Source organism: Primulina tabacum, chromosome 7, assembly GCF_025594145.1.
Source record: "Primulina tabacum isolate GXHZ01 chromosome 7, ASM2559414v2, whole genome shotgun sequence".
NCBI classification, from domain to species: Eukaryota; Viridiplantae; Streptophyta; class Magnoliopsida; order Lamiales; family Gesneriaceae; genus Primulina; species Primulina tabacum.
The window spans coordinates 12,246,902-12,318,990 of NC_134556.1; the positions used below are offsets into that span (position 1 = coordinate 12,246,902).

Consider the following 72,089-nt stretch of genomic DNA (forward strand, 5'->3'; position numbering starts at 1 on the left):
CGTTTGAACAACTGAAACTGTGGTTGGCTGTTCAGCTGGCACCTCTTCAGTTATAGTTTGTTCAATCATTGCAGTTGAATGAACTGCCTCTTCAGTTCCTATAATAACTGTATGTTCAGTCGTGGCAGCCGACTGAACTGGCCCCTCAGTCGGTTGAAAAGTAGCCTGTGAGGCTGGCTCGTTAGTTGCGATTAGTTCTTTAACTGCTTCTGTAGTAGTCTGCTGAATATCAGAGGCAACTGATTTAATAACTTCATCAATTTTTTCTAACGATAATTCAGAATCAGTATAAAGTTGAAATTCTGCAGTTGAGGATTGAGGAGCAGTAGTTTACGGTTGTGCATCCTTTGAAAAAGGAGCAGTTACTTGCTCAGAAGATTTGACAACTGGTTCCTGGTATGACTTTTGCGGTTGAACTGATTGTTCAGCTTCCTCTTCTGATGAAAGATTGTGGGAATCTTCTGGAATAGTCAGTTCTTGATCCAGTTCCCAATGTTTAATCTCCTTCTGCAGTGATATAAGATCTGAGTCCAGCTGATCATGAACTGCTTTATAGTTAAAGGCAGTTGGACTGGTAGGATCATAATTTTGGCGTAGCTGAACAACCATTTGTCTTAACTTCTTTGCTTTTACTTGATCAAAGAAGTATTTCTTCCTCTGCAACGCTTGAACCACTGAAGCTGCTTTGACCATTTTTAGGACTATAGTTTCCAAGGCAATAAATTTCTTCAAAACTGATTTCTTCTGCAGTTGACTGACAAACACTTCAGTCCTAAACCTTACCCATTCATCATAAGATTTAAGATTAGTCTCAGAAAATTCATTGACCTCTTTCCAGATGAGGTCAATATGGGTTTGAATAGTGTTTGTGGGTCTGGGCTCTTCTGTCATCTTTTCCTTGCCCTTTGAGTCAGTCAGGACATGAGGAATATTCAGTCCTGATCTGGTTGCATCAATCATTTCTCTATTCACTACCCCTTTGGGTGTGGCAAATGGCAAAGAAGTTGGGTCAGAGATAGTGATTAGGGGAGCTTCAACTCCAGCAGGTTTCTTCTTAACACCAGATTCGGTGATAGTCTTCTTGAGAGGAGCAGCAGTTGGAGGTAGATGCTCCTCAGTTAAAGATTTAACTGATATTGCCCGCAACGGAGTTGCTTGGATTGGCTGTTCATCTCCAGATAGTATCAGCCTCTCAGTTGGGATGGTGCCAACAACGATTGCTGGTTTTGTCTTCAGAGTTCTGGTCTTCTTGGCGATCTTAGGAGGAGGAGTCTTTTCAGAATCAGTTTCAATAAAAATTAGTTTGCATTTGATTGTCTTCTTCTGATTTGTCTTCTTGGCTTTCTTCACTGGTTTCTGAGCCTCCTATGTCCCAATCTCTTTTTTCACCTTAATGAATTTTTCAGGAGAGATGTCCAGCCTGAGCTTCGGTAGCTGAACACTCTTGTCATTGAATATCTTGAACTTGGATGACCTCTCAGAGGAGTCACCCACTAAGCCCTTGCTTTTCAGTAGATAGCTGAGCGGCACAACTAATCCTTTGATTGTTTCGAAGACTGAAACATGTTTTTAAGAAGGTTGAAGATGATACCTTTCCAATCCAGTTTCCAGCCATGATAGTAGTCATGACTTGAAATTTCTTCAACCTGAGAGTAGCTAAATGAAAGGGGATCGGTTAAGGTGCTTGCTTGCGCAACGGAAGTTTCAAAATTATTTTATACAAGAAAATCGAGCACCCTAAACTATAGTGTGTAGCAAATACAATAAAACACAAAATGACATTCATAGAGTGTTTTAGAAATTACCTATCAATCTTAAAAGATTGATGATGGCTCCAACTTAGTTGTCAAACAACTAAGCTCTTCAATGGCAAGACAAATCTTCAGGTTTCCAAGAGCAAACCTTGCTCAAAAATTAAACCCACCACCAACAAGGAAGATCCACCTTATACTTGCACTAGAAAATGTAAGACATTTTTCTTTGAGAAGAGAATGTTTTTCTTCACCAATTGAAGAACAAAATTGAAGGGAATTTTACTCAAAATTTTGGCCAAGAAACCTTGGGAGAGAAGGGGGGGAAATTTTTCTTGGTTGTGAAAAAAGTTGTAGTAAAATGTTGCATCTGCATGCCATGCCATTAACTCAAAAGTTGCCTCCAACCCTTCACCTACCAAGCTTGCAATTTATTTGGGCTTGTAACAATTACAAGGCCAATGGACTTTAATTTAAATATCTCAAACATAATTGAGACCATTTAAACCTTACTTGATTTTACTCAAGCCCACTAGTTTAATACTTATCTCTAATTGGGCTCTACAAGGCCCAATATTATTTAATTAATTCAATACTTGAATTAATTTAATTATTTGGACTCTACTAGGTCCACTAGTGTTTAATTAATTCAACAATTGAATTAATTTAATTTAGTCCATAATAATGTCTATGAAAATCACAATTTTAAAATACATTATTTATTTGGCCAATTTTTAATTTAGGAACACTTTCACAAATTAAAAGTTACATTCCCCTTATAAAAGTCATACTTCTAATTTTACTTGTGCCCATAAACTCCTTTATAAGTTGTTCAACACATTGAACTATTTTACTTCTCAACGAGATCTAGAAAGTTAGCACTTGTGTGTCCCTCAATGATTCATTGATACAACTAGCTGTGGTTTCACATCTTAATGTGATTCGGGACTAAACATGTCCTTATACAAGCATACCCCAATTGCTCTATTCTTAATTATCAACTCCTTGATAATAAGAATATCTGAACTCAAGTCTAATAGTACCCAACCAATCATGTTAAACGTCTAGCAGCATCGCTTACATGATTCCCTAGGTATCAAATGATAGTGCCTGCAAAACCATTCAATTATGGTTAGCGTACTGTACGGTCCCTTCATCTCATATATCCCGATCGATTCGACAACTATTTGTATATCGAGAGCTGTCAAAGAATCGATACTATGTGTCATGTCGTAGTTGCATCGATGGTGTAATCTAAGAAACCCCTTTCTTAATTACCATCATACTCTGATTAGAGATTTCAAACTACATACACATAGGATATCCATACTCGAAGGTAAGCGGTGAATTCCCGACTACAATGCATCGACTCCTATATGTTTCGACAAAACACCCAACCTTGCCACCTGATGACCCCATATGATTCGGTAAACAAGTCAAAGTGAAATGCTAGCATACAGAATCTCAATGTTGTCCTGGGTCATAAGTACTAATGGTGTACAACCATAAACTGGGACGTTTCCACTCAATAAGTGAGAACCACTTGGAAAGTCCTTTATGGAGGGTTGTTTAGTGCACTCTTCAAGGAGCACCTATCTGCATGTTCGGACATCACAATGTCCCATACCAATGAAACATGGTACTCACTTCGCATATACTAGTCTCGAATTCGAGCGGCCTATATCCCTCTTAGCGGCGGCTGAATCGACAAGGAACTGTTTAGAATATACAGTATTGCAAATATGAGTTTCATGATACTCATCATATGAGCATCTCATATTCTTTCAACTATTTGTATATTCAAGGACTTTATCTATGCAACTAGCATGGATATACAGATAAAGATGTGCCAAAACAATAATTTCAAATATTATTAAAATAAAGATTGTTTATACATAGAGTTTCAACATCAACCTCGGCCAACACTTGGCTCGACAGGCACCTACTCTAACAATCTCCCACTTACACTAGAGCCAACTACCCATATGTTTCAAACCCATCGATTCGCGATGCTTCTCGAATAATGGTCCAGGTAAAGGCTTAGTTAGCGGATCAACAACATTATCTGCGGAGCCGACTTTGTCAATCGACACTTCTCCTTTTTCCACAATCTCTCAGAGGATGTGGTACTTTTTCCATACATGTTTGGATTTCTAATGAGACCTCGGCTCCGTTGCTTGAGCTATAGCTCCCGTGTTGTCAGAAAACACCGGGAAATGAGCAACTCTATTAGGAATGACGCCCAACTCTTGGACGAAATTCCTTAACCAAACAGCCTCCTTTGCTGCAGCTGATGCAGCAATGTATTCGACCTTAGTGGTGGAATCTGCAGTACTGTCTTGCTTGGAACTCTTCCAAGAGACAGCAGCACCATTGAGCATGAATACGAACCCAGAAGACTTCGAGTCATCGATATCTCTTTGGAAGGTAGAGTCGGTATAGCCTTTCAATTTCAGTTCTCCACCCCCATAGACCAAGAACAACTTATTGGTCCTTCTCAAATACTTGAGGATGTCTTTCACAGCTTTCCAGTGTGGAAGATCAGGGTTCGATTGATATCTACTCACTACACTTAGTGCAAAAGCCACGTCAGGACGTGTAGATATCATCCCATACATGATGCTACCAATCGCAGATGCATAAGAATGCTTGTCATCGCCGCTATCTCTGCATCAATCTTGGGAGACATAGACTTGGATATGGACACGCCATGACACATTGGTAGATGTCCTCTCTTGGACTCATCCATCGATAACCGCTTCACGATGGTATCAATGTATGTGAACTGGGTGAGATCAAGCAATCTTCTTGATCTATCTTTATAGATCTGCATTCTCAATACAAAAAATGCTTCACCCAAGTCCTGCATCGAGAACTTACTCGTAACCATATATTAGTTGATTGCAACATCCCTATATCATTCCCAATTAGTTGAATGTCATCAAGATAAAGCACAAGGAATGTCACAGCACTCCCACAGAACTTCTTATACACACAAGATTTCACAGGATTCTTAGTAAAACCAAACTCTTTGATTGTACTATCGAATCTGAGGTTTCAACTCCAAGATGCCTGCTTTAAACCATAAATTGATCTTTGAAGTTTGCATACCATATGCTCACTTCCGATAGATGTAAACCCTTCAGGTTGAGACATGTAAACCTCTTCCTTAATATACCCATTAAGAAAGGCTGTCTTGACATCTATCTGTCATATCTCATAGTCATACCATGTAGCTATGGCTAGCAATATCCTTATAGGCTTGAACATTGCAACTTGAGAAAAGGTTTCCTCAAAGTCAACTTCTTGTCTTTGAGTATATCCTTTTGCCACCAATCGCGCCTTGAAGGTCAATAACTTCCCATTCGCCCCAAGTTTCCTCTTGTAAATCCATTTACACCCTATGGGAACAGTTCCCTCAGGTGGATCCACAAGATTCCACATTTGTTCGAATGCATGGAATTCATCTCAGATTCCATAGCTTCAAGCCATTTGGATGAATCGGCATCAGAAAACGCTTCCTTCAAGGTCCTTGGATCACATCCATGGTTAGGCTCATCATGACCCTCTTCAAGAAGCAAACCATACCTCATAAGTGGTCTCGAGACTATCTCGAATCTTCTAGGAGCTTGTATCTCCTCTCTTGGCTCTTCGGGTGTGGGTTCTTCAATTGTGGGTGTCTCTCGAATCTCTTCGACTTCTATCATCTCCTTTTTTCTATCCAACAGAAATTCTTTTTCCAAAAAGGTTGCATTCCTAGAAACAAACACCTTTGTTTCTTGGGGATGATAGAAATAATATCCAACTGAATTCCTTGGATATCCCACAAAGTAACATAAAATGGATCGACTATCCAATATATCTCCCACTATCTGCTTCACATAAGCAGGGCATTCCCTTATTCTAAGATAAGAAAAATTTGGAGGCTTAGCCATCCATATCTCATATGGTGTCTTATCGAATGCCTTCGAATGGACATTGTTCAACAATAGTGCCGCTGTCTCAAGTGCATATCCCCAAAAGGATGGCGGCAACTGCGTGAACCCCATCATAGACCGAACCATGTCCATCAAAGTACGATTTCGATGCTATGAAACACCATTCAACTATGGTGTAGCAGGCGGTGTCCACTGCGAGAGAATCTCATTCTCCCTAAGATACTTTTGGAACTCGGCACTCAAATACTCACCACCTCGATCCGGTCGAAGTATCTTGATGCTTTGTCCCAACTGTTTCTCTACTTCATTTCTGAGTTCTTTGAACCTTTCAAAGGCCTCAGACTTGTATTTCATCAAATACACATACCCATACCTCGAAAAGTTATCGGTAAAGGTGATGAAGTAGGCATGTCCATGCTTAGTGGTGATGCTAAGCGGACCGCACACATCGGTATGGATCAAATCCAATAACCCTTTGGCTCGCTCCACATGGCCTTAAAAGGAATTTTGGTCATCTTTCCTTTCAGACAGGATTCACAAGTCGTGAGAGAATTAATATCAGACATATCAAACATGCCTACTCCCACTAGCTTGTTCATCCTTCTTAGGGAAATATGTCCTAATCGAGCATGCCATAAATGTGCCGAATTTAGAGTATCTTGTTTTTGCTTGTTTGTTGTTGTTATTTCTTGGACATTGTTTAGTGGAATATCTTTCAATTTTAAGTTATAGAGATCGTTTTCAAGTTCTCCAGTACAAATTAAACATTCATTCTTGTAAATGTTGCAAACACCTTTGCTAAATAAACAAGAATATCCATCTTTATCAAGCATAAAAATGGAAACAATGTTTTTAACCAAATCTGGTACAAATAAAACATCTCTTAAAGTTAACTTAAAATCATTGTTCAAAAGCAAGTAAACATCTCAACTCTTGCCCCATTGCCCATCCTCAAGAAGGTTTCACCTTCCCTTAGTCTCCTACTTCTTCCCATCACCTGCAAATCATTACAGAGATGTAAGTCACATCCGGTATCCAATACCCAAGAAATAGAGTTAATTGAAATGTTTACTTCAATATAGAACATACCATTTCCAGAACTCTTCTGGGCAAGATATTCTCTGCAGTTACGCCTCCAATGTCCAGGCTTCTTGCAGTGATGACAAATATCAGCAGTCTTGTCAGCCTTCACTGGTATGGCTGCCACAGAGGGACTCGGAGATTGCCTCTTCAAGGGCACATTCTTCTTGGGACGTTAGAAAGAACGTTTCTTTCCCTTCCCAGGTGGACCAGTCTTCGTGCCAGATGAAGAGCCCACATAAAAAACCGACTTCTCTTTCTTGATGGTGGCTTCAAACGTAACAAGCATATTTAATTCACCACAAAAAGATCAAATGAGCTACGCAGCGACAAGAGCAAAACGTCGGTGGTCAACTCCGAAGGCAACGTAAGATCCATGCCAACGAGCTTGTCCACAAGCGCAATAAACTTTAGGCCATGCTCATGGACCGAGGCCCCATCTCGTATGCGTAAAGTGATCAGCTCCTTGACGGTAGCATGCCTAAGAGGCCGTGTTTGCTCACCAAAGAGCTCCTTGAGATGCAAATGAATGCCTACAGCACTCTTTGCATCCTCAAAACGCCTCTGCAGCTCATCATTCATAGAAGCATGCATATAAAACTTAGCTCGCAAGTCATGGTCACACCAATCCTTGTAAGTCTGCAATTCCTCAGGAGTGCATCTAGTCTGAGCCTCAACAGGGGGCGACTCAGTATGTGTATATGCTATCCTTTCCGAATTCAAGACGATTTTTAGGTTTCTTAGCCAATTGAGGTAATTAGGTCCGGTTAATACGTGTTTGTCGAGTATTGCAGATAGCGGATTGCGAATCGAAGACATTGTCAAAATGTACTGAAAAGTAAAACAGATAAATGTTAATGACTATTTTAAAATATTTAGTAAGATATAAAGTATGGACTTTTACTTCATAAATTTTCGCTCCCACTATTTTGACATTTTTCACTACCCTCTAGTGAAAACGGGAAACTCCTTTCCTTAGTAGGTATGTAAGGTCCAATTAGCAAATTATGATCCCGAATAATATCAGTCAATCATAATTCATAAAAGGTAGTTTCCAATTGCATCTCTATGCAACGTAAATTTTTGTCTCACGTTTGATTAGGACCCAATAATATGACGTCGTTCATCTTTACGTCTCAAGCCTTACCCATCGATGTTGAACCTTAATGGACGGTTGCCATGAGTTCCCTCAATAATAAGAGCCGAAATCATGGGAGTTCCACGTAGTTCACATAACCATGTCAATGGATGTCACAGCTTTTCGGTGTCCAGGGCCCCCCAATAATATATGCCTAGCCCCGAACACGGGTAGCGTTCATCGTGCACCCATTGTCGATGGAAGACATGGAAATTATAAACACTTTTATAATTCCCCTTTCGGGCTTGATATTAATTTTTAATCTTATTCAAAATGAGGGTTTTTAATTTTGAAAGGTCTCATCATTAATTTTATTTAAAAGCTCGCCATGTTTGATCGTATGTTTGCCGGATTCATGCAACTTTGTTATTATCATAATAATAACGCACATACTCATTATTTATAACATATCATGTATATATTATAAACAGTAAACTAAACAAGGATGATCAATCGCCCCAAAACTAATGGCCCGTGTGAGCTAAGCACGGGCCTAGGTACAATCCTAGGGAAATGCATGGGATGCAGATGCAACTTTTACCTAAGCTTCCAATATTTACATGTCTTCGATCTTCATAATCATCAAGGCCGCCATCTTACAATCTTGATCTTCCACTATAATAATATTTACAAATAAATATCCATGGCAAATAGGGATACATCTCATGGGGTGGGAACGGGCCATGAACCAAGCCCACTTATAAATTGATAATTATTCAATCATTCAACACAAAATATCCTACCATGCACCGAGCAAATTGGGCTTGGGCTTTTGATCATCCTTCATGCATAATATCACATATCATACACCATCAATGAATTATCACAATAATCAATTGATCCAATATTATATATCTTGATCCAATCACTAACCGTCACGATTATAAACTAAATCAACAAAATAAATAAACTCCTTTGTTTACTTTCTAATTAATTTATTTATAATCGAATTTCTTATAAATCACAATTTATTATAAATAATTAAAGTCCAACTTCAATTATTTATTTTATAAGAAAATATGTACAACTTTTGATTGTTTCATGCGGTTAGAAATTGACATCAATATAATATCATGTATATACTACACAAAATAGTAACCATAGCTCATGATACCATTGAAAAGGGATCGGTTAAGGTGCTTGCTTGCGCAACGAAAGTTTCAAAATTAATTTGTACAAGAAAATCAAGCACCCTAAACTATAGTGTGTAGCAAATACAATAAAAACAAAATGACATTCATAGTGTGTTTTAGAAAATTACCTATCAATCTTAAAAGATTAATGATCGCTCCAACTTTGTTGTCAAACAACTAATCTCTTCAATGGCAAGACAAATCTTCAAGCTTCCAAGAGCACACCTTACTCAAAAATTAAGCCCACCACCAACAAGGAAGATCCACCTTACTAGCATTAGAAAATGTAAGGTATTTTTCTTTGAGAAGGGAATGTTTTTCTTCAACAATTGAAGAACAAAATTGAAGGGAATTTTACTCAAAATTTCGGCCAAGACAGCTTGGGAGAGAAGGGGGGAAAATTTTTGTAACGCATCGTACTTTTTACTACTTAAAATTTGCGAAAAAATAAAAAATTTTATTAAATAAATCGTGAAACTTCAAAATTCGATGAAACAAACTGTCCATCCCAAATTAGTTGCACAAAAGATCTCAAAGTAAAGTTTGCCAAAAGTATTCGTTTAAAATCTCATAACCAGTAACATAAATCAGAGTATTTTTGAACATTCATAAAAACTTAAAACATGGCGGTCCTCGGATTTAGCCTCCCGCTCAGTCCAAGCCAGCTCCTTGGTCCCCACCTCCTGTCTCCTCAAATGCATCTTCACCTGCATCGATCAAGTCTAGTGAGTCTAAAGACTCAACACGCATAAACTGGAAGTAACGAGTAATATGTAATAAAACCACATGCATCTTTAAAATAGAGCGTACATACTTGAAACTTGAAATTTCATACTTAAAAGCTTGAACGTAACATACTGGAAACTTGTACATACATACATAAACATAGACGTGTCATCATCATAAAACTTTTCTTAAACATGCTTGCATACTTGTACATATTTGAACATTCATAAACTTCATCATTTTGCATAGAGCTATGTATCAAAGCAAGTGACTCATAACATAAATCGCCTGATCAGACTAAACCACAATATTGGGCTGACAGGGAAAAATCTACTGCCACATACATGAGATCCCCGTTCATGCTTTAACAGGTGGATTGGTCCCCGTTCATGCTTTAACGGGGTGGATTGGTCCCTAGTCATGCTTTACCGCTTTCCAATCCCATACATAATTAGTCACAAGACATTTAGCATACCTCAAAAACTTGAAATATTTTCTTTGCACGTAAAACATACTTACTTGGCGTCAAGGGATTCGTTGGATCTCGCTTGGGGCCGCTGCTGCACAAACTAACATGAGTTTGAAATACTTAACTTGCATAACTTAGACTTAGGTACTCAAGCTCACCACCGAATTGAATAAGTAGCTTATGACATTCTAGTTCCCTCGGGATTTGGCATCTTTTAATCATCGTACTAACCATTATCTTAAACCCCAAAACAAAACCTGATGTGAAGTCTAATTTTTTTCCCAAAATATGAAGTACACGGACCCCATGCCCGGGTCCGTGTATGGGTCCGTGTAGGTTCGCAAAAGAAATTCTCGAAAAGAAGTAAGGACACGGACCCCGTGCTAGGGTCCGTCTAGGCTCGCAAATTTGACACTTCCAAGGAAACAAAGGAACGGACCCCGTGTCAGGGTCCGTGTAGGCTCGGTTCGCTTGAAACAACGAAAATTCATATACTCAAGGGTTATTTCTCCTAACTCGATCATCCCGACCATGAATCGACACCTCGAGACCCCTCCTAGGGATACTATAACCTTGAATCCAAACCCGTACAACCACCCCAAAACAACGACATCCACCCTACGACGCAATACAACTCAAAAACACGGAAATTGACCCCAAATCGTTTCCTACGGCTTCTAATGAATTCAAATGCCTATCGACACTAACCGGCATACCAAATACCAACCTAACATCATACTAAACATACCTAAATGCAGCAACGATCATCCGTCGATCCCCAACGAAGCCTGCAACAATAAAACTTCAAGAACACATCAATAATATAATTTTTCAGAAAATGCAGTTTGAGAAGTCCCACGAAAATGATCATATCTCACTCATTTTTTATCCAAATATTTCGAATTTTGTATCAAATCGAAGATATCAAAAAGTTCTATGTTTTTTATGTTGAAAGTTTTCCAAAAATATTGCCCGAAAAATCACAGTTTTTAAAAGACCAGTAAAAACGAGATTTGAGATCCCAAAGATGGTTTCAAAAGTGATCCAAACATGATTGCTCAAACTTCTACACATCACACATGTATTTTCTCGCATATAAACATCGTAACACAAAATATGACTTGATCGACGTAGGAAAAACAGAATATGCATGCCTTTAGATCTTTAACGTTACCGAAACGACGACTCCGACGTGTGAAAGAAGCGAGGGGACGATTGTGAGACGATTTCCTTTGAAGAAAACTCAACGAAAATATGCTGAAATCTGAAGGGGAGGGGCGGCTGCTCTCTAGCAAAGAACACTAGGTTTTTGCTCCTCTCAAAAATAATAAAATCTGAATTGTGATAGTGTGTGTGTGTTTTGCCGATTCTAGTGTGTGAAAAAGTGTGTGGGTGTGTTTAATTAGGAGTAATTAGTGCTAATTTAACTAATAAAATACTAACTCTCCTAATTATAATAAAATCTCTAAATTTAAAACAATTTGCACAAGTGTCAAAACTTTTAAAAGTTTAAAGATCATAAAATACTACATAAATAATTTGGGTTTTAAAAATGATAAAACCAAATAAATTATTTAAAATGCCCCAACCTTAACTTAAAAATAAAATACCACATAAAAATATGCCAAGATCGTCACCGGTCTCCTTTCCTCGATCCCGCATCGAATAATCGCCTGAAACATGAAACTCGCAAAAACATTTTAACGTGCATCACATAATCATTAAAATAATGCAATTTAAATAAATCATGCGTCACTGAAATCATTTTAAACTTAAATAAAAAATTTAACAATTAAATAAATGCATGGGTTTTACGTGTACTGATTTTGGGCTCTACAGTTCCTCCCCCCACTTATATAGATTTCGTCCTCGAAATTAAATCATACCAAACAGTTCGGGGTAGCGGTTCCTCATATCTGTCTCGGTATCCCAAGTGGCTTCCTCTACTGCTTGATTTAGCCACCGGACTTTGACCAACTTGGTCACCTTGTTCCGAAGTTTGCGCTCCTGTCTGTCCAGGATTTGGAAGGGTCTTTCCTCATATGACAGGTCTGGAGCAAGCTGTAACGGTTCATAGCTCAATACATGCGAAGGATTTGCTAGGTACTTTCTCAGCATCGAGACATGAAACACATTGTGTACCCCGGCCAGATTCGGCGTGGGGGCAACACGATAAGCTAGTGTCCCAACTCTGTCAAAAATCTCGAACGGTCCAATAAACCTCGGACTAAGTTTGCCTCTCTTCCCAAATCTAATAACACCCTTCATGGGCGCTAACTTTATAAAAACGTGCTGACCTACGGCAAACTCGAGATCTTTCCTCCTCTTATAAGCAATACTCTTTTGGCGACTCTTGATGGTCTTCATTCTATACCCGATCTTGACCACCACATCTGCAGTCTGCTGAACTATCTTCGGACCAAGTTCTGCTCTCTCTCCGACTTCATCCCAATGAATCGGCGATCTGCACTTCCTCCCATACAATGCCTCATAGGGAGCCATACCAATAGATGCTTGGAAACTGTTGTTGTAGGTAAGCTCTACTATAGATAGCTTCGATTCCCAAGTCCCCTGGAAATCGATCATACAGGCTCGCAATAAATCTTCCAAAACCTGAATCACTCGCTCAGACTTGCCATTTGTCTGCGGATGAAAAGCTGTACTGAAAAGCAGCTTTGTCCCCATGGCTGCATGTAAGCTCTTATAGAAGAACGACGTAAACCTCGGGTCCATGTCGGAAACAATAGAAACTGGGATTCCGTGCAAACGGACTATCTCCCTGATATAGAGATCCGCATACTGCGTCATGGAGAAAGTCGTCTTCACTGGCAAAAAGTGCGCTGACTTGGTAAGTCGATCCACTATAACCCAAATAGCATTGAATCTTCTGACTGACTTCGGCAACCCAACCACGAAGTCCATGGTGATATTCTCCCATTTCCACTTAGGGATAGGGAATGGTTTATGTATTCCTGCTGGCCTCTGATGCTCTGCTTTCACCTGCTAACAAGTGAGGCATTCAGACACAAACCGACGGATGTCTCTCTTCATACCTGGCCACCAATACAAAATCTGCAGATCCTTGTACATCTTGGTACCTCCTGGATGAATAGAATACGGAGATGCGTGAGCGTCTCTCAGAATATCCTCTCTGATAGAATCAATACTAGGCACCCACATTCTACCTCTGTATCTCACGATAACATCAGACACTGTGTATAGTACACTGCCCTTGGCCTCATCCTCCAGTCTCCATTTCTGTAACTGATCGTTTGAAGATTGACCTCTACGGATTCGGTCAAACAATGATGACTGGACTGTCAGATTAGACTGCTTAGGAGCTCGGCCCTCACGATAAACCTCTAACTCAAACCTCTGAATCTCTGGCTGAAGAGATCTCTGTACTGACAACTGAGCTATGACTGCAACCGTCCTGCTCAAGGCATCTGCCACCACATTAGCTTTCCCTGGATGGTAGCTAATTTCACAATCGTAGTCCTTTACCAACTCCAACCACCATATTTGTCTCATATTCAACTCTTTCTGCGTGAAGAAATACTTGAGACTCTTGTGATGATCAGTAAATATCTGGCATTTCTCGCCGTACAAGTAGTGTCTCCAAATCTTCAATGCAAAGACAACGGCGACTAATTCTAAATCATGAGTTGGATAATTCTTCTCATGCACCTTTAACTGTCTGGAAACATACGTTATCACCCGACCATGTTGCATCAACACTGCACCTAACCCGAGCTTAGATGCATCGGTGTATAGCACAAAATCTCCTTGCCCCGTTGGCATGGCTAACACTGGCGCTGAAATGAGAGCTTGCTTCAAGGTATCAAAGATCCTCTGACATTCATCTCTCCACTCAAATTTAACATTCTTCTTAGTCAGTGAAGTAAGCGGCACTGCTATCGACGAAAATCCCTGAATAAACTTACGGTAGTAACCGGCTAAACCCAGAAAACTGTGGATCACTGAAGCATTCTTCGGTTCAACCCAATCCTTAACAGCCGCTACCTTAGCTGGATCCACCTCAATACCGCTGCTAGATAATATGTGACCCAAAAACGCTACCTTCTCCAACCAGAATTCACACTTACTGAACTTCACAAATAACTTTCAACTCTGCAGGATCTGCAAAACTATCTTCATATGCTGGCTGTGCTCCTCATGGTTCTTTGAGTAGATTAGAATATCGTCGATGAATACTATGACGAATTGATCAAGGTAAGGCTGAAATACTCGGTTCATGAGGTCCATGAAAATAGCTGGAGCATTCATCAGTCCAAATGGCATCACTAAGAACTCGTAATGCCCATACCTGGTTCTGAAAGATGTCTTATGAACATCGGCGTCTTTCACTTTCAGCTTGTGGTACCCCGATCGAAGATCTATCTTAGATAACACTGTAGCTCCCTGCAACTGATTGAACAAGTCATCGATCCTAGGAAGTGGGTATTTATTCTTGATCGTTACATTGTTCAATTCTCGGTAATCGATACACAGCCTCATGCTCCCATCTTTCTTCTTTACAAAGAGTACTGCTGCGCCCCATGGTGAGAAACTAGGGCGGATCAATTCCTTGTTAAGGAGCTCCTGAATCTGCTGTTTGAGTTCTAGCATCTCAGCTGGAGCTAAACGGTACGGTGCCTTGGAGATTGGCACTGTGCCTGGCATAAGATCAATGGCGAACTCCACTTCTCTTTCTGGTGGAAGGCCTGTGACGTCATCTGAAAAGACGTCAGGAAAATCTCTGACCACTGGTACATTAGTTATAGACGGAGTGGGCACGTCAGGTGCAGAAACAATACTGGCCAAGAAAGCCTAACACCCCTTGTGAATGAGTCTCCGTGCCTGCATGGAAGAGATCATGCGAAGAAAACCCCTTCATCTAGCTGGCTCAAAGAGAAACTGCTTCATACCCAAAGGTCTTACTAACACTGACCTTTTATGGAAATCGATAAGAACTCTGTTCTTCGTCAGCCAGTCCATTCCCAGAATGACATCAAATTCTGGCATCGGCAACACAATCAAATCTGCATACACTAGGTGGCCCTGCAGTTCCGGATCGATGTCTCTGACCACACAAGTAGCTGATAATTCTTCCCCTGATGGGACTTTCACTGAGTAGCTCACGTTGAGTCCAATAGACTTGACGTCCAGGTAACTAACGAACGTCTCCGAAATAAAGGAGTGGGTGGCTCCTGAGTCTATCAGGGCCTTCGTGGCTAGTCTCTTAATGAATATATTTCCTGAGAGACGTTATCACAACAAAAAACTTATCTCCTCAAAGTTCTAACCTTAATCTCAGGCATAGAAGAAATTTATATCGCATGACACCCAAAAATATTACTAGCACTCTAATAAACCCAAATGAAATTCCAACACATGCATAGCAAAGTAATACGATGCTTAATTAAATAGTTTACCAGTCAATAACATCGTGTCTTGGTTCGCCTCCAGGGCATGCATGGCGAACACTCTTCCCTGCGTCGGTTGCCTCCACTGTGGGCACTCCTTCAGCATGTGGTCACTCGCTCCGCATTTGAAACATTTAACTGACCCATACAAACACTGTCCCGGGTGCTGGCGGTTGCACTCCGGGCACACCGGGTGCTCTCCCGGCCTCTGTGGCGCCTTTTGTTGTGGCATAGGACCCTTGCCCTTTGGCGGTCCCTAATAAGGCTTATTTCATAGCTGCCCCTGGAATGGCCTCTTAAACTGAGGTTGCTGCTGCTGCTGCTGTGGAGCCTGATAGGGCCTCTTGCCCTGCCTGTCAGCTTCAATATCCCTCTGATCCTGCTCCGCCGCCTAAGCTCTAGACACGGCATCTGCGTAAGTAGTAGGACCAGCTACTCGGACATCTCGGAGCAAGATCAGCCGCAACCCATCCATGAAATGCTTCAACTTTCCCTGGGCATTATTAGCTATCAGGGGCACAAAGTGACACCCCCTTTCAAACTTCCTGACAAATTTTGCAACATTGCTGTCTCCCTGTCGCAGTGTCATGAATTCCCCGGTCAGCCTGGATCGTACTTCTTCAGTGAAGTCCTTGGAGAAGAATACCTCCTTAAAGCCATCCTAAAAAGGGTCTGCAAGTTTGCTGCCACGGACGCGCTCTCCCACCACAGTCTGGCATCCCCGGTCAGTAGAAATGTGGCACACCAGACCCTATCTACATCTAGCAACTCCATAAAGGCAAAAATCACCTCGATGGATTTAATCTATCCTTCGGCTATCATCGGGTCAGTCGTCCCCAATAACTCTTTTGGGCTCATCCGCCAGAACCTCTCGTATACCGCCTCTAGTCTGGGCCTAGCCCCTGCATCCACCATTGCCTGGTTCCCCGCAAAATGTGCGAAGAACTGAGTCATTCCTGCAAGCATCTGTGCCTGCATATCTGGCGGTGGAGGAGGTGGAGCGTCTCTCCCCTCCTCTCGAGCCTTTCTATCTCCATCCCTAGCTTCCCGGTTAACTATGCGTCTAGGAAGCATACTCTTCCAACAATTTACCCAACACGTAGACCCCATATGTATGAACATGATATCAATAGAATAAGATGCACGTAAATCGAACTTAAAACATGGACATGCTGAAATCATGACTTAATGCTTAGTACATAACATAACTCAAAACTTTAAAACTTACTGACTTGAGGTGTGACTTCGTGAGCTTCTTGCGACTAGCAGTAGGCATAACCCTTTACAAAAACACCGCTCTGATACCAACTATAACGTACCGTACTTTTTACAACTTAAAATTTGCGAAAAAATTAAAAATTTTCTTAAATAAATCGTGAACCTTCAAAATTCGATGAAACAAACTGTCCATCCCAAAGTAGTTGCACAAAAGATCTCAAAGTAAAGTTTGCCAAAAGTATTCATTTAAAATTTCATAACCAGTATCATAAATCAAAGTATTTTTGAACATTAATAAAAACTTAAAACATGACGGTCCTTGGGTTTAACCTCTCGCTTAGTCCAAGCCAACTCCTTGGTCCCCACATTCCGTCTCCTCAAATGCATCCTCACCTGCATCGATCAAGTCTAGTGAGTCTAAAAACTCAACACGTATAAACTGGAAGTAACGAGTAATACATAATAAACCACATGCATCTTTAAAATAGAGCGTACATACTTGAAACTTGAAATTGCACACTTAAAAGCTTGAACGTAACATACTGGAAACTTGTACATACATACATAAACATAGATGTGCCATCATTATAAGACTTTTCTTAAACATACTTGCATACTTGTACATACTTGAACATTCATAAACTTCATCATTTTACGTAGAGGTATATTTCAAAGCAAGTGACCCATAATATAAATCGCCTGATCAGACTAAACCAAAGTACTAGGCTGACAGGGAAAAATCCACTGCCACATACATGAGATCCCCGTTCATGCTTTAACGGGTGGATTGGTCTTCGTTCATGCTTTAACGCTTTTCAATCTTGATCTAAACCCATTCATGCTTTAACGGGGTGGATTGGTCCCTGGTGATGCTTTACCGCTTTCCAATCCCATACATAATTGGTCACAAGACATGTAACATACCTCAAAAACTTGAAATATTTTCTTTGCACGTCAAACATACTTACTTGGCGTCGAGGGATTCGTTGGATCTCGCTTGGTGCCGCTGCTGCACAAACTAACATGAGTTTGAAATATTTAATTTGCATAACTTAAACATAGGTACTCAAGCTCACCACCAAAGTGAATAAGTAGCTTATGACATTCTAGTTCACTCGGGACTTGACCCCTTTTAGTCATCGTACTAACCATTATCTTAAACCCCAAAACAAAACCTAATGTGAAGTCTAGTTTTTTTCCCAAAATATGAAGTACACGGACCCCGTGCCCGGGTCTGTGTATAGGTCCGTGTAGGTTCGCAAAAAAAATGCTCGAAAAGAAGTAAGGACTCGAACCCAATGCTAGTGTCGTCTAGGGGTCCGTGTAGGCTCGCAAATTTGACACTTCCAAGGAAACAAAGGCACAGACCCCGTTTCAGGGTCCGTCGAAATGTCCGTGTAGGCTCGGTTCGCGTGAACCAATGAAAATTCATATACTCAAGGCTTATTTCTCCTAACTCGATCATCTCGACCATGAATCGACACCTCGAGACCCCTCCTAGGATACTATAACCCTGAATCCAAACCCGTACAACCACCCCAAAACAACGACATCCACCCTACGACGCAATACAACTCAAAAACACAGAAATTAACCCCAAATCATTTCCTAAGGCTTCTAATGAATTCAAGTGCCTATCGACACTAACCGACATACCAAATAGCAACCCAACATCATACTAAACATACCTAAATGCAGCAACAATCACCCGTCAATCCCCAATGAAGCCTGCAACAATAAAACTTCAAGAACACATCAATAATATAATTTTTAAGAAAACGCAGTTTGAGCAGTCCCACGAAAATGATCATATCTCAATCAATTTTTATCCAAATATTTCAAATTATATATCAAATCTAAGATATCAAAAAGTTTTACGTTTCTTACGTTGAAAGTTTTCCCAAAATCTCGTCCGAAAAATCGCAGTTTTTAAAAGACCAGTAAAATCGAGATTTGAGATCCCAAAGATGGTTTGAAAAGTGATCCAAACATGATTGCTCAAACTTCTACACATCACACATGTATTTTCTTGCACAAAAACATCGCAACACATAATATGACTAGATCGACGCAGGAAAAACAGAAGATACATGCCTTTAGATCTTTAACGTTACCAAAACGACGACTCCGACGCGGGAAGGAAGCGAGGGGACGACCGTGGGATGATTTCCTTTGAAGAAAACTCAATGAAAATATGCTGAAATCTGAAGGGGAGGGGCGGCTGCTCTCTAGCAAAGAACCCTAGGTTTTTGCTCCTCTCAAAAATAATAAAATCTGAATTGTGATAGTGTGTGTGTGTTTTGCCGATTCTAGTGTGTGAAAAAGTGTGTGTGTGTGTTTAATTAGGAGTAATTAGTGCTAATTTAACTAATAAAATACTAATTCTCCCCTAATTATAATAAAATCTCTAAATTTAAAACAACTTGCACAAGTGTCAAAACTTTTAAAAGTTTAAAGATCATAAAATACTACATAAATAATTTGGGTTTTAAAAATGATAAAACCAAATAAATTATTTAAAATGCCCCAATCTTAACTTAAAAATAAAATACCACATAAAAATATGCCAATATCGTCACCGGTCTCCTTTCCTTGATCCCGCATCGAATAATCGCCTGAAACATGAAACTCGCGAAAATATTTTAACGTGCATCACATAATCATTAAAATAATGCAATTTAAATAAATCATTCGTCACTGAAATCATTTTAAACCTAAATAAAAGATTTAACAATTAAATAAATGCATTGGTTTTACGTGTACTGATTTTGGGCTCTACAGTTTTTCTTGGTTGTGAAAAAAGTTGTAGTAAAAAGTTGCATGTGCATGCCATGCCATTAACTCAAAAGTTGCCTCCAACCCTTCACCTTCCAGCATGCAATTTGTTTGGGCTTGTAACAATTACAAGACCCATGGACTTTAGTTTAAATATATCAAACATATTTGAGACCATTTAAACCTTACTTGAATTTACTCAAGCCCGCTATTTTAATAATTATCTCTAATTGGGCTCTACAAGGCCCAATGTTATTTAATTAATTCAACACTTGAATTAATTTGATTATTTGGACTCTACTAGGTCCACTATTGTTTAATTAATTCAACACTTGAATTAATTTAATTTAGTCCATAATAATGTTTATGAAAATCACAATTTTCAAATACATTACTTATTTGGCCAACTTTTAATTTAGGAACACTTCCAAAAATTAAAAGTTACATTCTCCTTATAGAAGTCATACTTCTAATTTTTCTTGTGCCTAGAAACTCCTTTATAAGTTGTTCAACACATTGAACTATTTTACTTCTCAACGGGATCTAGAAAGTTAGCACTTGTGTGGTCCTCAATGGTTCATCGATACAACTAACCGTGGGTTCACATCTTAATGTGATTCGGGACTAAACATGTCCTTATATGAGCATACTCCAATTGCTTCATTCTTAATTATCAACTCCTTGATAATAAGAACGTCAGAACTCAAGTCTGATAGCACCCAACCAATCATATTAAACGCCTAGCAGCATCGCTTACATGATTCCCTAGGTATCAAATGATAGTGCCTGCAAGAACCATTCAATTATGGTTAGCGTACAGTACGGTCCTTTCATCTCATATATCTCGACCGATTTGACAACTATTGGTATATCGAGAGCTGTCAAAGAATCGATATTATGTTTCATTTCGTAGTTGCATCGATGGTGTAATCTAAGAAACCCCTTTCTTAATTACCATCATACTCTGATTAGAGATTTCAAACTACATACACATAGGATATCCATACTCGAAGGTAAGCGGTGAATTCCCGACTACAATGCATCGACTCCTATATGTTTCGACAAAACACCCAACCTTGCCACCTGATGACCCCATATGATTCGGTAAACAAGTCAAAGTGAAATGCTAGCATACAGAATCTCAATGTTGTCCTGGGTCATAAGGACTAATCGTGTACAACCATAAACTGGGACGTTTCCACTCAATAAGTGAGAACCACTTGGAAAGTCCTTTATGGAGGGTTGTTTAGTGCACTCTTCAAGGAGCACCTATCTGCATGTTCGGACATCACAATGTCCCATACCAATGAAACATGGTACTCACATCGCATATACTAGTCTCGAATTTGAGCGGCCTATATCCCTCTTAGCGGCGGCTGAATCGACAAGGAACTGTTTAGAATATACAGTATTGCAAATATGAGTTTCATGATACTCATCATATGAGCATCTCATATTCTTTCAACTATTTGTATATTCAAGGACTTTATCTATGCAACTAGCATGGATATACAGATAAAGATGTGCCAAAACAATAATTTCAAATATTATTAAAATAAAGATTGTTTATATATAGAGTTTAAACATGAACCCTCGGCCAACACTTGGCTCGACGGAGACCTACTCTAACACTAAAGAACCTGCTTTGGCTAGTAGCCCTTTGGCCACTATATCAGCCAGTAGCTCATCACATAAGAACTCAAAAGTTAAGCGTGCTTGACTTGGGGAAATTCTGGGATGGGTGACCCCCTAGAAAGTTTTCAAGGGTGCGTGTGAGTGAGGACATAAGCATGCTGGAAAGACCTTTCTTGGCATAGTAAGGACATCCATCAAATTTGGGGCGTATAAGAGCCGACCTCTCCTAGTACGGTGTGGTTCGGGGATGAACCAAGTGTAAGCTGGTAGACATGTAAGTCCCGGGGCCGAAGAGGGCGGGATGTGATCGCCGGTGCCATGAGGTTGCACGGACAATGAGCGGCTCCTGGCAGGCTTCTAGGCGGAGGGAACATGAATGAATCGATCTTACACCGGAAGGACAGGGATTCCGAAACTGTTCAGGTATGGGACTTTGTAGTTGAGGAGGGCTTAAAAGATTTGATTGGTACTACTCATATCAAGAAGGTGCGTCTTCTTTTCGGTAGCTCATCACATAAGAACTTCAAAGTTAAGCGTGCTTGACTTGGTGAAATTCTGGGATGGGTGACTCCCTGGGTACTTTCCAAGGGTGCGTGTGATTGAGGTCATAAGCACGCTGGAAAGATCCGTCTTGGTACAGTGAGGACAGTCGTCGAATCTGGGGCGTTTTAGTTTGTATCAGAGCCAAGGTTTTTCCCAAATGGTTGTGTACTATCACTTCGAGAAGCTCAAGAAGTCACACCTCAAATATAAGAGTTTTTACTGCATTATATTTTATATGTTTAAAATTCTTTTAAATGTTTATACGATGCATGATATAAATGTTAGTTGCATGTTGCAAGGAAAATGATTAAATGCATGTTGGGTAGTAGAATTAATGAAGAACTTAGAAAAAATAAGGTGCATGCACTGCTTGAGTTAGATTTAGGAGTCGAATTTGTGAAATTTTGGGTTAGGATTGCAATTTTCAAGATTTTGAGGACCGAATTTAAGAGTAAGATTTAAGTTAGAGGTTAAGCTTGAGGTGGTTAAGGAAATCTAAGTTTTGCAATCATCAAATCAAGGAAAATTTCGAGAACGAAATTCTATTTAAAGGAGGGATAATTGTAAAGTCCGAAAAACCAACCTATGTAAACAACATGCATGCAAATTATTTTAATTGCTTAACTGTTTTATTTAATTGTTTTTAAATGCTTGCATGATATTTATTATATGATTGCATGATTAAATGATTATGTGACAAGTTTTCATGAAATTAAGGATTTTACCCGAATATTCGATAATAGGCAGGGGAAAGGAGACCGGGGACGACCAAAACAAGAATATGTGTTTTTATTTAAATAATGGCAAGGCTTCCTAATAAGATTAAAAATGATTTAATTTTTCTAAAAATGTTAGAATTCGAATTATTTTACGAGTTGAGCTCGATTTTTCCCGGGAAGTCGGTTTTGGGCAAACAAGGAGTTTTAAAATATCAAAATTATTATTTTATGGAAACTAATTTTATATACTTTTATTATTTAATTAATTAAGTGTTGTTGGGCCCAATTTAATTAATTTAAGTAGGCACAATTATCATTAAGCAAGCAAGCCCAAAACCAAAGCCCATTTAACTTGTTAATTAAATTATAAATAAGTGTATTATGTAACGACCATGGGCTATCCCGATCTTGGGCTCCCTCGGGGGCCTTGTCCCATCATGGGTTCAAATTACAAAGGTGTAATTTTTAAAAAATCGGGCAGCATCTTTCCTTAAATAGGACATGCCACCTGTCTCAAGCAACACATAAATCACATGCAAAATATTTCATATACATCAGATACCATTTAATATAGTTACTACACATATTTCTAAGTTCAAATACCAAAAGTGGATTTAAAATATTTCCCAAAATAACCATAACCATAACATAACAAAAATAGCATCCAATTGAAATCTCCAAAATTTGGTATATTCCCTTCTCTCGCTTCAACAACTCAGGGATGATCAGTCTTTCTTGCCTGTGCCTGCATCACATGAACATAACTTGAATGAGTATAAAACTCAGCAAATGGAATCAATACTAACAAGATACATATATATCATTTTATTGAAAAACATAAAATGGATAGCATCAATTTCATTTTGTTGAAAACATTATCCATCTCATTTCATAAACGTCGAATCATCATTAATATCATCCGTCAAGAATCATAATACAACAATAAATAGGGATGATATTCATTTCATTGATTAACTGAAGAATTGATAGTTCTTATAAGATAGTTCATTCATTGCTAACCCTCTTCGTAAAAACGAATCTTATAGGAGGGACACGTACCTCTGCATAAAATGCATCTTATAAGAGAGCACAAGTTTTCATCGTTAATTGGCCAATTACATTGCGGATTTAGAATTGTCAGAGACAACACCGCTATTATCACTATCAATCCAATCATTCAATCATATAAAACTTCATTCAAACATTTTATCGAACACATTAGAGGCATCATTTAAAGTTTAACTCATTTCATTCAAAAATGCATTTAATTCCACTACTATATACACATATTTACATATATATATATATATTTATCATGAATGGAATTTGAAAGGAGTTAACCTCATAAAATCATCAAAATACATACATATAGGATCATGTGATGCATTTAAGAAATGATTCCACTTACAACACTTGGAGCAATTGGTTTCCTAAACCTTGACAATGATCATACAACAATAAACCCAATAACTAACCGTGAACACCCAAATAATAACCTTAAATGATAATTTAATCCAATACATCAATCACAACTATCATCCCCCAACTTTACTATCTATCAACAACTCAAGAACAAGAAGAAAAAACCACTTAAATTTGCTCCTTTCACTAAAAGATGAATTTCCAACTCCGGATTGAAGATTAATTGCTTGATTTAATGAGAGGAGAAGAAAAATATGAAGAACCCTAGCCTTCAATTGATGGGCGTTACATAATACACTTAAGAACCCTAGCCTTCAATTAATGTCTGGGCGTTACAATTCTCCCATCCTTAAGAAATTTTGTCCCCGAAATTGCAATTACTGTGCGAATTACTCAGGATATCGCTGCTTCATTTCCTCCTCTGGCTCCCACGTTGCTTCTTCAACCAACTGATTACGCCAAAGGATCTTGATAATGCCGATCTCCTTATTCCTCAGTACTTTAACCTTGCGATCTAAAATCTGGATTGGTAATTCTTGATAAGTCAAGTTCGGCATCAGATCCAACAGTTCATGTCTGAGAACATGGGATGGGTTCGAGATGTACTTCCTAATCATTGAGACGTGAAATACATTGTGGACTCTATCCAAGTCTGGCGGTAAGGCTAGACGATATGCTCTTTCTCCAATCCTGTCCAGAATTTCAAATGGGCCGATAAATCTTGGGCTCAGCTTACCTTTCTTCTCGAATATCATTACCCCTTTGAGAGGAGCAATTTTGATAAAGACATGATCTCCAACTTCAAACTCCAAAGGCCTTCTTCGATTATCGGCATAATTTTTCTGTCTGGATTGGGCCGTCTTCATTCTGTCCCGAATTAAAGCAATCACATCAGCTATCTGCTGGACCAATTCTGGTCCTAACATCTTTCTTTCACCGACTTCTTCCCAATTCAATGGTGACCTACATTTTCTGTCGTACAATGCCTCATATGGTGCCATGCCAATCGTTGCTTGATAAGTATAGTTATATGTAAATTCCGCAAGTGACAATTTAGAATACCGGCTACTAGGAAAATCAATCGTGCAGGCTCGTAGCATATCTTCAAGAATCTGAATCACCTTCTCTGACTGTCCGTCACTCTGAGGATGATATGATGTGCTAAAAGACAACCTAGTGCCCAAGGCTCTGTGCAAGCTCTTTCAGAATTCAGAAGTAAACCTCGGGTCACGATCAGATACAATTGACACAGGTAGTCCATGAAGTCTCACAATCTCAGCTCCATAGACTTCAGCATACTGATTCATTTTAAATGTCGTCTTGACCGGAAGAAAATGAGCAGACTTGGTTAACCTGTCAACAATCACCCAGATGGAGTTGTAACCCTTTGGTGTTCTTGGAAGTCCCGTTACAAAGTCCATAGTGATGTGCTCCCACTTCCACTGAGGGATTGGGAGGGATTACAAAGTTCCAGCAGGTCTTTGATGCTCAATCTTTAACTGCTGACATGTTAGACATTCGAATATAAACTTTCCAATATCACTTTTCATACCTGGCCACAGTATAGACGTCGGAGATCCTGATACATCTTGGTGGTTCCTGGATGTATCGAATATGGCGCGGTATGAGCTTCTGTCAAAACATCCCGTCGAATGTAATCACCGCTGGGAACACATATCTGACCTCTAAACGTTAATAAATCATCAGTGTTCACTGCCAATTTTGTATTTCCTTTCTTATAGGCTTTGGATCGCAATTCCATCAACTGATTGTCATTAGGTTGCTCCCGTCGTATCCTATCTGTCAATGTAGGTTGAATAACCAAAGCTGAAAGTCTAGCGATGGTCCCTTGCTCTACTATAGCAATCTCGCTCCTCTGAAGATCCAATAACAACGGCTTTTGAATCAATGAGCTCAAAGAAGAAACTGACTTGCAGCTCAAAGCATCTGCAACAACGTTTGCTTTACCTTGGTGGTAGCTAATGGTCACATCATAATCTTTAACAAGTTCTAACCACCTCATCTGCCGCATATTGAGTTTCTTCTATGAGAATAGATATTTCAAGCTCTTTTGGTCTGTGAAAGCTTCACATTTCTTGCCACACAGATAATGCCTCCATATTTTCAATTCGAAAACCACAGCAGCCAACTCAAGATCGTGGGTTGGATAATTCTTCTCGTAATCCTTCAACTGACGAGAAGCATAAGCGATTACTTTCCCGCGCTGCATCAGTACAGCTCCAAGTCCCATCTTTGACGCATCAGTGTATACAATAAAATCTTCAGTGCCGCATGGAAGTGCTAGGATAGGAGCTGATGTCAACTTGTCTTTCAACACTTGAAATCCGTGTTGGCACTCGTTTGCCCACTCAAACCTCACCACTTTCCTCGTCAGATTGGTTAATGGCAGGGCTATTTTTGAGAAATTGGCAATAAAACGTCGATAATAACCTGCTTAACCAAGAAAATTACGCACCTCGGAGACTGTCGTAGGAATAGGCCATTGTTTAATCGCTTCAATCTTCATGGGATCCACTGCAATGCCGTCTCTCGAAACGATATGGCCCAGAAATGATACTTGCTCTAACCAGAATTCACACTTTTTCAACTTTGCGTATAACTACTTTTCCCTCATTAACTGCAATACAATTCTGAGATGCTCGGCATGAAGTTCCCGAGTCTTGGAATAAATCAGGATATCGTCAATGAAAACGATAGAGAAGCTATCCAGATATGGCTTGAAGACCCGATTCGTTAGATCCATGAAGACCGACGGAGCGTTCGTCAACCCAAATGACATGACTAAGAACTCATAATGGGCATAAATGGTTCTGAATGCAGTTTTAGGGATGTCGGCTTCCCTAACTTTCAGCTGATAATAACCAGAAAGCAGATCGATCTTTGAAAGCACTGTCGCTATCGTAAATCCTCGGCAATGGATACTTATTCTTGATCGTGGCTTTATTGATCTCTCTGTAATCAATGCACAACCGTAAAAATCCATCTTTCTTTTTGACAAATAGAACTGGAGCTTTCCACGGAGAAGAACTTGGACGAATAAAGCCTTTGTCTAATAGATCCTGCAACTGATTCTTCAGTTCCTTCATTTCATTCAGGGCCATTCGGTAAGGAGATTTTGAAATCGGAGAAGTACCTTGAACCACGTCAATCACAAACTCAACTTCACGGTCAGGTGGTAATCCAGGCACATCATCTGCAAATACGTCAGGAAAATCCTGAACTACCTCAATCTCATTCAACTTTATTTTCATCTCAGTATTTACATCTATTACAGCAGCTAAAAACCCTTGACACCCCTTCGATAACATTTCTCGAGCTTTGAGACAAGAAATATAAGGAGTGCAAAGCAAAATACCTGAACTCTGGAAAATTCCGCTATCATCATCTTCTGCAGGAAATCGCACCGTCTTAGCCACGCAGTCAATAACGGCACGATATGACGATGCCAGTCCATTCCCAAAATAACATCAACGCCACCATGGGAATAATAATAAGATCAACAAAATAGATTTTCTCATTCACTTGTATGGTACAACCTTTATGAATACTAGAATGCCATAATTCATCTCCCGATGGCAACAAAATAATATAGTGGAGGGGTTCATAAGATGGAACAATATTCAAGGAGCGCAAGAAAATTTCAGACATAAAAGAATTCGTAGCACCTGTGTCAATCAATGTAAGAACGGCCTTGCCTGAAATTAAGATAGTACCTGATATAACAGAAGAATCAGGATTTGCACCTTCTTTGGTCATTGAGAAGATTCTGCCTTGAACCCTATCTTTCCCTTTCTCACTTTTTACCGGACAATTTCTGATGACATGTCCAACACATCCACAACGAAAGCATCGATTACTTCCAACCAAACACTCACCTGTATGCATTTTGCCACATTTTGGACATACATGTTGATCATATGCAGGGGGTGACATAGGAGCTTTGGGTCGATGCTCCTCTTTCTCTTTGCCTCTGAACTTGCCCTTACCCTTCCATCCAAAACCTTGGCCCTTAGTAGAAAAATCTTGGCGCTTCAACTGTTTTTCTCTTTCAATTTGCTTCTCGTCCTGCTCGGACATCCTTGCTTTTTCAACAATCTCTTTATATGAAGCAACTTTAGACATTTCAACGTCTCTTTTAATTTCAGCCCGGACACCTCTAAGAAAATGCTCGCCCTTTTCAATGTCATTACTGGCCAGATATGGAGCAAACTGACACCCCTATTCGAATTTGAGAATATACTCTTGCATTGACATATTTCCTTGCTTCAGTTCTAGAAATTCCTTTACTTTCTGACTTCGAACATCTCGAGGAAAATATTTATCGTAGAATAAATCTTTAAACTCCTGCCATTTGAGTGCCGAGACATTAACTGATACCTTGGTGGCGTCCCACCAATTCCTCGCCGTCTTGGTCAATAGAAAAATGGCACAATGGACTCGATCATTATCGTTAAATTGCATATAATCATAAATAGCCTCCACAGCTTTGACCCATTCCAAGGCGACCATGGGATCAGTGCTACCATCAAATTATTGTGGCTTCATCTTACAAAATCTTTCGTATGCGCCTTCACTACTGGGCTCGGGCCTCACTTGTTCTCGCTCTCTCCCTCGCCCTGCATTATGCATCCGTAAGAGCTGCTGGATTTGCTCGCCATGTACCTTGGCCTGTTCTTTCAGTAACTTGCTAAATTCATCAACCACTCTAGATGATGAACAATCCTCCCCTTCTGATGCTTTTCGTTTAGGCGGCATGATCATATGATACATATTAGTTTAAAAATATTTCAACACATAACATATCATAATTATTGAGGCCACACATCCATATTATATCAAATAATGCAGGTACATACATACCGAATTGCCGACAGCAGAGGAAGTCATATGCCAAATCATTGGTCCGAAAATCTCGGCTCTAATGCATAATCAGTGCGGAAGCTTTGAAATATAATTTGGAGAAAAGGTGTAATTTCAAAAAAATTGGGCAGCATCTCCCCGCAAATATGACATGCCACATGTCTCAAGCAACACATAAATCACATGCAAAAGATTTCATATACATTAGATACCATTTAATATAGTTACTACACATATTTCTAAGTTCAAATACCAAAACTAGATTTACAATATTTCCCAAAATAATCATAACGATAACATAACAAAAATAGCATCCAATTGAAATATCCAAAGTTTGGCACATTCCCTTCTCTCGCTTCGACAACTTAGAAATGATCAGTCTTTCTTACCTGTGCCTGCATCACATGAACATAACTTGAATGAGTATAAAACTCAGCAAATGGAATCAATACTAACAACATACATATATATCATTTTATTGAAAAACATAAAATGGATAGCCTCAATTTCATTTTGTTGAAAACATTATCCATCTCATTTCATAAACGTGTAATCATCATTAATATTATCCGTCAAGAATCATAATATAACAATACATAAGGATGTTATTCATTTCATTGATTAACTGAAGAATTGATAGTTCTTATAAGATAGTTCATTCATTGCTAACCCTCTTCGTAAAAATGAATCTTATAGGAGGGACACGTACCTCTGCATAAAATGCATCTTATAAGAGATCACAAGTTTTCATCGTTAATCGGACAATTACATTGCGGATTTAGAATTGTCAGAGACAACACCGCTATTATCACTATCAATCCAATCATTCAATCATATAAAACTTCATTCAAACATTTTATCGAACACATTAGAGGCATCATTTAAAGTTTAACTCCTTTCATTCAAAAATGCATTTAATTCCACTACTATATACACATATTTACATATATATATATATATTTATCATGAATGGAATTTGAAAGGAGTTAACGTCATAAAATCATCAAAACACATACATATAGGATCATGTGATGCATTTAAAAAATGATTCCACTTACAACACTTGGAGCAATTGGTTTCCTAAACCTTGACAATGATCCTACAACAATAAAACAAATAACTAACCATCAACACCCAAATAATAACCTTAAATGATCATTTAATCCAATACTTCAATCACAACTATCATCCCCCAACTTTACCATATATCAACAACTCAAGAACAAGAAGAAAAACCACTTACATTTGCTCCTTCCACTAAAAAGATGAAGTTCCAACTCTGGATTAAAGATTAATTGCTTGATTTAATGAGAGGAGAAGAAAAAGATGAAGAACCCTAGCCTTCAATCGATGGAGAAGAGAAAAGAAGAGAAGAAAATGAGGAAAAATTGTGTCTCAATCAATTTTATGCCTTAAAATATCCCAAACACATTTTTACACTTTGCTGGGCGCCCGAGCGGACATCTTTTACCGCCCTTACGAGGACCTCTCGGCCAAAAACACAAAATTTCCGAACTAGGCGCGCTCAGGCAGACAACTCTTTCCGCTCGGGCGTGCTCTACGTAAAGTTATAACAAAGATCGATTCCGAAATGCCTCTTCCCTTAATAATTAGGAAAAGTGTTAAACATGAAATATGTAGCTCTATGTCTTGGCTTGAATCTCCAATTAGCCTCATGTCATTTGAAGGTCTGAGTAAAGCGTTATGCTTGATCTCCCAACATGTGTCACTGGAGGAATGACAATACACACGACACACTTCGGGGCGCTTTTGGCTTGTCTTCCACAATGATTTGAACAAAACTCAAAACATGAAAGTTATAGCCTTATATCTTATCTTTCGAATGAAAGTAGCCTCACATCATTCGGATCAATATACAAAATATTATGCTAAAAACCACAACTACTGCCATAGTTTCATACCGTTTCAGCACTTCCATTACCTATTTGGCTAAAAATCAACTTTCTATTCTACCCATACATTCTCTGTTTCATTCTATATCATTCAATACCATTTATATCATATCTTGAAGCCATAAACCATCACCATTACATCACATATCCCAAACGATCATCATGATAAACCATTAAAGGAACAAGGAACATACTTAATCGTAATCATTACCTTACATCATAAACATACGAATGTCTGGGCGTTACGTATTAGGCCTTCAAAACCTCACAATACACCTTCAATCAGCCGAAATCCTCCACTAGCACAAACAATAATTTTCGAAAAAATAAGGAGAAGAAAGCTTGTGTTCTTCATCGCTCGTTCGTCCTTTCTCGCCGACGATTGAAAATTCGAGCGTTATAAACGCAAAGGCACGTTCCTAACCAATTTTAAAACATCATACAAATCATATTATGTGTGTTTTATTTGATTATGCATGAAAAATACATGGGTTAGATTATTCTACGGTACGTTACCTATTTTCAAAGTTTTAACGATTTTACGCTTGTTTTGAAATCGTTTTTGAAACCAAAGGACACACTGCCATAACATGATAAAATATGAATGAATTAGGGAAAAAACATGATAAAATAAAAGAAAAACAAGCTGGAACCGAAGGGGAAGAATTACAGGAGAGAGCCGAGGGTCATTTAAGAACAATTTCATGCATGTCTTGATGTAGGAGTCGGCTTGTTTGCATGGGGTCTTGGGGCTCAACCAGGTTTGGGGGTTGGGTCCTAAGGGTTGTGGCTAGGTCCTAGGAAGAGTCCTAGCATGGCTAGAACTCGTGGTTTAGGCTGGGGAAGAGTCAACAAAAACTAGGACTCTCCCCAAGATCTTCTCGCGTTAGGCTGCTGTATGTGGAGATGCGGCTTGGTTTGAGGCTGGGCTAGGTGTTCTAGACGATGGATTAGGATGGTCCAAAAAGGGTTAGGAAGGGCTGGGTTCAGGGGACTGGATTGGTCCAGAGAGGGCAGAGCAAAAATGTGGGAGCGCCTGGGAGGGGACGCGCAGGCTGTTTCTGTTCCAGGTGGTTCGCAGCTTGGGTCCAGGGCTTGGGCTGGTTTGGGCAGGGGCTGGACGTGGTCCAGGGGTGGTCATGGTTGGTTGGGCTCGGGGGTGGCTCGGCTGGAGGTGACCTAGGCTGATTAGGAGTCTACTAGCATGAGTTTTAGAAGAGTGCAGTTCGGGTCTGGTTCCAGGAGGTTTGTGCTTGGGTTAGGGGCATGTTCCTTGGGCTGGAATTGGTAGGTAGGGTTCCTAGGTGGGTTGGCTAGGGTTTGGCTCGAGGTGGCTTGGGCGTGGCTCGAGTAAATTGGGAGATGGCTCGGGTGGTTCGATAAGGTGTCAAATTAGAAAATTAAAAGGCTAAAATTGAATCCATGGGTCCACGGGTGTGGCTCATGAATTGGAAGTGTAGAATAAATAATAAAAATGTTATGTTTAAAATTTGGGATCAAAATAATGAGTTTTTGGAATTATCCGGGATTTAATCGCCTCACGAAACGCTAATTAAAAAATTAATTGAAAAGCCTAGTTTTAAGCTTTATAAAATTATGAAAAATTATATTTAAACCTAAATAATTATTTATAATAATCCCATGTCATTAAATCTGAGAAAAAAATAAATTCGATAATTTTTACGTCCAGGGGCAAAACGATAATTTTACACTTAGGAAAATACGTAAACGCTTGGCAGCGTCCCAAAGGATCATAATGCTTGTAAAATAATATTATATGATTTAAAATGATGATTTTGATGATAATATGTATTTTTTTGATTTATGGTAAAGATGTGCAATTTTTACTGTCTAAAATGCTATTTTTGGAAAGTATGCTATTTTATGACTTTAAAAGAAAATGAAAAATATTTTGAGAGATGTGAATTGACTGTGACAAAAGATATGATTTATGATATATGATTTTATTGGGATGTCATGAGGGGAAAAGGCCTTAAAGGAAACCCATTTGCGGGAAAAGGCCCCAGAGGGAACCCATTTGTGGGAAAAGGCCCCGAGGGAACCCGTCTATGAGAAATGACCCCCAAGGGAACCCCGACGATCGTATTTCCATGGTGGAGCCTAGTGCACACCCCCATGATCCATGTGGAGCTAAAGACTGATCAGTCGATCGATTATAAAAGCTAGTCACTTTCAAGGATCAAACTTCACCCAAAATGATATATGATTGAAAGCTTATGATAAAAATGATCGTTATGATATATGATTTATGATGAGGATTAAAGATATTTTTAAAATGATTTATTTATGCTCAAAGCTTATTTTAAATGATTTTTGATGGATTTATTTATTCTTAATGTGGGGACCCGCGCTCTAACTCGATTCTATTTAGGATTAGTTGAATATTTGCTAGAAAATATGGGTCAAATTTTTGCTTTTAACATTAATTCAAATGTATATAAACATGCACAAGGTCTTCATTTATTTTATTTCTACAAACATAATATACATGTCTTGTCCAGTACATATTCAACAAACCAGTATTCAAATACAGTACATGACAAAAGTACAACTACTAGTACATCTGCTATGCCTGTGATCACCACGCTATATCCATCTCTTATCTCTGCTGCGACCCAGATCCTGCCCTACCTGTTGTTATGCCCACATACAGACACAACAACAGCCGGAAACTCCGGTGAGAATAAATCCCAGTATAAAACATGTGTACATGCATGTCATGCAGTTTCATACAAATCATAACACATAATCAGTAATTATGACACATTAGTGAATACAGATAAAACAATCTGACTCTTACTCTTTAACTCAACTCGTATCTAAGTCTAGGAATCTCGGTGTGAATAAGATGTAACAGGTATCCCACCTACTCTCCCAATCGTGGTGGCGTTACATCTTATTCCTAAACTTCGGTCTGGTCTGTATCGAAATCTACAATCTGAGTGAATCTGATCTGAAGCATCGATATCACCGACCGTTTAGAAAATTGGCGAATCTACCAATGACACTCCTATCTCAGTACATATATATAAATCAATATAAAGTACAAATAGAACAAGTATGTGATTTTGTTGGGAAAACTCAAATTGAATCTCATTTGAGTAGTATCTTCCCCAAACAAACATTGGATTATACCTTTCGTTGCACAATCTGTGTCGTAATCGAAGTCTCGATGTCGAATGTGTCAATATCAATCTGAAATGGCAATGTTCAATATATACAAGATCAACATTCAACTCAACCAATACATGTATGTAGCAATATTCATTCTCGGTACATTTCGACGGCATAACGACGTACTTTCTCGATACCGATCAACTCAAATCTCAACATATATCAACAAGTCCTAATCCTCAATTCATAATCAGCACAATATACTCATTATCATCTTAAAATATGCATATCTCAACTCAATACATGCTGAAAATCATAATCATGTCATATGCTATCATTTTCTCGATCCGTTTACGTTTCTACGATGTCTATGATCTCAAGAACACATAACTACAAGCATATCAGAATTTCTCCAACATGTAAACTTCAAACTATCTAGGAATTGAATAAAACTTACATCCTCTTGTAGCCTTTGATGCAAGGAGCACAAATAAAAACTTGAATTAAAATTGGATGGCTAGATCTTGAGTAATCACAATTCAAAGATGGAATGAAACTTGAGAATTTTTATGGAGTGCTCTCGGTTCTTGCCTGCTGAACTCATGAGGAAAGGAAGACACATACACTATATATGCATGGCAAGGACACATGGTTTAATTTTTGATCAACACGTCTCGCGCATATGCGCGACATTACCCGCGCAAATGCGCGAGACCTACTGGTCTCGGCAATGTCAATCTTAACTCCTCGCGCATATGCGCGCTTCATCTCGCGCATATGCGCCAAAGATTCTGGACGTGTCGCGCATATGCGCGTATCTACTCGCGCATGTGCGCCAATGTTTCTGGAAATGTCGCGCATATGCGCCGGACTGGTGGCGCATATGCGCCGAGCTCATCTCACACCAAAAATTGCATCTACTTTTCCGTCTCTTTCGGTCCGATACAATGCGTCTACAATCACCTTAATTATCAACAAAACTAGTCTGATTATGATAATCCAATTCTCGGGCCTTACATTTCTCCCCCTCTAAGAAATGATTTCGTCCTCGAAATCGACTTCAATCAATCGAAGTATATACAAGATGCAATATAATTAAAACTGAATAAATACTCACGTCATAGAAATAGCTCGGGATATCTCTGTCTCATATCTGCTTCTGTCTCCCAAGTCGCTTCCTCGATACCATGACAACTCCACTGGACTTTTACAAGTGGAATAGTCTTCGTCCTGAGCTGCTTCTCTTTCCGATCAAGAATCTGTATCGGTTGCTCAACATAACTCAACGTCTGATCAAGCTCGGCTTCGTCAGGCTGAATGACATGAGAAATATCTGACATATATCTACGCAACATCGATACATGAAAAACGTCATGTATCCCAGATAAAGAAGGAGGAAGAGCCAGTCGATATGCTCGATCGCCAATCTTCTCAAGAATTTCGTAAGGACCGATGTATCTAGGAGACAACTTTCCACGCTTGCCAAATCTGACAATGCCTCTGAAAGGAGAAATCTTCAAAAATACTCTGTCTCCTTGTTCAAATACTAACGGTCTACGTCTGATATTGGCATACTTGGCTTGTCTATCCTGTGCCGTCTTCATTCTCTTCTGGATTATCTTTACCTTCTCAGTCATTTCACGAATCATATCAGGCCCAAGTTCTGGTACCTCAGAAATATCATCCCAGTACAACGGAGATCCTGCACTTCTTGCCATACAAGGCTTCAAACGGAGCCATCTCAATGCTCGTCTGATAGCTGTTGTTGTACGAGAATTCACAAAGTGGCAGTGAATCTTGCCAACTAGTGCTGAAATCTAGAACTACAGCTCTCAACATGTCCTCTAAAGTCTGGATAGTCCGCTTTGACTGTCCATCTGTCTGGGGATGATAGGCAGTACTCAGGTGCAATGTCGTACCTAAAGCCTGCTGTAAACTGTGCCAAAAGTGTGAAGTGAATCGTGGATTCACGATCTGATACGATAGACTGGCACACCATGCAATCTGACTACCTTTCTAACATACAACTCTGCCATCTGATCGTGTCGATATGTCATTCTGTATGGAATAAAACACACTGATTTGGTTAATCTGTCAATAATGACCCAAATCGCATCACAGCCCCGGGAGGATCGAGGTAACTTCGTCATGAAATCCATGGAAATGTGATCTCATTTCCATTCTGGAATGGATAAACTCTGAAGTAAACCTCCGGGCTTCTTTCTCTCGGCCTTTACCTGTTGGCAATTCAAGCACTTAGACACAAATTCTGCAATATCTGACTTCATCTGTTTCCACCAGAATTGTGTCTTCAAGTCATTGTACATCTTCTTGCCACCAGGATGAATACTAAACCGACTACAGTGCGCTTCTGACATAATCTGTTGTTTCAATTCTGGAACATCTGGCACTACAATACGGTTATTCACATACAGAACAAAATCATGTACCTGATACTCAGACTGATGTCCTGATCTGACCATATCAATCGACTTCTGCACATCCTGATCAGTTTTTTGGGCTTCCTTGATTCTCATAATCAAATCTGGCTCAACTTGGATCGTAGCAAGTTTCATACTATCTGTGTCAAATGCTAAACCAGACAAACAACAATCTTCAACTAAATTCGAAACACCTATCGTCGATAAGGATAGGGCATATACCTTTCGACTCGAGGCATCTGCTGCTGCATTTGACTTCCCTGAATAGTATTTGGTTTCGCAATCAAAATCTTTCAACAAATCGATCCATCTACGATGTCTCATGTTCAACTCTGACTGAGAAAACAAATATTTTAGGCTCTTGTGATCAGAGTAGATCTCAAATTTCTCGACATAAAGATAATGACGCCAAATCTTCAATGCAAAAACAATAGCCGCTAATTCAAGATCATGAATTGGGTATCGAATCTCGTGTGGCTTCAGTTGTCTTGAGGCATTCGCAATTACATGACCTCGCTCCATAAGAACACATCCTAGCCCTCTGTGAGATGCATCACAATATACAATGAAATCGCCAGTACCTAAAGAAATCATCAAGACAGGTGCACTGGTCAGCCTCTTCTTCAACTCTAGAAAGCTAGACTCACACTCCTCAGATCATACAAACGGAGCATTCTTCTCTGTCAACTGGGTAATCGGCTTTGCAATGCTGGAGAAATCTTTGATGAATCGTCGATAGTACCCTGCCAGACCCATGAAACTGCGTATCTTAGACACAGAAGTCGGTCTCGGCCAACTGATCAGAGCTTCAACTTTACTCGGATCCACAGAAATACCGTCTTCAGATATGATATGACCCAAGAAGACAACCCGTCTCAGCCAAAACTCACACTTTGACAGTTTAGCAAATAATCTTTCATTTCTCAACGTTTGCAACACAATTCTCAAATGATTGGCATGTTCATTCAGATTCTTAGAATAAACCATGATATCATCAATAAAAACAATCACAAACTCATCCAAATACCTCTGAAAGACACGGTTCATCAATCCCATAAACACCGCTGGAGCATTCGTTAAACCAAAAGGCATGACAACAAATTCATAATGTCCATACCTGGTTCGGAATGCTGTCTTCGGTATGTCAACATCTCTAACTCTCAGTTGGTGATATCCCGATCTCAAATCAATCTTGGAATAGACAGATGATCCCTGTAACTGATCGAATAAATCGTCAATACGCGGCAATGGATATTTATTCTTCACCGTTTCTTTATTCAGTTGCCGGTAATCGATGCATAATCTCATGGAACCATCTTTCTTGCGCACGAATAGCACTGGAGCGCCCCAAGGAGATACACTGGATCTGATATATCCCTTGGCTAGAAGATCTTCTAACTGTGCTTTCAATTCTTTCAACTCTATCGGCGCCATCCTATACGGAGCTCGAGATATAGGAACGATAACTGGAATAAGATCAATACTGAAATCTACCTCTCGGGCTGGGGGTAACCCTGGGATCTCATCTGGAAATACATCTGCAAACTCCCGTACTATTGGCAAATCTGCCAATGCCGGGCTCGATTTGTGTAAGTCTACAGAATAAATAAGGAACCCCTCTGCTCTTTTCTGCAGCAATCTACTCATAGTCAGAGCAGACACTAAGGGAATCCGAGATCTGGAACCCTTATCGTAGAATTTCCATTCTTCTGTCATTTCAGGTCTGAATCTGACAATCTTATGAAAACAGTCTACGGTGGCTCTGTACTTGGTTAACATGTCAATCCCGACAATACAATCAAAATCAGATAAGCCAAGTACAACACAGTCTAAATCAATCTCATATCCCTCAAACTGTAGTATACACTGTCTAACTGAAGTCACAGATATCAAACCACTTCCCAATGGAGAAGAAATAGACACTACAATAGACAATGACTCGACAGGCAATGCATGTATCAATGCAAAACGTTCTGATATAAATGTATGTGATGCACCTGTATCTATCAATACATAGGCAGGATAACCACAAAGAAAACAGTTACCTGCAATCACATCGTCTGGTGCATCTTGGGCTTGCTCCTCCGTCAATGCAAACACCTGAGCCTGTTGTCTGGGAGGTTGGCTCACTATCTGGCCACCTCTGGCTCTAGGCTGGGACTGTGTATGAGTGGGCTGGAAGGAATGGACAGACAAAGCTTGCCTCTCAGGCTGAGTCACTGATGCAGGTGACCCTGCACCTTGGAATTTCTGTGCACCTCTCTGTGGACAGACTTTGGCGAAATGTCCCTGTTGCCTACATATGTTGCATCTGCCCATCACTCCCTGAAACTGCTCTGTGGCATGTCGGCCTCCGCAAGAACTACAATACACAGCTGAAAAATCCGTACTCTGTCCAGGACCTCTCTGTCGTGACCCGCTGGAGCTCGACGAACTGCTCCCTGCTCTCTTGAACTGCTTGCCTTTAGCTTTCAACGAATCTTTCTTGCCACTACTACTGCTTCCACTATCAAATCGATGAAGAGGTGGTGGAAACTGTGCGGCGGGCTGTGGCGGTCTCTGACTCTGAGCACTATAGGAGCTCCTCGCTGCCTGATCAAGCCAGCATCTGCTTCTTTTGCTCTGTTCAGTGCATCAGAAAAGGTATTGGGTCGTCCCGTGTTCACCAAAGTAAAAATATCAGGGTTTAAACCATTGATGAATTGATCGGCGACCGCTTCATCATTTTCTGCCACGTGTGGCGCAAATCGAAGCAAGGAAGAAAACTTGGCAAAATACTCTTCTATGTTCCACTGCCCCTGTCTCAAGTTGGCAAATTCGGCTCCTTTGTCTTTTCGATAGGAGACTGGAAAGAAACGTTGATAAAATTCATCCTTGAATACCTTCCAAGTAATATCGATACCTCTATGCTCCAAGGCTCGTTTCGTTGTAAGCCACCAAATCTTTGCCACTTCCTGCAACTGATGCCCAATCAACTTCACTCTTCGTTCATCTGTATAGGCAAGAGATTCAAACAGCATCTCTATATCGTCTAACCAGCTCTCAAAATCCACTGCAGTCTCCGTGCCCTTCAAGATAGGTGGATGGAATGACTGAAACCTCTTTAATAACGTCTCCATAGGTGTAGCTATCACATCCATCTGAGTACCTGACGTACTACCCTGTTCTGGCACTTGACCTGCAGCTGGTTGTGGTATTCTTCTAGGTGACATATCTGATTATCAAAAGATTAGTACACAATCTATACAATCTGTCTCAGCCCTCCTCTGATCATATACCTCTGATCCAGAATTTGTTCTGATTCAGTCTTTACAAGCACATGCTGTAAATGAATTCAGATAACAATACAACATGTAATAGGGAAAGCAATAAATCATGCTAGCACATCAAAAGCAAGAAAGAAGACTCGATCTACCCCGCTCATTCTATTCTATCTCAGTCTACAGAACCTACTGCTCTGATACCACCTGTTGTGGGGACCCGGGCTCTAACTCGATTCTTTTTAGGATTAGTTGGATCTTTGCTAGAAAATGTGGGTCAAATTTTTGCTTTTAACATTAATTCAAATGTATATAAACATGCACAAGGTCCTCATTTATTTTATTTCTACAAACATAATATACATGTCTTGTCCAGTACATATTCAACAAACCAGTATTCAAATACAGTACATGACAAAAGTACAACTACTAGTACATCTGCTATGCCCGTGATCACCACGCTATATTCATCTCTCATCTCTGCTGCGACCCAGATCCAGCCCTACCTGTTGTTATGCACACATACAGACACAACAACAGCCGGAAACTCCGGTTAGAATAAATCCCAGTATAAAACATGTGTACATGCATGTCATACAAATCATAACACATAATCAGTAATTATGACACATTAGTGAATACAGATAAAACAATCTGACTCTTACTCTTTAACTCAACTCGTATCTAAGTCTAGGAATCTCAGTGTGAATAAGATGTAACAGGTATCCCACCTACTCTCCCAATCGTGGTGGCGTTACATCTTATTCCTAAACTTCGGTCTGGTCTGTATCGAAATCTACAATCGGAGTGAATCTGATCTGAAGCATCAATATCACCGACCGTTTAGAAAATTGGCGTATCTACCAATGACACTCCTATCTCAGTACATATATATAAATCAATATAAAGTACAAATAGAACAAGTATGTGATTTTGTTGGGAAAACTCAAATTGAATCTCATTTGAGTTGTATCTTCCCCAAACAAACATTGGATTATACCTTTCGTTGCACAATCTGTGTCGTAATCGAAGTCTCGATGTCGAATGTGTCAATATCAATCTGAAATGGCAATGTTCAATAGATACAAGATCAACATTCAACTCAACCAATACATGTATGTAGCAATATTCATTCTCGGTACATTTCGACGGCATAACGACGTACTTTCTCGATACCGATCAACTCAAATCTCAACATATATCAACAAGTCCTAATCCTCAATTCATAATCAGCACAATATACTCATTATCATCTTAAAATCTGCATATCTCAACTCAATACATGCTGAAAATCATAATCATGTCATATGCTATCATTTTCTCGATCTGTTTACATTTCTACGATGTCTATGATCTCAAGAACACATAACTACAAGCATATCAGAATTTCTCCAACATGTAAACTTCAAACTATCTAGGAATTGAATAAAACTTACATCCTCTTGTAGCCTTTGATGCAAGGAGCACAAATATAAACTTGAATTAAAATTGGATGGCTAGATCTTGAGTAATCACAATTCAAAGATGGAATGAAACTTGAGAATTTCTATGGAGTGCTCTCGGTTCTTGCCTGCTGAACTCATGAGGAAAGGAAGACACATACACTATATATGCATGGCAAGGACACATGGTTTAATTTTTGATCAACACGTCTCGCGCATATGCGCGACATTACCCGTGCATATGCGCGAGACCTACTGGTCTCGACAATGTCAATCTTAACTCCTCGCGCATATGCGCGCTTCATCTCGCGCATATGCGCCAAAGATTCTGGACGTGTCGCGCATATGCGCGTATCTACTCGCGCATGTGCGCCAATGTTTCTGGAAATGTCGCGCATATGCGCCGGACTGGTGGCGCATATGCGCCGAGCTCATCTCACACCAAAAATTGCATCTACTTTTCCGTCTCTTCCGGTCCGATACAATGCGTCTACAATCCCCTTAATTATCAACAAAACAAGTCTGATTATGATAATCCAATTCTCGGGCCTTACACTTAAAGTTATTTTAAAATGATTTTACGATTTATAATTTAATTATGCTTAAATGATTTTAAATGGTTTAATTATGTTCAAAAGCTATTTTAAATAAAAGTATGATTTTAATGCATGTGATTGTATATGTATTATTTGTTATTCATGTTTAGAACGTGCTGAGTCATTAGACTCACTAGGTTTTTATGATGCAGGATTTGATGATTTATGAGAGGCATTGACGATTAAGTGGATCGAGTGCAGCAGTAAACACCCGAAGGCCTTTAGGTTTCCGCACTAGCTAGATAGATTAAAGATTTTAAGGATTTATGTTAATGATTTTTATTAGATATTTTTATGCTTTATTGTTATTGTTAGTTGATCTTTTTAAAAGGTCAATTTAGGAAGTTTTTGTTAGGTGATGTTTTAGGATTTATTTTATGCACTTGAGATTTAAATTATTAATTTATTATTATTCATGATTATGTTAAATTATTTTATTAGAATTTATGATTTAACATTAGAAAAAAATTGAGGTCGTTTCAGAAGGAGTTTCGTTGATTATCAGTAACTGATTGTTGACGGTGTAGAGATTTTGCCATCCGCAGAAATAAAATTGCATAGAGATCCTCAATTTTTTTGGATAAATTTCTTGGGAAGAAATTCTCAAAAATTTCTTCAGTCCAGTAGCCTCCAGTTTGATAAACACACTCTTGATATCCTCATCCTGGACAGACAGTACTGAATCAAAATCAATAGCCATTGCGTTTAACATATATGCTGGAATTTTGTTTGCCATTGATGAAAGATTGGTTATCTGCGAGAAAGAAGGTTATGTTTATTGATTTGCTCTGTAGAATAAAATGCGCGTAAAGAAAAACTGAAATGAGGCAGATACAAGTAGATATGTGTGTGACTGTTCAAAGCTATGGACACATGTCAGTCCAAGATAAATCGAATAAAATCGTATGTACATGTGATGAAAACGTGTGTAATATTTAAATGATTACGTTGGGCCACATTTTAAAACACAATTCATGGAAAGACATGTATTAAATGCGGAATATCAGTCACATCACTTATTATGGAATATTTATCGATTAATTAGTTAACTTATTGGAGAAGATCAGTTAGGTCAGCAACTGAGTGATCAGTTGAAAGCTGAGTCAGTTCAGTTGAAGACCAACTGACTAATGTCTTCTCAGTTAACCATTTATATTCGATATTCCCCCTCAATAAATGCGTATTAATAAAAAAAAGAGTAAGAGAAGCTTAGTCTGAATAAGTTGAAGGGTTTGCAGTTGACTAGTGTCTCTTCGTCTTCTTCTATTTCTTCAATATCATTCTATCTATAAATAAGAGCAAAGTCATTAGATAATAACAGTTAAATACCGATGGATAGTTAAAAGAGTTCCAACATCTCTCTTTCTGCATTAACACCTTGCCGTTTGGAGAGATTGAAGGAACCTATTGAAGAACTCGTTTTATCAAAGGTCATGTCCACTTGGACCAAGATACACGAGCTCCTGACCATTCAACGTGATGGATTAGTTGCTACTAATAATCAGAAGGCAACTGCAAGAAAATATAAGAAGCGTCTTGAAGTCAGCCATACTTCAGATCTTGCCACTAATGAAGGTCTTATTCAGCCGATGCTTATGAAGGAGTGGAATGTGCTGGAAAAGATTTTTTCTTCAGAAAGCTTCAGAAGAATTAACTGTCATGAATTATCTAATTGGCTGTCCCTTTGGCAAGATTCTACTGAAAAGGAACTGAATCGTGTAATCTGGATGAGATTTTATCAATAAAATTGTTGTTTCGATTCATTGCTCTTTCCTTATCTGCATATGAACTGATATCAGTTGACAAACAATTAACTAACTGATGATAGCTTACAGAATAATTACTAACTGATATTTGAATAACTGAATAAAAATTAATAATAACTGACATAACACCATTAAAATTGATATAATTAAGACAAATCAATTAAACCAAGAATATTGCGGAAATGAGAAAACTTTGTCTCTGGTAGAGGTTTGGTGAAGATGTCAGCTGCTTGTTGTTCAGTTGGTATGTATTCCAGTCTTATTGCTTTCTTCATAGCATGATCTCTGATGAAGTGATGCCTGACATCAATATGATTTGTCCTAGAGTGAAGAACTGTATTGTATGAAATTTAAATCGTGCTTGTATTATCACAAAATATTGGTGATTCTTTTGCAATGACTCCATAGTCTTTCAGTTATTTCTGAATCCAGATTAGTTGTGCACAGCAGCTTCCAGCAGTAAGATATTTTGCTTCATTTGTGGAAGTTGATATGGATGTTTGCTTCTTGCTGAACCATGAAATCAATATGTCTCCTAGAAACTGGATTGATCTACTAGTGATTTTACAATCTAGCTTACATCCTGCATAATCTGCATCTGAATATCCAACTAAATTGAAAGAAGAATCCTTAGCATAACATTAGCCCACATTTTGTGTGCCTTTAAGATATTTTAAAATGCGCTTGGCAGCTGTAAAATGCAATTGCTTAGGATCTGCCTGAAATCTAGCACACATGCAAACAACAAATACAATATCAGGACGACTAGAAGTTATGTACAATAATGAACCTATTAAACCTCTGTAAATTGTCGTCTCAACTGATATTCTCCCTTGATCATTGTCTAGTTTGATTGATGAACTCATGGGAGTACTTGCACCTGAACATGTTTCCATTCCAAATTTCTTAATCAATTCCTTCGTATATTTTGTTTGACTGATAAAAATACCAGTTTCCAGTTGTTTCACTTGCAGACCGAGGAAAAATGTCAGTTCACCCAACATACTCATCTCGAATTTGTTTTGCATTAACTTGGAAAATTTCTAACATAATTTGGGGTTAGATGACACAAAAATAATATCATCAGTAGATATTTGCACAAGTAAAATCTGATCATTATTTGAAAATTTGAATAAAGTCTAATCAACTGATCCAACAGTAAAATCATGATCAGTTATGAATTTTGAAAGAGTTTCATACCAAGCTCTTTGAGCTTGTTTAAGACCATATAAGGCTTTGTTCAAACGATAAACTTGATCAGGAAGAGAGTGATTAACAAAACCTGGTGGTTGTTCAACATATACTTCTTCCTACAACTGACCGTTCAAAAATGCACTCTTCACGTCCATCTGGTAGACTTTAAAATTCTTGAATGAGGCATAAGAAAGGAAGATTCTGATTGCTTCTAGTATTGCAACGGGTGCATAAGTTTCATCGTAATATATTCCTTCTTCTTGCATATATCCTTGTGCTACAAACCTTGCTTTGTTGCGCACAACTGAACCATCTTCGTTTTGTTTGTTTCTATAAACTCACTTTGTACCTATAATGGTTTTAGAAACTAGTCTTAGAACTAAGTTCCAGACATTGTTATGGGTAAATTTATTTAGCTCTTCTTGCATGGCATTTATCCAGTTAGAATCAGCAAGAGCTTCATCAGTTTTCTTAGGTTCCAGTTGGGAAACAAAATCTGAATGAACAAATAAATTAAAATTTTTATTCCGAGTTCTTACCGGATCAGATGGATTACCTATTACCAATTCTGGTGGATGTAATTTCTTCCATCTGTACTCAGTATTTGTTGCATCCATCTCAGCAACTGCTTCGGTTGGCAACTGAATATTTTCTTCAGTTTCAGTTGCTGTTGTATCAGTTGGTAACTGATTATTATCATTTTGCTCCACCAACTGATTATCAGTAATAATTTCTTGTTCAACTGATTGATCCAGAACCTCTGGTTCTGGTGTTTGAAGGATATTTCGATTAATGTGATTCTCTCCTTCATTATCATCCTCCAAACTAATATCTGTAAGGAAATCAACTAGCTCAACTGGATCAGTTGGCTTATCAGTTACACAGATTCATCAAATACAACATGAATAGACTCTTCTACATTTAAAGTGCATTTTTTAAAAACCCTGTAAGCTTTACTAATTGATGAATACTCAAGAAATATTCTCTCTGCAGATTTAGCATCAAAAGCTTTTAAATGATTTTTGTCATTATCAAGAATAAAACATCTACAGCCGAATATTTTGAAATAACAAACCACGCTTTTGCGTCCATTCCAGATCTCATACGGTGTTTTCAAATGATTCTTATTAATCATTGATCTGTTCTGATTGTAACATGCAGTGTTTATTGCTTCTGCCCAGAACCTTTGAGAAATACCAGAATTAGCCAACATTGTTCTAGCAGCTTCTTTAATGGTCCGATTTCTTCTCTTAGCTACACCATTTTGCTTAGTAGTTCTTGCTGCTGAGAGCTCGTGCTTGATCCCAGTATTTTCTAAAAATTGTGAAAGATTTTGCTTGATGAATTTAGTCCCTCAATCAGACCTTATTCGATCAACTACAATTGATTTTTCATCTAATAGTCTTTTGAAAAGCTTAATCAGTTGTGCAGCAGTTTGGTCTTTGGATTTAAGAAAGATAACCGAAGTAAATCTTGAAAAATCATTCACGACTACTAAGGTGTCTTTCATTCCCCCTAAGCTCATTACTGATATAGGACCAAAAAAATCCATATGTAGCAGTTCTAAGCATCGGGAAGATGATTTACAAACCTTGTTTTTAAATGAAGATCTTACTTGCTTACCAAACTGACATGCTGAACAAATTTTATCTTTTGAAAAATCTATTTTTGGCAAACCAGTAACAAAATCATGGTTATTCATATAAGCAATGAATTTAAAGTTTAGGTGGTTTAACATTTTATGTCACAACCAGTTCTTAGGAAATTTGGAAGCTATAAAACAAACTGGTGCATAAGGTTGATCAGTCCAACTGACTTTGTAGGTATTCCCACAACGATTACTAGTTAGGATGAACTCATCAGTTGAGTCTCTAACTGAGCAAGTGTCTGTCAAACTGAACTGAGAATTTATTGTCGCATAACTGACTGATGCTAATAAAGTTATACTTCAAATTCTCAACTAGTAAAACACCTTTGATAGTAAAATTTCCATGGATAAGATTACCCTTACCCACATTTTTACCTTTAGAGTTGTCTCCAAAACTGATGTTTGGACCAGTGTATTTGATCAGTTGGGATAACACTTGCATCCCCTGTCATATGACGCGAGCATCCACTGTCCAGATACCAGGTCGATTCCTTGTTTGTACCTGTCACCTGCAATCACACACAATATATAATCTTGGTACCCACATCTATTTCGGTCCTAAACTGATTAGTCCTTTAGGAACCCAGACTTGAACCAGTCTAACTGACTTTCCAGTTGTTGTGTTCCAACAAGTTTTTGTCGGCTTGTGTGTGCTTGATGTGTAGTGTGCAGATGAAGCAATATGGGCTTTAGCCTTGTTCAACTGGTTGTTCAGCCGATTTCTTTCTGAACTGGCTTATTGTTATAGTAATTAAAGTAGCCATTTGAATAGTTCAGGTATTTATTGCTGAACCTATTTGGTAACTGACTTTGTGAGTCAGTTGAAATTTTTGGGTTATAACCAATACAATACCTCGTAGCCTTGTTCTTATTTTCAATAGGTTGTACAACTGGTTTACTTGGATCAGGTTGTTCTTGTACCACAACTGATTTTACAAACTGAATATATTTCCCTTTGTCCATGTTCAGTTTTTGCTATCGCTGTTGAAATTTTCATCTTGGTTGCTGAACCCTAAACCAATTTTATCAGTAACTAATTTTTGCTTATCTTGTATTTCAGCTAGAGCAACAAATGATTTATTACATGCATTGATAAGCTCAGTTTGATTTGAATTCTCAAGCATTAACTGATGAATCATAGATTGATTCTTTCTTCTTTCAGAATTTAGCTCAGAAATCTCCCGTTGAAGACTCAACAGTTCAACTGATTCATCAGTTTCAATTTTATCGTCTTTGGGATTAGTTTGCTTTGCTCTGGCTTTCTCAAAGGATAGGGCAAGCTTGTGATACTCATTGACCATGTCATGAAGTGTAGAAATAAGTTCATCTCGTGTGAAGTCAGTTGAACTAAAGTCGAAAACCTGTTGACTAGTTGACTCAAGTTCTGTGTCATCAACCATTAGACACTTGACCTCTTCATCATCAACTGGAGCAGCTCAAGCTCTCAGGTTCTAAATCATCACTGTCAGATTCTGCCCATTTGGACTTGTTTTCCTCTGCTAGAAGAACCTCATGTTTCTTTCTGTATGATTTCTTGTCATCCTTAGCTCTTCTCTTGTGCTCAAAAGATTTCTTTCCTTTTTCAGTTGAGCCTCGACTGTCCTTCTTTGGCTTAGGACAGTCAGCAATAAAATGGCCAGTTTTGCCACAGTTTTAGCAAGCATTGGGTTCTTCCTATTAGTTATTTCTCTGATATTTTCTTTGGAAGTTTCCTTGATTTCTTCTCATAAATCTTCCAAAATTTTTGACAAATAATGACATAGCGTCATTACTTAACTGATCAGCAGATTTGTCAACTGAACTAGTTGGTTCCAGTTTGACAGCAGTTAGGGCAGTTGTAGCAGCTGGTGTAGAAGGCTCTCCTTCTCAGGTTTGCAACTCAAACTCGTAGGCTTTTAAATCAGCAAATAAGTCATGAAGTTTGACCTTGTTCAGCTCCTTTGATTCTCGCATTGCCATGGTCTTAAAATCCCATTCCTTGGGAAGACCTCTGACTACTTTCAGTGCTACCTCTTTATTTGAATACACCTTTCCGAGTGCATTCAGTTCATTTACTATGACACTGATTCTTTCATCGTATTCGTGCATGTATTCTCCAATCTTCATCTTGATATTGTCAAAATTTTGAACAGAAACAGATAGTTTATTCTCCTTGGTTTGCTCATTACCTCGTAGAGCTGAATCAGTTTTTCCCAGATTTCCTTAGCAGTTTTGCACATTTTTATTTGGATGAAGTGACTTTATCTAGCGTCTTGTATAAAATGTCTTTAGCCACGTTGTCCAAGTTGGATTTTCTTTGTCTTCAGCTGTCCATTCATCTCGGGGTTTTTCAATATGATGTGGTGCCCCATCAGTTATGGCAACATTAGTGTTTGCCTTAAATATTTTGATGGGTCCATCTGTAATAACGTACCACATGTCATCGTCTTGTGCAGCTAGATGAGCCTGCATTCTGATTTTCCAATCATCAAAATATTCTCTGGAGAACATTTGAATTTTGTTGAATGAAGACATTGTAACCAATTTGTATATTAAAATATTCAGGAACAATATTCAACTGCTCTGATACCACTTGATAGGATCGGTTAAAAATGAAAGAGTGTTTAGAAGGGGGTGTTGAATAAACAATACCAATTTTCACAACCTTTTCTCGATTTATGAGTCAGTTTAGTGATAAACTGATACTCGGGAATCTTGTCAGTCGATATCAATCAGTTAACAATAAAAGTGCGAAAATAAATTGACTGATAGATAGAATAAAACTGAAATAAGAAGACACAAGATTTTATTGATGTTCGAAGATTTCAAACACTCCTACGTCACCCCTTCTATCACAAGGATAGGATATTCACTAAAAGACTTTGATCGATACAAACAGTTGTACAGACCCACTTCAGTTTTGGACTTAGCAATGCCAAACTGAAACTCTTAGTTACAAAACTGTTTACAGTACTCAATTGGACTAAAATAATTTAGCACAACTGATCTATTCAAGATCAAGTATTGTAATGATGACAGTTTGTGATTGTAAGCTCAAAATATAGCCTTCAATGCTATGAATGTATACAATAAGTGTGAGCCTTTAAGTTTGCAAAGATTTCAGCAGAGTAACATCTTAGTTGAAAGTATATCGATCGAGTTAATTCGTGGAGGGTTGAGTGTTTCTAAGCTGCTCTTCTCTGCTATTTATAGGCTTTGCCCCAATGATAATATTAAATACGATTTGAAAATTTCTATCTGTTGTTTGCCACGTCAACATTCTTCTGACAGTCATACACTGCAGCTTTTCTGAAACTCGGAGATCCCACTACTTGTTGCAGTCAGCTTTTGTCGGTTGAACGTCTTTTCCCTTAACTGATGACGTGTACAGCTGAAGGATCAGCTGATAGAATACAGTTGATATGCTCACAACTTATTGTATTAACTGATTAGTTCCAACTGATCAGTCAGTTGTCTGCGTAGTTCAGTTGCTAGTTCAGATTCCTTCGAAAATCTTTGTACTAATCTTCAGTTATGGGCAACTAATAGTTTGCGTATTTTAGATCAGTTTCTATCTTTCTACTTGATCACTTAGTTTAATCTATTAAATATTTAGTTTGTCAAACTTCCAAAATTCAGTTTCCAACACGACCTTTATACTCACAAAAAATCTAAACACTATAGGGGAGACAGCTTTTATCCACCTAACAATAAAATTTCCTCTCGGTATCGTATAAATGCAAAACATATTATTCTACTACTTCCTCGATTTTTATCTTTGTTTGGTGACTTATTTCACGTGAGGTAGTTATCTAATCGTTATCCCAAAAGGTAGAGTAATTTCCTTGTCCCAGAAATGTCATTCCTTAACTTACTGTAATCAAGGTAATTCAAGATCCTACATGAAACGTCTACTACTCGTTTTCTTAAAACATGCTAAATTTTTTTTTCTTCTTAATCTCCATAATTCGAAATGTACATATATATATTTTAAAATACCTTGACACCATTTAAAAAAAAAACAACCAACTAACATTTGAAATCAAAGGAAAATAGTTTGAATCATATAATCGTTAAACGTTTTACCAAACCTAAAAACATTATTTGAAAATATAGCACATACTATAACCTCTCAAAACCACTCATAAAGATAAGTAAATCGTCGTAAAAATATCTGTAACATCACTTAAAATCATAAATCATAACTAGTGCGGAAAATTAGCGTCAGTCCTTGGGTTATGTGCACCTTCAGTCCAGCAAAGTCAACCATCAAGACCTCCATTATCATTATTATCATAATCACCTGCATCAATCACACCTAGTGAGTCTAAAGATTCAAGACAACATATTCTTCATAACAAATAATACATATAAAAAACACATGCAACAGTGAAAATATTTTTACTTAAAATAAAGTTTTCATGAAGATGCATAAACTTTAAACAATAACATTTACATAAACATTTTCATATCATCATAAACATATTCATTATCATAATATTCATATCCATATTCATATCCATATTCATATTCATATTCCATATCATTCATCATTTTATCATAAACATTTCCTTTTTCATCATAAGCATATACGTTTTCCTTTTATTGAATTTGGATCATTAATTGTGACTTTCGTATCATCATAAGGTCGATGGATTAATCTATCATGTAACCACAGTACTGGGCGGCGGGGACATCAGCGACACTCTCACCCGTGAATTGAGCCTTGGCCTATCATCATCATATGGAAATACGATCGTCGAGCTCCCTATGGTGACTTTTTCCATAGACGGGCTCCCTTTGGGGCCTTTTCCCACGAATGGGCTCCCTTTGTGGCCCTTCTCCCTTAAATGGGCTTCCTCTGGGGCCTTTTCCCCCCCGATATCCACAATCATATCATCATATCATCATAATAGTCACAATTACTTCACCTGCTCCAATTTTTCTCTTTTTCATCACTTTATAAAAACATTGCATTTAATATCATTTTTCTTTTGAAAACAAGCATGCAATATATCTTTTAACGTTATCGTTTTATCATAAAAATTAATAAACACTTTAAAATAAACCCTTTAACATATAAAAATCCATAAACATTTTGACATATTAAATCATAAACATTTAAAATAACATTTTGACATAATAAATCATAAACATTTAAAATAAAATTTTGACATATAAAAATCCATAAAAATTTAAAAATAAACATTTTAACATATTAAATCATATAAACATTGAAAATAATCATAATAGCATATAAAACAGTATTCGAGACACTACCTTGACGTTTACTAATTTTATAGGTGTAAAATTATTGGTTTACCCCTAGATGTAAAAATCATCGAATTTGACTTTTTCTTATTTTCATTGACTCTAACATGTCACAAATAATTATTTAAGCTTATATTAATTTTCTCATATTTTTATTTGGTTTAAATCGGTGACTTTTAATTTATTCTTTAAATATAACATATTAATTCAATCTCGAATTAAACCCAACCTTAATATAAAATTCTCAAATTAAAAACTTAGACTTTTAATAATTATTGGAGCTTAAATAAAAATTTCCATAATTTTATTAAGCTTAAATCTAGGCGTTTCAATAAATTCTTTAATTAACGTTTTGTGAGGCGATTAAATCCCAAATAAATCAAAAACTCCATATTTTGATCCCAAATTTTAAACACAACATTTTTATTATTTATTCTACCCTTGTGAGCCATGAACCACATCCGTGGACCCATGGTTCCAATTTTAGCCTTTTAATTTTTGCTTTTTGACACATAGACGAACCCACCGAGCCATCTAGCAAAATACTCGAGCCACTCCCAAGCCACCTCAAGCCAAACCAGAGCCAACCTACCTAGGAACCCTACTGACCAAGCCCAGCCCATGGAACCTGCCCTAGTTCACTCAAACTCACCTGGACAGTAGACCCAATTGCATGTATATGTGTGTGTGAGTCTCCTAGCATATCTAGGACACCTACCCCAACTATGACACTTACGGCCGAGCCACAATCGAGCCCACCTGACCCTAAACATCCCTGGACCACGCCCAAACCCAACTAAGCCCAGCCCAGCCCCTGAACCCGAACAACGAGCCACATGAAGAAAGAAACAGCCTGCACGTGACTCCATGGTGCCTCCCTCACGTCTTCTTTGTTTGGCTCGAGCCACGTCGAGTCACACTGCACCAACTCATCACCAGCCCCTCTAGGAACACTCTTGGACCCTTAAAACCGATAGGACTCGACCCTAACCCCAAAACTAAAGCCACCACTCAGATAAGTCATGGCCGAGAAACGCACCTAGCCTAGGCTTCCATGTTTTCTTGCTTAGCCACTTAACCAACGGACCAGCCATTGAACCAGCCCCTCATGCACCCTTCTAGGACCCTAAGGACCTAACCTAGCCCAGCCCAAAGCACCCTGGCAGAGCAACTTCCTCCCTGCACGCTGCTGCAACCTTTGCAGCTCCTTGATGGCTCTCGGGTGGAGCTAGGACTCCTCCCCAGCCTCTTGTCTCGGACTACTTCCCTGACCCCTCACGTGACCTTAGCCCGCCCTGGTCCTAGCCGTGACCCAAGCCAAGCCACAACCCATGAACCTGAGCCCCTTGATCACCTAACCTCAATTTCGTTTCCAGCTTGTCTTCTTTCAATTTTCAGCTGTTTGTGCATGTTTCAAGACCCTTAAATTTGTGTAAAACAATCACATATTACTTCCTAATCATGGCAGCCCCTTAGGTACATGAATTTCATGATTTTTGGATCAAATTACATGTTTTAAAAACCACCTAAGATGCATGTACGAAAATAATAAGGTGCAACTTGTTTTCAAGCAATTTCATAAATAAATACATAATATGGTGTGATGATAAGTAAAGCAAAGAATATGGCGTGCTTTTGCATAGATTATGCACGAAAAACGTCGACGAAGAGAAGAACGATGGCACGAAGACAATGGCTTGAAGAACCCTTGAAAACCTTGAAGAAATTTTCTCCTGTTTTCCTCCTCAAAACCTTTGTGTGTGTCGTGAGGTTTATGAAAGAAAGAGTTTTAATGTTTTAGGGGAGTGGGGCGTGGGTTTGTAATTGGGTATGGGTAGGATTTGTATTTTAAATAGTATTTAAAATACTAACAAAATCTTAGGCCCATTAACATGGTTAATTAGGCCCAATAATGTTTACTTGAAATATTTTGTTTAATAAAGTTTGTGAATTTATTAACCGGGTTGCCAAAAAACGTTTGTATTTTTGTAGAAAATCCAACAACAATTAAAATTACATCCCAGCGTATAAAATCAACTCAAAACTCCTTATTTTCAAAAATAAGAAAAGGCATCACTCGTAATTTAAATAATTAAAAACAATTATTTAATAATTATTTTTTATTTTTAAGTCATCGGTCTCCGTTCCTCGATCGCAACTCGAATAACCTTTAAAAATACATTAATGCAACCATGTAGAAAATTATATTTAAACATGTCAATATGCAAAACATAATTAATTTATGCAATTAAATATTTAATTGAAATACACGAGGAATTTAATAACTTGTATGCATGTGGTTTACGTGGACTTTCTAATTTTCAGGGCGTTACAATCTTCCCCACAAAATTCAATAAGGGGTAATCAAAAGTTTAGACCTAGTTTTAGTAATCCAAAAATCCACGCTTCCGCTGCGCTACTCTGATAAAACTTAAGTTCTAGAATTTCCTTACGTTTCCTTGATCTAAATTAAATTTACCTTCTAAATCCTCGTTTGCAATTCGCAACTTAAAAAGACCCATGATGACTTAGTGATGTGTTATTTTAACTTCGAATTTCAACTTTTCTTAAAATTCTCAATATAAAGAGATGGATGATCATACTTATCGTATATTACTTTCCTTATATTATACCCAAAATGTTCATCAACTTATCATAATTCAACATTAAAATCTCAAACGCATCCGCTAACACTTAAATTTTCAAGCCTAATATTGATTCATCCTACAATACCTTTGATTAACATTCCTTATAACATTATTACCAAGACATTCCAAGGTTTTAATTATTCCTTCAAACCGAAATCATCGAAAATTCTTATCATTTAACACATTCAATTCCCACTTATTGTCAAACTAGTCCCCAAATTCCCTAACTATTGCAAAATAAATTCTTAATTTCCTCAAAAATTATCCAATTGGTCCTTAATTTAAAAAATTTCACAATTAATCTATAAGTTCTTGGCATTTTGATTTTCTTCTATATGTTTTCCATAACATAAATTTCGATAATTTTAAATTTATTTACCCAAAAATCAATTTCTATAACCAATCTTATCTTTCATCAAAACTAAAAATCTCAATTTATACATTTTCTTATTTCCAAAGATCATCGCATTCTTCGAATCATTATTCTTTATGTCAAATTCCCAAAATTAACTCAACTAGTATCCACGTGTCATCAGTATTTTCTTAGAAAAATCTACGTGTCCCAAAAGCATTCATAATATTCACAATTAACTTATAGCCCAAAAAGTAGAATGTCAATATTAAAACTCAAAATTCAACATAGTCCAATTCTACCACAAAGACAACATACATTGAAATCAAATAATTTCTTTTTTCATAGCGTATCACGTATAGAAATTCTAAAGCATATGAAACGTATATCCTCCTAAAGCTATTAAACATGTAATGTAAACATATAATTCATGTAATCATGCAGATAACAACATATAAATCATGTAAATTATGTAAACTTACAAGTTTGAGGCTCGATGACTAAGCTTCCTAGCACTGATGGTGGCACAACCCTTTACAGGAACCATTGCTCTGATAGCAACTGAAACGTCCACTACTCGTTTTCTTAATACGTGCTAATTTTTTTTTCTCCTTAATCTCCATATTTCGAAATATACATATATATACTTTAAAATACCTTGACACAATTTTAAAATAAAACAACCAACTAACATTTGAAATCAAAGAAAAATAGTTTGAATCATATAATCGTTAAACATTTTCTCAAACCTAAAAATATTATTTGAAAAGTATATTCCATACTATAACCTCTCAAAATCACTCATAAACATAATAAATCGTCGTAAAAATATCTTTAACATCACTTAAAATCATAAATCATAACTAGTGCAGAAAACTAGCATCGGTCCTCAGGTTATGTGCACCTTCAGTCGAGCAAAGTCAACCATCAAGACCTCCATTATCATTATTATCATAATCGCCTGCATCAATCACACCTAGTAAGTCTAAAGACTCAACACAACATATTCTTCATAACAAAAAATACATATAAAAATCACATGCAACAGTGAAAATACTTTTACTTAAAATAAAATTTTCATGAAGATGCATAAATTCTTAACAATTACATTTTCTTTAACATTTTCATATCATCATAAGCATATTCATTATCATCATATTCATACTCATATCCATATCCATATTCATATTCATATTCATATTCATTTTCCATATCATTCATCATTTTATCATAAACATTTCCCTTTTCATCATAAGCATATACGTTTTTTAATTGAATTTGGATCATTAATTGTGACTTTCGTATCATCATAAGGTTGATGGATTCATCTATCATGTAACCACAGTACTGGGCGGCAGGGACATCAGCGACACTCTCACCCGTGAATTGAGCCTTGGCCTATCATCATCATATGGAAATACGATCGTGGGCTCCCTCTGGCATTCTCCCATATACGGGCTCCCTCTGGGGCTTCTACCACGAATGGGTTTCCTCTGGGACCTTTTTCCTCCCGATATCTTCAATCATATCACCATATCATCATAATAATCACAATTACTTCACCTCCTCCAATGTTTCACATTTTCATCACTTTATAAAAACATTGCATTTAATATCATTTTTCTTTTAAAAACAAGCATGAAACATATCTTTTAACGTTATCGTTTCCTCATAAAAATCCATAAACATTTAAAATACACATTTTGACATATTAAATCATAAACATTTAAAACAATATTTTGACATAATAAATTATAAACATTTAAAATAACATTTTGTCATATAAAAATCCATAAACATTTTAAAATAAACATTTTAGCATATTAAATCATATAAATATTTAAAATAATCATAATAGCATATGAAACAGTATTTGTGATACTGTCATGACGTTTAGTAATTTTCTAGATGTAAAATTACCGTTTTACCCCTGGACGTAAAAATCCTCGAATTTGACTTTTTCTTATTTCCATTGACTCTAACATGTTCCAAATAATTATTTAAGTTTACATTAATTTTTCCATATTTTTATTTGGCCTAAATCGATGACTTTTAAATTAATCTTTTAATATAACATATTAATGTGTTTTAATCCCGAATTAAACGAAACTTTAATATAAAATTCATAAATTAAAAACTTAGATTTTTAATAATTATTGGAGCTTAAATATAAATTTTCATAATTTTATTAAGCTTAAATTTAGGCGTTTCAATTAATTTTTTAATTAATGTTTTGTGAGGCGATTAAATCTCGAATAAATCCAAACTCCATATTTTGATCCCAAATTTTAAACATAGCATTTTTATATATATTCTACCCTTGTAAGCCATGAACCACATCCATGGACCCATGGTTCCAATTTTAGCCTTTTAATTTTCATTTTTGACACATAGACGAACACACAGAGCCATCTCCAAAAATACTCGAGCCACTCCCAAGTCACCTCAAGCCAAACCCAAGCCAACCTACCTAGGAACCCTACTAACCAAGCCAAGCCCATGGAACCCGCCCTAGCTCACTCAAACCCACCTGGACAGTAGACCCAATTGCATTCATGTGTGTATGTGAGTCTCCTACCATATCTAGGACTACTACCCCAACTAGGACAGCCGACCCACAAGCGAGCCCAACTGACCCTAACCATCCCTGGACCACGCCCGGACCTAACCAAGCCCACCCTAGCCCCTGAACCCGAGCAGCGAGCCACCTGAAGAAAGAAACAGCCTGCACGTGACTCCATGGTGCCTCCCTCACGTTTTCTTTGTTTGGGTCGAGCCACGTCAAGCCACCCTGCACAAACTCATGACCTATAGGAACCCTCATGGACCCTTAGAACCCATAGAACAAGACCCTAGCCCCAAAACCGAAGCCACCACTCAGAACAAGTCATGGCCGAGAAACCCACCTAGCCTAGGACTCCATGTTTTCTTGCTTAGCCACTTAACCAACGGGCTAGCCCTTGAACCAGCCCCTCATGCACCCTTCTAGGACCATAAGGACCTATCCTAGCCCAGCCCAAAGCCACCTGGCCGAGAAACTTCCTCCATGCACGTTGCTGCAACCTGTGCAGCTCCTTGATGGCTCTCAGGTGGCTAGGACTCCTCCCCAGCCTCTTGTCTCGAGTCCTAGAATGGCTAGGACTCCTTACTTGACGCCTCACGTGACCTTAGCCCGCCCTGGTACCAGCCGTGACCCAAGCCAAGCCATAACCCATGAATCTGAGCCCCTTGATCACCTAACCTCAATTTCGATTTCCAGATTGTCTTCTTTCTTGTTGCAGTGTGTTTGTGCATGTTTCTAGACCCTTAAACTTGTGTAAAACATTCACATATTACTTCCTAATCATGGCAGCCACTTAGGTACATGAATTTCATGATTTTTTAATCAAATTACATGTTTTAAAAACCACCTAAGATGCATGTACAAAAATAATAAGGTGCAACTTTTTTTCATGCAATTTCATAAACAAATACATAATATGGTGTGATGATGAGTAAAGAAAAGAATATGGCGTGCCTTTGCGTAGATTACGCACGAAAAACGTCGTCAAAGCGAAGAACGATGGCACAAAGACAATGGCTTGAAGAACCCTTGAAAACCTTGAAGAAATTTTCTCTTGTTTTCCTCCTCAAAACCTTTGTGTGCGCCGTGAGGTTTATGAAAGAAAGAGTTTTAATGTTTTAGGGGAGTGGGGCGTGGGTTTGTAATGGGGTATGGGGTAGGATTTGTATTTTAAATAGTATTTAAAATACTAACAAAACTTTAGGCCCATTAACATGGTTAATTAGGCCCAATAAGTTTATTGGTGTTTAATTAAAATATTTTTTTAATTAAGTTAGATTGAATTTATTAGTCGGGTAGTCAAAACGTTCGTATTTTTGTTGAAAATTTAACACCGATAAAAATTACGTTCTGGCGTATAAAATCACCTCAAAACTCTTACTTTCAAAAATAAGAAAAAACATCACTCATAATTTAAATAATTAAATTAATGAAACCTATAAATATATATTTTAATGAAACCATGTAGAAAAGTATATTTTAAACATGTCAATATGCACAATATAATTAATTTATGCAATTAAAATAATTAATTGAAATACACGAGAAATTGAATAACTTGTATGCATGTGATTTACGTGGACTTTCGAATTTTCAGGGCGTTACACTACTTGTCCCAATTTAAGCGTTTAGCATTCTTGAAATCCACACTTAATATTCACAAGATTAATCATTGACCCAAGAATAATCTTTCTTATATTGGAACTCAAAAATTGAACAATGGAGCTTCAGTTTCATTTATTCCCATAAATCTCATAGTTCAAAGAACTTAGCATCCATAAAATCATAAATTATTTACCGAATAAAACTTAATACATAATCCCAATACATATTTCAATTGGTCCCAAAATAAATGACTCCTAGTAACAACTATACTTTTTGTCACCAATTAGTACTTAGATTTCCAATTTCATAATCTCAAAAGATTTAACTATTTTATGACGTTACTAGTTGTCTCTTAATAACTTTAAGCATTTTCCGAAATGAATCCATCCTATAAGGTTTAGTGACAAAGTTCAGAAATAGATATTTCTGGACCTTAGAAATCATGATAATCGCATTGTCAACCCAAAAATAAAATTATTTATTTTAACTTACTTCCCCAAATTTTGCAATTATCTCGTATAGTCCCCAAATAACTTTTTTCTCATATCTTACAAACTGAAGCTTACAAAAATTATACGAACTCCAATATTCTTAGCTTGTATTCCTCGACTCCTTCATAACATTACTTCAATAGTTTTTCCTAATATCCCAATATACACGAATTCCGTTTGTTGATTTTCTCCCTCCGTCATTTGTTCCCTCATTTATCTTACTTAAATTCTGGAATCTACAGTACAAAAATCCAAAAATTTCTGATATCATAGTAATAATTGAACTCAAAGGTATTTGTATCTTACAATAAAACCAAATATAATAATATTGTCGATTAAATCTTATTTCCAATATTTATATCCTTTGTTATTCACGTCAAAAACTTGTAACACCCATAATACAATATTAATTGTCTATATTATACTATGATACCAAAAATTATTAATTCGACGAATCTTACCTTCTCATCAAAATTGCTAATACCCATATTTCTCGTTCCACCTAGGACATTCTCATACTTACATATCTGTCAAATTTTTTCGATCGAAATTCCTTATGTAACCCTTAATTTGTAATTTACTTGCTGACTATATTCAAAAAAACCCTTTTATTTTTCAGTAAATTGCAACCTAAGTCCCAAAGTTCTCGGATTATTCGATTAAGCCTAACTTATCGCATTCGTATCTCCTCAAACTATCGAATTTAATGCAAAACGGCTCTTATAGATTTTGAAAATTGCTAAAATGACCTCACAGTTCTCCTACAATTAGCAATCAAGACCCGAAAATTCTCGAATTCTTCTAGCCCCAAAATTTTCGCATTTTAGCCCTTCAAATTTTCAGATTCACACACTAAGCCCTCTAGATTTTTAGAGTTATAGCAAAATTGTTGGAAACCTAATTTCAGAGTTTGACAAACTGTGCATGAAAAGATTAAACAACTTATCAAGGAAACTAAAGGTAACTGAACTAAAAGTTTCGTAACTAATAGTTGCCCGAACTAAAGATCAATATATAATCAAGGGAAACTGAACTGATATAAGCTAACTGAAGCTGTTTAGTTAACTGAAAGATCACTTGGAACTGATCAGTCACACATTCATCAATTTATCCTATCGGCTAAAAAGAGTAAACTAAGTCATCAGCTTTACACGTCATCAGTGAAAACGACGTAGCCCAATAACCGACAGATTGTACAAAGAGCATCAGGAACGCCGCATTTCAGAAATACTACAGTGTACGACTGCCAGAAGAACGTTGATGTAAAGCCCAAAATCAATACATGTAAACTCTTGCATTTACTAAATGGTTAAATTATTTATTTAATTTTTAAAAGGATTTTTAACTATGCACGATTTATGATTTGCATTACTTTAAATTATTACATGTTCTTTGATGCACGTTAAAACATTTTCTTGAGTTTTATGATTCAGGCGAATAATCGATGTGGGATCGGGAAAAGAGACCCATGACGATTTAGGCGATTCTTGAAATATGGTATTTTATTTCAAGACAAAAAATTGTTATTTTAAGAGATTTTGGAATTTTAAGCATTTTAAAGCCTAATTTAATTTATTAGATGATTTTGAGATTTTTAATTTTTTTCAAATACTAATTTGAAGATTTGGAGATTTTAATTTTGAAACTTGGTATTCGATTATTTTGTTTAATCTTTGAATAGTATTAAGTAATTAGACTAGTATTATTTTTATTACTAATTATTTAATTAAGCACTTTTAGCCCCTAGTTAATTAATTAAGCAAATTTTCCCTACACACACTCACGCACACACATATACACACACACACACGTTCTGCACACACAACACACACACATACATGTTTCATATTTTGAGAGAAAAACCTAGGGTTCTTGAGGTTCTTTCAGCATCCACCTCTTCACTTCAAAATTTCTGAAGATTTCGTTGGTTTTTAGCAAGAAATTGTGCAATGTCGTCTCCCGGTCATCCCCCGTGATCCACCGCATTGGTATTCGTTATCTTCGAGAGTTTAATCAGCAAAGTCATGTATAATATTTCTTTTTAGCATCTATCTTGTCATAATATATATTTTGATGCATATGGTATGAACAATATGTGTATGTTATGCAAAAGTTTGAGCAAAAATGTTTAAAACAATTTTGGATCAAAATTTTAGATCTCAAAAGCGAATCAGCTGTCATTTCGAGTACTGTGAATTTTCGGTCGACTTTCAGGAAAAACATTCAACATATAAAACGTAGACTCTTCGATATCTTTGATTTGACTGTAAACTTGTAATTTTTTGACAAGAAACGAGTGAGTTATGATTTTTTTCGTGTGACTGCTCAAACTGTGGTGTTTTAAAAATATGTTCTTCATGTTTATTGAGTTATTTGGTTGCAGGCTTTGTGGGGAATCGCCGAGTGGTCATTTCTGCATTTAGGTGTGTCATGTTTTGTGATCAGTCGTCTTTCGGTGTTTCGTTTCGGTTCAGTACGAGTTTGGTTGCATTAGAAGGCATAAGGAAGTGAATGGGTAGAAGATGACATATTTGGGTTAAGTTCGCGCAGAGTTAGAGCTGCAGCGGTGCAGCTTCGCACTGTACAGAAACGCGGCATTGTAGGGTAGTGCCTAGTCGCTGGACAGGTGCTGAGCGCTAGTTCTGGTATCTTTGGGCTTCGAGTTTAGGTGCTATTGCTTCCTTTGGGTACTAATACATCGTTATGTCCAAGCTTAGTTAGAGTTAGATTAGACATTACGAAGTTTGAATAGGGAACGTTAAAATATGGTTTAGGCGAGGTCCGTGTCTTCCTTTGCTTGGGAAATTTCATATTTCATGTCAATATTGTTTCGGGGTTCGAGTCGTGGTTTAGTATGTTGATTGAACGTGGTCAAGTCCCGAGTGGTCTAGAAAGTCATAAGTTATTTAATTACTTCGGTGGAGAGTTTGTTTGGTACGATTAAGTTATGATATTTTAAGTTGATGGAATAATGTACTAGTATGTATGTGCAGCATTAGCCCCAAGCGAGATCCAACGAATCCCTCAATGCTATGTAAGTATGTTCGACGTGAAAAAGAAAATATTTTATGTTTTTGGGGTATGATAATTGTTTTGTGACCAAATATGAACGGGTTTGGAAGCCGGAGAACATGTCCAGGGACCTCTCCACCCCGATAAAGTATGACCGGGTTTGATCAGGATTGGAAAGCGATAAAGTATGACCAGGGACCAATCCACCCGGTAAAGTATGACCGGAGATCTTATGTATGTGTTAGTGGACATCCCTGCGAGTCCAGTACTGTGGTTTAGTCTGATCAGGTGCACAATGTTATGAGTCACTTGCTTTGAAACATTTCTCTACACAAAATGATGATGACTATGAATGTTTTAGTATGTATGATGCAAGTACGTTTACGAAAATTTTTATGAGATGATGGCACGTCTATGCTTATGTAAGTATGTTTATATAAGTATGTTCAAAGTTAAGTTATGTATGTGTTACTTTAAAAATGCATGTTGTTTTATTATACGTTATTTTCTATTCACAGTTTTTACATGTTGAGTCTTTAGAATAACTAGACTTGATCGATGCAAGTGAGGACGAGTATGAGGAGACGAGAGACGGGGATCAGTGAGCTGGCTCGGACTGTGCAGTGGACTAACCCGAGGACCGCCTTAGTTTTCAAGAATTTTTATGCATGTTATTTCATTTACTCTGATTTTAAGGAAATTTACTTTATGATGTTTTAAACAAGTACTCGTTTCATGTTGTTTACAATTTCAAATATTTGTTCAATCATTTTAATTATGTGGCATTTTGAATGAGAATTTCTTATTTAAGAAAAATTTTATTTTTTCGCAAATTTTATGTTTGTTTAAATGTACGGTAAGTTACCGTTGGTATCAGAGCGGTGTTATTGTAAAGAGTTAAGCCTACTGCCAGTTGCGAGAAGCTCACGAAGTCACGCCTCAAGTATGTAAGTTTTAAAGTTTTAAAAATTCTTTCAAGTAGTAAGAATCAAAGTCACGATTTCAACATGTGCATGTTTAAATTCGATTTACGTGCATCTTATGATATGTGTATTGATATAGGTGGATTTTACTTGTTTTTCTTATCGTGTTGTGTCCCGATGTGTTGCATTTATCATTTAGATTTCATGCATTTTGTGTTATTTTAGCATAATTTATGTTTTCTTGTTGCTCATGTGTTTAGTTGGTGAAATTTTCAGGAGATTTGTGAAGAAACTAAAAATGAAAGGGAGAAATTCGAAAGTCATCCGCCTGGGCGCACATTTATGTCCGCCCGGGCACCTCCAAGGCGTGAGAGAAGGAGTTTTTGCGAAGTTCATCCGCCCGGGCAGAAACTTAGGTCCGTCCGGGCGCGTTAAAGAAAAACGAAAATAAAAAAATCTGCGAAAGACATCCGCCCGGGCGTAAACTTATGTCCGCCCAAGCGCCTGTATTTTTGAAAAAATTGTGGACGATTGCTTTCCTTAGTTTCTGGATATGGGCAATATGGTGGGGGTTGGAGGACGAAATCAGAGATATTTAGACTTTATTGGAGAGCCACACGATGCTTGGAGAGAAATTCCCGCTTGGATTGCAGATTCGACAATTTTCCGGGCATCGCCTTTGCGTTTTTCCATCAAAGCTAGTATTTCTAACTTCGTTTTTATCTTTTAAACATTGTTGTGTTTATGTCAATTATGAATTCGAGTAGCTAAACTTAAAACATTTGTTGGGATTTAAGGGGATCCTACCCCGAACTCTGATTTAGTTAATTCAATATTTCGATTTTTGATTTATTCTTGATTTTACTACTGTTTTTCATTGTGTTGTTAGAGCGTAGCTAACTTTAACAATGTTTTTATATTGCGAGTGAGTTCGAGAGAATAACTTGTGATAGGAACGAGTAGTATAATCCGTGGATCTACAGATTACATAGATATATGAAATTGGATACGCGCCGATAGTTATAGTCCTAAGGGTCGAAAACTAGGGGATTTCATAGATCGACATGCAATTCGCTCTTGATAAATAATTAAAGACATTTAATTACTTCATTGAGTAGAATTAGTTTGGCATAGCTCGAGAGAGTGTGTTCAATTGAATAGGAAATCCTGTCGGAAGCATACAGTCACTATCGAAAGAATTAATTAATTAACGAGGGGTAGGTGAACCGAAATTCCCAACAAATTCATTTCTCATTGAATTTTAAATCAACCATTTTAGATATCATATTTCATTATTTAATTATTGAATCTTTTTATTTGCATGTTTATTCGAGGATAGTAATACTAAACAACCAATCAATTTTCATTGCTAACGATTGAATAACAGAAAATAATAATTGTCAAATACGGTCTCCAGTGGAACGATACTCGTACTCACGTACATTATACTATTACTTGACATCGTGCACTTGCGATTAAATTTTAAACATACAAAATCATATTTATTTATTAAGGATTCCACAGTGCAAGTTTTGCTCGACCAAGTTTTTGGCGTCGTTGCCGAGGACTGTTAATTCACAATTTTATTTTTAGTTATTTTCTTTAGCATTGTTTCATTTTATTAAGTTAACACTCCATATTCTATAACAGATATCTCCACAGTGCATGACAAAGTCACTTGACGTGGAGCTTGAGCAGTTTGACCCTGAAATTGAATGAAATTTCCGTAGGAGAAGACAGCAGCAGAGACTGAAGGAACTGATGGAGAGACACGAGCACGAGCATGAGGATGAACATCGTGAATATAGACAGGTTGAGATGCGGCGCCGCATACCAATGCTAGAATATGCCCAACCTTCTTTGGATGGTGCACGCCCCAGCATTGTGAGGCCTATTGTGCGAGCAAATCACTTCGAAATCAAACCAACTATAATTCAGATGATTCAGAATACAGTCCAGTTTGGAGGATCTGCAGTAGATGACCCAAACACGCACATCGCATATTTTCTTGAAATTTGCGATACTTTTAAATTTAATGGAGTTTCTGATGATGCTGTTAGACTGCGTTTATTTCCTTTCTCCTTACGTGATAAAGCTAAAGCATGGTTAAATTGTTTGCCTGTAGGTTCGATCACCACATGGGAGGATATGGCGAAGGCGTTTCTCATCAAATATTTCCCTCCATCTAAGACCATGAAGCCGCGGGCAGACATCACCACTTTTGCTCAATTCGAGCAGGAATCTTTATATGAGGCATGGGAGCGTTTCAAGGATCTATTACGAAGATGCTCTCATCACGAACTGCCACTTGGGTTAGTTGTTCAAACCTTTTACTATGGCTTGCTTACTCCTAATCGTGCTATGATAGATGCTGCTGCGTGTGGAAACCTCTTGAGAAAAACTGCTGAGGAAGGATACGAGTTATTGGAGGAGATAGCTGTTAGCAGCTATCATCCTCAATCTGAAAGGAACAACCATTGAAGAAGTGCAGGAGTTCACCAGGTAATTGACATTTCTGCTATTACTGCACAACTTGATGTCTTGAACAGGAAATTGGACGGGTTGAATATGGGTGGCACGGCTATGCTTCTTCAAGAGATATTTTGTGAAAAATGCGGAGGAGAACATTATGTTAAGGACTGTCGAGATGGAAATCCTTTTTATGTGCTAGACGGGGCACCTGTGAATCAAGTGGGAGTCCAAAACCGTCCAAGGAATGACCCGTACTCAAACACATACAATCCTGGATGGAGTTAACATCCCAACTTCTCATGGGGTGGTCAAAACAGTCAGAATCGACCACAAAGAGGACAACAATATGGGAAACAACCGATGTACATATCTGACCCTCCTAGAGAAGAAAATTCCAACTTAGAGCAGATGATGTCTAAGTTTATCTCGTCCACTGAAACTAGACTCCAAAATCAAGATGCGTCAATAAAGGGGCTAGAGAATCAGATTGGACAGTTGGCAAAGATGATAGCAAATAGAGAGCCGGGCACCTTGCCAAGTAACGCAGAGATCAATCCAAAAGAGCAAGTGAAGGCCATCGAGTTGAAGAGTGGAAAGATCTTGGGGGCCAGAGGAACAGCAAAAACTCAAGCACAGGATGAACAGACTGAGTCATCAAAAGTTAAGTCTTCCAACTCAACACCAGCACCCACTGCACAATCTAACATTGTTATTCCTCCACCTTTTCCTGCATCATTAAAAAAGGCAAAACTTGATGCACAATTCGGTATGTTTCTTGAGGTATTCAAAAAATTGCATATCAATATTCCTTTTGCCGATGCTTTGATTCAAATGCCTAGTTATGCTAAATTTTTGAAAGACATATTAGCTAATAAGAGGAAGTTGGAGGATCACATGACGGTGAACTTAATTGAAAATTGCTCTGCTTTGGTGCAAAACAAAATCCCACCGAAACTAAAAGACCCAGGGAGTTTTTCTATTTCTTACATGATTGGGGATGTCGTTTTTCACAAAGCTTTGTATGATCTTGGTGCAAGTATTAATCTTATGCCCTTATCTGTATTCAGGAAACTCGGATTAGGAGAGCCTAAGCCAACCAGGATGTCCTTACAGCTAGCTGACAGATCTGTCAAGTATCCACGAGGAGTGATTGAGGATGTGCTAGTGAAAGTAGACAAATTAATTTTTCCGGCAGATTTCGTGGTGCTCGACATGGAGGAAGATATGGAAATACCTTTGATTTTGGGGAGACCATTCCTTGCGACTCGCAAGGCCCTGATTGATGTTCCAGATGGAAAGTTGAGATTGAGAGTGGGGGAGGAAGAGATTACTTTTGATGTTTTTAATGCACTTAAGCACACACTGCAGTCTGATAGTTGTTATAGATTTGATGCTTTTGATGCTCTTGTGTCCAACTATGTGCAGGGTGCTATTGGAGATCCTTTGGAAGCCACTCTCACTACTGAACTAAGAGATGATGAATTGGACGAAGAGAAAGCCGAAATAGTGGCATACCTCAATGTCAACCAGCCATGGAAGAGGCCAATAAGGATGAGACTAGAGGACTTAAGAGATCGAAGAGATTTGATCCCTCAGAAGTCAAGCCTGGAGGAGCCACCGACGCTTGAGCTCAAACCATTGCCTCCACACCTAAAGTACGTATAATTATGTGAGAATAACACTTTACTTGTCATTATTTCTGCTGCTTTGACAGATGGGATGGAGGACAAACTGTTGGAAGTTTTGAAAGCGCACAAGAGTGCTTTTGCGTGGAAGGTGGCGGACATAAAAGGGATCAACACATCAGTCTGCATGCACAAGATATTGATGGAAGACGATTACTCACCTCTTGTGCAACCTCAGAGAAGATTAAATCCAAAGATGCAAGAGGTAGTAAAAGCAGAGACTATCAAACTCCTTGATGCATGTATTATCTATCCTATATCTGATAGTGCATGGATAAGTCCTGTTCAGTGTGTGCCGAAAAAAGGGGATTACTGTGATCACAAATGAAAAAAATGAATTAATACCCACTAGGACAGTTACGGGTTGGCGAGTGTGTATTGACTATAGGAAGTTGAATGATGCCACCCGTAAGGACCACTTTCCCCTGCCCTTTATTGATCAGATGTTGGAGAGACTAGCGGGGTATGAGTTTTACTGTTTTCTAGATGGGTATTCGGGGTATAATCAAATCACTATTACACCTGAGGACCAAGAGAAAACCACTTTCACTTGTCCTTATGGAACTTTCGCTTTCCGCCGTATGCCTTTTGGTCTTTGTGATGCCCCTGCTACGTTTCAACATTGCATGACTGCTATATTCCTTGATATGATTGAAACCTTTCTTGAAATATTTATGGATGACTTTTCTATCTTTGGTGCAATGTTTGATGAGTGTCTGCAGAATCTGAGAACTGTGTTGAAGAGGTGCGAGGAGACGAACTTGGTACTTAATTGGGAGAAGTGCCACTTCATGGTACAAGAAGAAATTGTCTTAGAGCACAAGGTTTCGGAAGGAGGGATTGAGGTGGACAAAGCTAAAATAGAAGTCATAAAGAACCTACCACCACCAGCCTCAGTAAAGGGAGTTAGAAGTTTTCTAGGCCACGCCGGTTCTTATAGGCGGTTTATCAAAGATTTTTCAAAAATTGCCAAACCTCTATCTTCCTTACTTATGAAAGATTTGCCTTTTGATTTGAATTCTGATTGTTTACAGGCGTACGAGGATTTGAAGGAGCGCTTGGTAACGACTCCTGTCTTGGTGGCACCAGATTGGGATCTGCCCTTCAAGATCATGTGCGATTCCAGCGATACTGCGGTGGGAGCTGTGCTTGGCCAGCGTCAAAACAAGTTATTTAATACAATTTACTACGCAAGTAAGACCCTTGACGAGGCTCAATTGAATTATGCAACAACTGAAAAGGAATTACTTGCAGTAGTATTTGCGCTTGACAAATTTCACTTGTACCTTGTTTTGTCCAAAGTAATTGTTTACACAGATCACTCGGCATTGAAATATTTACTTGCTAAAAAAGATGCAAAGCCACACTTACATCGGTGGATTTTATTGTTGCAATAATTTGATTTAGAAATAAAAGATAAAAAAGGTGTAGAAAATGTGGTGGCAGACCATTTGTCTAGACTAGAGCTTATTACTAATGACTGGGTAGATCATGCTATTGATGATTGGTTTCCTAATGAGCAACTGTTTGAGGTGAAACATTCTCATTGGTATGCCAATTTTTGCTAACTTTCTTGTCACAGGCACACCTTCACTAAATCTATCGTTTCACCAACGAAAGAAATTTTTTTCTGACGTGAAGCATTATTTTTGGGAGGAACCGTTTTTTTTTAAGATTTGTGCAGATGCCATGATAAGAAGGTGTGTTGCAGAGGAAGAGTTTGGTTAAATTCTCCACCATTGTCATGACCGTGAGGTAGGTGGTCATTTCGGACCAACAAGGACGGCATCTAAGGTACTTGAATGTGGCTTTTATTGGCCAACCCTCTTTAAAGATGCTCGTTCTTATGTGCTAGCCTGTGATAAATGCCAACAGACAGGTAACATCTCTAACCGTCATGAAATGTCTCTGAATAATATCATTGAGTGTGAGGTTTTTGATGTGTGGGAAATAGACTTCATGGGACCGTTTCCCAGCTCGTTCACGAAGCGGTCAACTATGTATCTAAGTGGGTAGAGGCAGAAGCATATGCCACTAATGATGCTCAAGTGGTGCTGAAATTTTTAAAGAAAAATATTTTTAACAGGTTTGGGACACCACGAGCAATCATTAGTGATGGTGGCACCCATTTTTGCAACAAACTCTTTGAAAATTTTTTAAGCAAATATGGTGTCACATATAAGATATCTACTCCCTATCACCCCGAAACGAGTGGTCAAGTGGAAGTGTCTAACCGAGAAATCAAGCGGATTTTAGAAAAAGTGGTAGGTTTCAGTCGAAAAGATTGGTCTGTAAGGTTAGATGATGCTCTTTGGGCATATAGGACTGCGTTCAAAACACCTATAGGCACTACACCATATAGACTACTGTTTGGTAAAGCATGTCATTTACCTGTAGATTTAGAGCATCGAGCATACTGGGCAACAAAAGCACTGAACTTTAACATAACTGATGCAGGTGAACAACGTCTGCTTCAATGGGCCAGTTGGAGGAATTTCGGAATCTGGCATATGATCTCGCACTATCATACAAGGAAAAGACAAAGAGGGCTCATGACAGGCGAACCATTGAAAGGGAATTCAAGGAAGGTGAAAATGTCCTGCTCTACAACTCCCGGTTGCGACTGTTTCCCGGAAAATTGAAGTCGCGATGGTCTGGTCCATTCGTGATTTCCAAAGTTTACCCTTCGGGAGCTGTAGAATTGCAAGATGGAAAAGATGGGACATTTACAGTCAATACCCAGCGACTGAAGCACTACATGGGTGGCACAATCGAGCCACAACTTGGAATCACCCGGTTCCAAGACAATCCGAATTGAAACTGACCGACAATCCAGCTCTCGACTATAAATTGAGAACTACCCCGTTTTCCCTTATCTTGGATTTAATTCGATTTTAGTTTATGTTCTTTTCATATAATAATAAAAAAAATGTTTAAAGCCGTGAAGCTTCCGCCCGGGCGCAAATTTATGTCCACCCGAGCGAGCTTCTTTTATCAAAAATTTATGAAATGTCGTGAGGTTTCCGCCCGGCGGACATTTACATCCACCCGGGCGCGCCCTTTTAAAAAAAAATCTCTTTAAAAAAAAGCCGAGAGTTATCCGCCCGGGCGGAAACTTAGGTCCGCCCAAGCGGATCGCGCAGATTTAAAATTCTGCAACTTTCTTTTTCTTCTCCCCACTTGAAACCTAGCCACCCGCTTCGAATTTCCACGCCTTCTCACTAAAATCTCGCTCACACAGCTTGTTTGGTACCAATTTCAGGTACAAATCGTGGGTCTCCATCTTCACCAAGCATCAAGAAGCATTTTTCCGGCCACCCCTGATATTCTCCGGCCGCCGCCGCTCTTTTCCCGCCGCCGCTGAACCTTCCGGCCGCCCCGACTTCCGTCAACACGCCTCCTGCCCCGGGCTACTTGTTCTTCTCAAATAATCCACGATGGCGCCTAAGAAAGCTCGGTTGAGTCATGCCTCTTCATCTTCATCGCGTAATTCTCAATTATTTGTGAATGATATTGCTAGGGAACGCTATGAACATGCGAAAATATATAGAGCTCCGCTTCGCGAACGTGGTTTCCAGCTTGTGCAATATATTTCAATTATAAATCAAATTGAGAATAGAAGCTGGGGAAATTTTTGTAGCCAACCGCAAGCCGCGATGGTGCCAGTGGTGAGAGAATTCTATGCTAATGCGGCTGAGAGGAGCGATAGTAAAGCATTTGTGAGAGGAAAGCTGATAGATTTTAGTTCGGTAGAAATTAATAGGGTGCTTGAGACTCCGGCTGTGGATGACTCGGTTTATGTGGCATTGGTAGCAGAACCCAATTTAGAATTGATGATGCAAAGAATCTGCTATCCGGGGTCTCCGTGGAAGACACCTGGCTCGCACACTTGTTTTGCAGAGAAATATTTGCTCACCCCGGCTGCGATGTGGTATGCATTTCTAGGCCACACGTTTGATGCCAGTCGGGCACACTAGCGAATTCCAGAGAGAGAGGGGGCTGCTGCTTTACGCACTGATCACTCACATGCCACTCAATGTGGGCAGGATCATTCATTCGCAGATCCAGCTGAGCATTCATAATCCGAATGTGGCATTATTCTTCCCCCACAGTATCACCGAGCTATGTGCGGGCGCTGGGGTCGTTTTTCAGGATGACGATGAGTGGTTGCCACCGACCAAGGCCCTCGATGACGCTAGCTCGATACAGAAAATGGCAGTACGGTGAAAGGCTTTCCCGCAGTTTGGCCCTATATGGGACGGTTTTACTTTCGATCCCGTGCCACTGCAGCCCCCACCACCGGCCCCGCGACCTCAACGTCGCCTTTTTCAAGACCGGATGGACAAATTTGCGGCCTTTGCGGACCATCAGTTACAGTGGCAGGCTGTGATTCAGACGTATCAGACTGCTACTGATGCCATGCTGCGTCTATCCCTGAGCCACATTGGTATTGACCCAGCCCTTATGCCACCACCTATGCCAGCTTTCCCGCCACCATTTCAGTTCCACTATGCCGATGCCCCAGAGCCGGAGCTGGTGTCCTTCCCCCAGAGGCACACGAGGAGGATGATATTTGAGAGGGGAGTCACTTCTGTCCCTTCTTTTTATTTCCTGCATTTCGTTTAGATCATTTTGTTTATTTCTGTGTCAATTGCATGTTTAGGTCATATTGCATCTATTTTGTTACACACTATCTGCCTCTTTTTCTATCGTCTGTTGCATTGGGGACACTGCTCGACTTTAGTATTATGGGGTGGATGGGTGTTGTGTTATGTGTCAATTTTTTTTTCTTTGTTGGTTTTGTTTGTGGACATTTAGTTTCTGGTCGTCTTTTTTTTG

At 38.3% G+C, this 72,089-nt stretch overlaps 1 protein-coding gene and 1 non-coding gene across 2 annotated transcripts; both read right to left on the reverse strand.

The window, feature by feature from the left end:
* Nucleotides 1–24,362: 24,362 nt before the first annotated feature.
* LOC142550569 (uncharacterized) lies at nt 24,363–26,224 on the reverse strand. The gene is made up of 3 exons (XM_075659643.1): nt 26,111–26,224; nt 25,657–26,017; nt 24,363–24,985 (listed from the first exon to the last, which is right to left on the reverse strand). The coding sequence occupies exons 1-3, from the start codon at nt 26,222–26,224 to the stop codon at nt 24,363–24,365; spliced, it is 1,098 nt and encodes a 365-aa protein (XP_075515758.1).
* Nucleotides 26,225–65,290: 39,066 nt separating this feature from the next.
* On the reverse strand, nt 65,291–65,396 carry LOC142552425 (small nucleolar RNA R71). The gene has a single exon (XR_012821757.1). It is a non-coding gene; the product is annotated as a small nucleolar RNA R71 (small nucleolar RNA).
* Nucleotides 65,397–72,089: the final 6,693 nt, after the last annotated feature.

What these genes read in the sequence shown, in the direction of transcription:
- LOC142550569 (XM_075659643.1), bottom strand. Translation starts at nt 26,224, where the DNA reads ATGGGACTTGGAGCTGTACTGATGCAGCGCGGGAAAGTAATCGCTTAT. An exon ending in ATCTTGAGTTGGCTGCTGTG is followed by an intron (nt 26,018 to 26,110) that starts GTTTTCGAATTG and finishes CTATTCTCATAG; the next exon opens with AAGAAACTCAATATGCGGCA. An exon ending in TGATTTATTAACGTTTAGAG is followed by an intron (nt 24,986 to 25,656) that starts GTCAGATATGTG and finishes ATACTTATCAAG; the next exon opens with CAACGATTGGCATGGCACCA.